This window comes from Spinacia oleracea, chromosome 5 (genome assembly GCF_020520425.1).
Source record: "Spinacia oleracea cultivar Varoflay chromosome 5, BTI_SOV_V1, whole genome shotgun sequence".
In the NCBI taxonomy this organism is placed as follows: domain Eukaryota; kingdom Viridiplantae; phylum Streptophyta; class Magnoliopsida; order Caryophyllales; family Amaranthaceae; genus Spinacia; species Spinacia oleracea.
Window position 1 is genome coordinate 68248611 of NC_079491.1, and position 72089 is coordinate 68320699.

Sequence of the window (72089 nt, forward strand, 5' to 3'; positions counted from 1 at the left end):
TAATGACACGAAAATCACCTATCAAATGGTCCCATGAAGTCAACCCCCCAAACTTCGGAAGCTTCCAAATCCAGGATATAATTCATGGGAATTTCATTTTGCCGGGACATGTTCCCCGTTCTTTGACAATGATCACAAGCTTTCACATAAGAATACGTGTCCTTAGACAAACTAGGCCAAAAGAATCTGCACTCTAGGACTTTGGCGGTGGTCTTGGTTGTACTAGAGTGACCTCTACAAGGTAGATCATGGAAATGGGAAACGAGTGCCTGAGTCTCATGCTCTGACACACATCTTCGAATAAGCCCATCCGGTAAGAATTTGTAGAGGTGAGGATCATCCCAAAAATACGTCTTGGCTTCGTGTTAGAATTTATTCCTTTTATGGGAGGACATACCGCTAGGAGCAACTCCGCATGCTAGATAGTTAGCAATATCCGTATACCAAGGTGTTTCAATCCTTGCTACTGCGAATAGTTGTTCGTATACAAATGAGTCATCTATAGGAATGTGAGACTCCGCATCCTCGCACATGATTCTCGAAAGGTGATCTGACTACATTTTCCATCCCCTTCTTATCTCTAATCACAATATCAAACTCTTGGGGGAGGAGTATCCAACGGATCAACCTTGGATTAGCATCCTTCTTGGTCAAGAGATGCTTGAGGGCGGCATGATCAATGTGGACGATCACTTTAGATCCAACCAAATATGACCTGAATTTTTCCATGGCATGGACCACGGCCAAAAGCTCCTTTTCCGTAGTCGCATAGTTTAGTTGGGATTAATCCATGGTGTTTCTTGTGTAGCAAATAGCATGCATTTTCCCATCTACCTTTTGATCCAACATGGCTCCAATCGAGTAGTCTCTTTCATCACACATGAGCTCAAAAGGTAGACTCCAATTTAATTTGCAGGGCGTATTATAAGAGCCGACACCAATTCTTGCTTCAACCTATTAAAATATTCAAAACACACGTCAGAAAACACAAATGGGGCATCATGGCACAAGAGCTCGGTTAAAGGTTTGTCGATTTTTGAAAAATCTTGGATAAAACGGCGGTAGAAACCCGCGTGAACAAGAAAATTTTTAATCCCCTTCACATTGTTGGGGGAGGCAGATGTTCTAGCCTTTTCCACTTTTATACCCCTATTGGACACTACATGTCCTAGAAAAACTCCTTCTCTGACCATAAATGACATTTTTTTCCAGTTAAGTACAAGGTTCACCTTTTGAAACCTTTCTAAACAATCAATAAGGTTTTTAAGGCGGGTGTCAAAAGATGAACCACATACTGAGAAATCATCCATGAAAACTTCCATGGAGGATTCTAGCATGTCGGAGAAAATTGCCATCATACAACTTTGGAAAGTGGAAGGGGCATTAGAAAGACAACACCGCATCCTTCTCTAAGTAAAGGTATCGTAAGGACAAGTGAAAGTCGTCTTCTCTTGGTCATCCGTGTGTATCGGGATTTGGAGGAATCCCAACTTACCATCTAGATAACAAGAAGGAATGCCTTTCCAATCTTTCCAACATTTGGTCAATGAAAGGAAGTGAAAAATGATCCTTTCGGGTTGCCTTCTTTAATTTTCGAAAATATATGCACATGCGCCAACCCGTGACCGTTCTTTAAGGAATCAATTTGGATTTTTCATTTTTCACAACGGCCATACCTCTGTTCTTTGGAACAACTTATACCGATCTAACCCATATACTATCGGAGATATGATAGATTATGCCCGCTCCATGAAGTTTCATGACTTCCTTTTTCACAACTTTTACCATGTTTGGATTTAATCTTCTTTGGTGTTCTATGGAAGAGGCTTTCTCATCATCTAGAGTGATTCTATGCATATAAAAAGAGGGACTAATGCCCTTGATATCGTTAATATAACACCTGATCACATTTTTGTAACGTTTCAAAACTTCCACCAAATTGTGGGTTTGCTTGTGATCGAGCTTGTTACTAATGATAACCGGGCATTCTTCCTTTTAATCAAGAAAAGCATACTTCAGGTGATTAGGATGAGGTTTGAGTTCTATCTTGGGAGTAGGTATTGTACTCTCCCCCTCATCCAAAGGACTAAGCTTGACGCTCGGCTCGAGTTTTCTTCCCTCATCAACCTTTCCCTTTTCTAGATACTTGGTGTGTAATTCTTCGCTCCCTTAGAATCATCATCAACGTTAAAACTGAATTTCTCTAAGGGGTCTTCTATTGCCATCACCTCCTTAACCTCTTGTTGAAATCGTGAATCACGCCCACCTTGTACACCGATGCATGGTATGGTCTCTTCATAGCTTTGTAGAGAATGAACTCTAGCTTTTTTCACCAATGGTGAAACTCATCCTCCCGTTCTTCACATTAAACAATGCATCGGCCACCTACAAGAATTGTCTCCCAAGAATGACGGGTGTTAGCCTATCTTCTCTCATGTCCATGACTATGAAGTTGCACGAAACATAGAACTTTCCAACTTGAAGCGGCACATCTTCAAGAACTCCCAAGGGATGCTTCACGGTTCCATCAACTAGTTGGATCGTCACCCTCGTGGACTTCAAGTCCCCAAAATTCAATGTTTGGCAAACACATAATGGCATTAACTAGCCCGGAAATCGCACTGGGATATTTTCTCCTCCGAGTTGCCAATCCTTACAGGTATGGAATACCTTCCGGGGTTGCCATTCTTGATAGGGATAGTCGGTGACTTATTGAGGATTATGGCACTAAACTCTTCCATCAAGGATATCATTGCCCGTTCTTTAACTTTTCTCTTGTTGGTGAGGATGTTCCTTGAGGAATTTCGCATAGACCGGCATTTCGGCAATAATGTCTAAGAACGGGATGTTGACATTCATAGTTTTAATCAAATCTATGAACGTACTTAGAATATTTTTGCTCTAACTTTTCCTTGGCTTTCCTTTGAGGGAATGGTAGAGATGGTTTATTGGGTGGAGGTCCCCTACTTCTCTCTACCTCCTCTTTTTATTTCACTTAATTAGGACTTGGTTCACTTTCGTCAAGAATCGGAGATAATGTTTGACTTTCTTAGCTATCTTGGAAAATCGGAGGATCTTCTTGGTTCTCTTGGTGCCCAAAAGGTGCATGCCTAGCACGTAATGAGGTGGGAGAGTCTTCACTGGGTATGGGAGGCTCTATATAGTATGTGTCACTTCTCAAAGTGATCGCGTTGGAATCTACCAATGCTCCCATAGATTGAGGAGGAGCTCCACTTTCCTTTACCTACTCATCAAATGTTTGAGCCAATTTCTCCAATTGGAAATTCATGTCTCGCCAATATCTCTCAAAATTTTCTTTTATTTCCGCTTGGCTAGTCGAAATCTTGTCAAAGAACTTGGTGAAGTCTTCTCTGGTAGAAGACGAAAGTGCTTGCGGTTGAGAACGAGAGTGAGCATGGGGCTCCCTTGCTTGCATGGCCAAGATTTTCTCCTTGTACTGAGTGTCACATTCCTTTTCTTGATGACCTTGGACAATGCTAATGTCAAAAATGTCATTTTCGCTTGATAAAGTTCAATCATTAGATTTTAGTTCGGGAGTACACTATTTAGGGGTATAAACCCTTCCACTAGGTTACTATGTCAATTTTTATAACATGAAATTTTGTTACATATCCTAAGCTAAGAGGGAATTAAAATTTTACGCTCTATCCAATAGTGAGTCTACCACATACATACAGTATTTTCTTTCTAATAATTTATTTTAACATAATGTTAAATTTGAAAACAAAATGGTAATTTATCAATTCAGAATAATATCATCACTAGAAGGAAATGGTACACATATTTGAAGATTTGGGCTCGGTAATAGCAACTCTAATGGTGAGCTACAAGGTGTTGTGGCTAACTTTGCCAAATCAAATTTATAGCTGCAATTGATTTAAGCTACAAATATTCACATTGGTGAACTACAATACCTTGTAGCTCCCTATAATATTTAATTTAAAAACTTTTTAAAAAGGTCACCTGATGTAAACATTCAAGACATTATTTAAAGACAATGTTTTTCCGGAAGTGAGTTTAAGGTGGACCTTCCCTTTGTCAAGAACTCCGGCGGTGCTACTATTTCCCATGTAAACATGGTCTCCATCGGTAGCATCCTCAAAGTCTGTCATGATACCCTTGTTAGCCCAAAAGTTCCTTGATGCTCCCGTATCTAAGATCCATTCCACCTTGCTCTCCACCAAGTTGGCTTCAACCACCACCGTGGCTATCACATCATTCTTTTCAACAAGGTTGTCTTGGGAGGCACCATTGGAGTTTCTCTTGTAACGGTGGTCACATTGATAGGCTTTGTGTCCTACCTTACCACACACATAGCAAGCTCCTTTGGTCTTTTGAATCTTGTTGTTGTTAGTGAAGTTTCCTTTGGATGAGTGATTCTTCTTCTTCCCTTTGAATCTGTTTTTATCCATAGGAGCACTAGATTCAACCAACTTATCTTTAGAAGAATTCAAAGAAAGAGATTCAAACTAATCCTTGAGGCGGTTAGCCTCTTCGGTCCTCATATGACCAATGAGTTCTTGAAGGTTCATGTCCTTCTTCTTGTGCTTCAAAGAATTGTGGTAGTAATTCCATGATGGTGATGATGTTCTCATAATCATAGAATTGATCCATGATGGACTTGTAATCCGTCATCTTGAAATTGATCCACTTACCAACAACATACTTTTTCTTACTTGCATCATCGGCTCCATTCTTCTTTTGCAAGGTGTCCCAAATGGACTTGCTTGACCGATTGGTGATGAGAAAGTCAAACAAGATTTCATTCACATGACGGAGAATGTGAGCCCGGACAAGCTTGTTGTCTTTCTCTTTCTTGGTAAATGCTTCGGCCGCCTTCTTAACTTCTTCCGCCAAAAGGGAGGAATCTGGTGCTACCGCCTTGCTTGCTTCAATGGCTTCAATCACATCCTCATATATCACATAATATATTTCAAGTTGTTCAAAAAAGATCAAATTTTTTTGTGACCATCTCTTGTAGTTCTTGCGATCAAGAGGCTCCAACTTAGAGAGGTCGGGAAGAGTCTTGTTCAACATAGAGTTAGCCATGACAATAGACATAATATCTCATTTTCAAATTTTTGTATTTTAAGTGTTTTCATAGCTAATATGAAGAACAAGAAAGTAGGATTTACGGAACTCGTTATGCCGTGGTAACCAAACCACTGCTTTGAAAACTAGATTCGGTGCAATCGGGGTGCACAATTGTATTCACCGATTCGTTCTCTAAGGTTTACACAACTCTCTACACACAATGGCACTCTTGGGTATGAGATGGAGTTACTAGAACTTATGCCCAAAAGAGAGGAAGAAAAGAAGAAGATAAAAGAGAGATTTTTCTGTAGACAACACAAGAAATGAAGCATATATTTATAGGATTAGTGGAGGAGATAAAACAGCCCAAGGAAATCAAAGGACTCAAAGGAATCCAATGATCTTAATCATGACAGTTACCCTTTGATAATGAAGAGTTAAAACCCCCTTAATCAATAGGAAGTTAAACACACTTAACTCACCATAATCAGAAAGGTTAATAGCCCTTAAAACATACTTAATAAGGTTGTTACAAAGGAATCACGAGGATCCAAATCCAACGTCCAAAAGACGTCTTTTCGCATCCGCCCGATGGTCCGCCCGACGGGCTCCCACCGCCCCGTCGGGAAAATTACTCGCCCATTTTCACATTGTATGCGCACCCGATTGGGGTCGTCGGGCGGAATTTTTTTTCAAGATTTAATTCCAACAGGTAGAACCATTAGGGAAAACGTTCTTGTTCGTGTGGGCCGTACCTACCACCTAGATTTCAACTTTCTGGGAAAAGTCGGAGCTTAGAGTTAAAGAGTAGGACCTTCTCCCCTTCCTTGAACTCTCTTTGCAAAAGCTTCTTGTCATGAGCACTCTTTGTCCTTTCCTTGTATCGCTTAGAATTCTCATAGTCCTCAAAATGGAGCTCCTCTAGCTCATTAATCTGAATGATCCTCTTATCTCCAAAAGCCTTAAGATCAAAGTTGATGTGCTTGATTGCCCAAAATGCCTTGTTCTCAAGCTCAACCGGAAGGTGACAAGATTTCCATACACAAGGCGGTATGGGATAGTGCAAATCGGTGTTTTGAAAGTTGTCCGAAAGGCCCACAACGCATCATCTAGCTTGTTGCTCCAAACCTTCCTTCATCTATCAACCGTGTTCTCTAATATGATCATGATCTCTCGGTTGGATACCTCAGCTTTCCCGGAGGTTTGAGGGTGGTAAGCAACTCCCACTCGGTGGTGCACTACATATTTCTTCAGTAGAGCCTCAAATTTGTTTTCTAGGAAATGTTATCCACCATCACTTATGAGTACTCCAGGTACTCAAAATCTTGGAAAATGTTCTTTTGAAGAACTTCTTCACCACTCGTGCATCATTATTTGGACTAGCTATTGCCTCAACCCACTTGGTGACATAGTCCACCGCTAGAAAAATATATTTTTTCCCATTAGAGGTCGGGAATGGTGATGAGCGACATTTTTGTCGCTCTAAACCTTTATTTCCTTATCATTTTCATCTAGTTTTCGTTCTTATTTCTTCTTTTATTCAATAATTTTGCTTATATTTTTAGTTTTTGTTTAATTCTTAATATTTCTTAGTTTAGATCGTTTTTCCTTTGTTTTATTTTGTTTTATTCATTTATTTTAATTTTGTAGGAACTTGGACAAATTCAAATGAAAATAAGGGATTAAAGGAGGGTGCGCCCACACCCAAGTAGAAGCGCCTGCACAAGCTTACAAAGGAGATTTCAGTACCCAAATTGAGCGCTAAATAGGTTCGGATGAACAATTGTGATGTTCGGGCGAACTTTTGTCGGTTTGGGCAAACTCCATTGATGTTCGACCGAACCTCATACAATCAGGAACTCTAGATTTTCGGTTCGGTCGAACTCGATACGGGTTCGAACGAACTAATATACTCTGTTTTTCTCTGTTTCTTGTCGATTTTGGCTGAATTGTTGTGTGGTTGTGGGCTAAGTTTGGTGTTGTGGGTGTTGTTAAGGCGGTTGGCCTGGTGGTTGACGATGATTGAAGGCAGTTGGGCTGCGGTTTTGGCCGTTTTGGTGTGGTTGTTGCTATTGTGTTGTGAAGCAACGTGCAGTGCAGCAGGCAGTGAAAGAGGAGAGGTGGTGTGGTGGAGGATAAGGAGATGGTGGTGTAGGATAGTGTTGCGCAGCCTTGTTCCTTTCCTAGGCGAAATTTGACTTTGTTTTTTACCACTTAATGCAATTAGATCGGTCCTTTAAACTCGTGAATCGATACTCCATGCCGTCACCTACACAACCTACACAAATAAAAAATAAACACGAAGGAGAAATACAAAATAGAATAAAACAAAATAATAATAATAATAATAATAATAATAATAATAATAATAATAATAATAGTAATAATAATAAAATGGAAATAGAAAATAGAAAATAAATAAGGAAAACTAAGTATAAAATTATCGTAATAAAGAAAAATCAATAAATTAAGAAAATAGGACCTAAAAGCTAATAAAAATTATAATTACGCTAAACTAAGCTATAAATAATCAAAATAATAAATCAAGCAAAATAAATACTATAAATGCTAAAAATATAATAAAACCGACTCAATTAATGCCTAAATTACTACCCTATGAGCGACATAAATGTCACTCATCAGTGACATCGTGAATCACGCCCACCTTGTACACCGATGCATGGTATGGCCTCGATCTTCATAGCTTTGTAGAGATTGAACTCTAGATTTTTTCACCAATGGTGCATGAAACTCATCCTCCCGTTCTTCACATCAAACAATGCCCCGGCCGTCTACAAGAATTGTCTCTAAGAATGAGGGGTGTTAGCCTATCTTCTCTCATGTCCATGACTATGAAGTCGCACGAAACATAGAACTTTCCAACTTGAAGCGACACATCTTCAAGAACTCCTAAGGGGTGCTTCACGGTTCCATCAGCTAGTTGGATCGTCACCCTCGTGGACTTCAAGTCCCCACAATTCAATTTTTGGCAAACGCATAAGTGCATTAGGATAACACTATCCCCCAAATCGTAGTGGGCAATTTTCTCCTCCAAGTTTCCAATCCTTACCGGTATGGATTACCTTCGGGGTCACCATTCTTGATAGGGGTAGTCGGTCACTTGTTGAGGATTATGGCACTAAACAATGAAGGAAATATGTCCTTCACCCAAGGTGCATTAAGTCTAATACCAAGGTTCAGATTAATTGCGAACAATTAATTCAGTGAGATCAAGTGATCGGAACAGCTAGCTGGAGCAATGCTTCCGATCAGTGAGTTCTAATGGATATTGAACTCACAACTTACTCTTGACTGAACCTACAAGGTCACACCAATGACACGTAACAGATCACCGGATTAAATGAATCGGAAATTCATTTAATAGCTTTTCGGGATTTAAGTTGGAAACGTATTATACGATACGACCTTGCATCGGAATCGTATATCGTATCGCGAATATTCGTAAGCTAGGCGAAACGAATAAATCGTATCGTACGACGGTGATTCGTCGTATACGAAACGATAAATAATATATCGGAAATATATTAAACGCGGATACGAGGAGCGGCCCACGAGCCGAGTGCACGAAGCACTCAAGGCCCATGGGCGCGCGCGCTAGGAAAGCAAGCAAGGCGACACAACAGCACTGGCCCATGGCCGAGCAGCTGTGTGCGCGCGCGGGCCAAGACCACGACACAGCAGCAGCAGCGCGGCCCACGGCCCAGCTCGCTGTGCGTGTCCGTGTGATGCTGCGCGGGCTTGCTAGCCGGCCTTGCCTTATGGCTTGGTCGGTTAGTAAGGTTATGTAAATAACCTTATGACCTAATTTCCAACTACGGCAATCACAATTCAGATTACACACAACCCTAGGAGAAAACAGAGAACCCTAATTCTCTATGTGCCTCCATAGTGTGTTCATCCCAAAAAGCAAATCTCTTGATCGATTGTCTAAGCTACGATAATCAAGACGGATCTGATCGTGTCGGTGAACCAAGTAGAGGAACGACAAGTGGAGTTCTTTGTTCGTGTTCGTTGACGGATTATTGTGGAAAACACGCTTCGAATGTAAGTTTGCTTAATCTGTGCTTTATACATGTTTCCTGGCTTTGGGGATTGTTCCTCACATGTTATTATGTTTAACTGTATTCCCCTACATTGGTATCATGAGCCTTATGTATTCAAAGCATGAAATATCATCCTTATTATTGTTTTTGCATTGTCGAAATTTTTGGAATTTTTGTTGATTTTTCGAAATTTTTTCGAATTATGGAATTAATTGCGAAATTGGCAGTTCCGAATTCAAAAATATTCGCTTTTTCGATTTTTAAAACCCTAATCTGATGAGAAAAGATTTTCTAAGATCAACTCATGAGAATAGAATTGCGAAAACAGGCCTCGAAGCATCAGTTTTTGGGCGTTTTTGTTAATTTTTTATTAAAAATTAAATGTGTCGGACAGTAATTCAATTAAAAGGTCGACCTAAACTACTCAGAATTGCTTGAAATTTTGACACAATGTTGCTGGGTACATGCTTAATCTATGGTAAACATTTAAGATTTTTCTGATAAGTATAAACCCTAATTTTTCCTTTCCCCAATTCGTAAAATTTACAACCCTAATTGAATTTTAATTAATTTTGGATTAATAATTCGATTAATTGGGGAAGGGGGTATAATTTCATGGGTCAGTGGCTAATTTTAAAAATTATTGGATTAAAATTTTGAATGGTTTCGTTAATTTTAATCGCACTTAAACCAAATTATTAATAATCTGAAATTTAATTGTTATGAACGATATAAAGTTTCGGATTTTGTTAATTAAAAGTTCAAACTTTAAATGTTGATTCGTTCTTTCTTAAAAGTTTGAATATTGTTAGCCCTTGATTTAATAATTTTACGAAATTGGATTGTCGTTAAAGTTTATTGAATCGTTAAAAATCGTTGTTTTTCGAAAATAAAAATCGTAACTTTTTTGAAAAATAAAATTAATGCAAGTTCGTGAAATTAAATTTAATTTTAATTAAGTTGGTCCGTATCACGAACCAAAGGCACGAACACATGTGTGTGGTGGGCGTGTGGCTCGACGAGCCATGCGAGCCACCGTGCGCAATCGAGTCGCAGCAACGCGGGCAGCAGCATGCACGCTGCGTGCCGCGCGCGCTTGGCGAGAGGTCAAGGGCGTGTGTTGCGCGCATTGCAGGGCGCAAGCCCTTGCGATGGTGCAGCGATGCGCCACGACGAGTCGAGCAAGGCACGTAGGGCAGCAGCGATGCTGCGGATACGCGTGCGCTGGCATGCGATGTGTGCGGGCTATGCTCGCATGCCTCGTAGGCCATGCGACGGCTGCGATGGCTGCGGGCTATGCTCGTATGCATCGTAGGCCACGCAATGCCAATGGGTTGGGCGCAAGCCTAGCCCAAGTAAGCACATGATAATTTTTTTTTGTTGGGCTTGACTTATTTGCATTAATTTGGGCTAACGGGATATTTAATTTAATATTTTATTTGCTTGGGCCGGGCCGCGAGTTTTAATTTAATATTTCATAATTAATTATCCGGAATAATTATTGTTTTGAGTGGGAGCCACTAAATGAAATTAAAATGAAATAATTATTTTAATTATTTCGTAGGTCACATTATTTTAATTAAAATCAATTTTAATTAGAATAAAGTCTAAGGATTAATAATTTGGAAATTGATTAATCTTTTAGGACGCGTTTATGTGAACGTGAATTTTAATTAATTCACGTAAATACTTGCATATTAACATGGGTCATTCGTTTTAGCATACGAATGGGTGAATGCGTAGAATATATATTTTATGCAATGTAGGTACTCCAAGTGACTAGTATGGCCAAATTTAGGATAGTTAAATACGGTCTGCGCACCGTTCTATCTTTGAATGTAAAGTTTTAAAATATGGTCTGCGTACCATGGAAATTTTGATGTAATTTATTATTTTCAAGTATTTCTAGTTTAGAACTTTAAGTTAGCATTTGAACGAAGATTCAAGACGATGCCAAGCTAACAAGGAGGTGATGAAGATTGGATGCTTCAAGACAAGAAGTTTTTGGCCATACTAGATCACCAATTATTTATGCAATTTAATATATATATATATTATGCGTGAATGTATGAATGTATGTATGCTTTGCATGAACAGGTTGTTTCCTATGAATCGATTAGTTTTTAAGTTCACTAAATAATCGAACCAACATAGAAACAACTAGGTCCAAGTAATATTGAGTTTTAAAAATTGCCTTCCAAATCAACACTTACAAAAATCTAGGGATCTAAGATAGTAGGTTTACGCTAAAGCGATGTGCTATTTTAGTTGACTTAGATGGTAAGGCGTCCTAAAGGAGCACGTTGGTTGTGGTTATAACTCAAACAACAATGGCATTAAGTTGTGGAAATGGGATAAATTATGGCATTAATTTATTAACCAAGAGTAATTTGGAGGTTACTAGCAATAGGTTTTGCTTACCTAAAATCTTAAAATACTTAAGACATGCTAAAGCTGCTTAAGGATTTAGGACTTTTGGGGTCTTGGAATCGTTTCATTCATTTCGGACCATGTTTTTGCTTTTTGCATGAATGAAATGTTTTAATAGCTTTAATGATTGCATGTTTTTGCTTTTATTTCAAAGTTATTGAATTGTATGAATGGTTATTTATTGCAAAAAAAAATCGATTGTAGTAATCAAAATGGCCGCAATCAAAACACAACTTAAAGTAACTGAAATTCTGGATGTAAAATTGAACCTATCAAACTTTCTTGATTGGGAGAGGAAGATTTGGCAAGTCCTCAGGTGGAACAACATTGAATATGTAGTTGACCATCCCATCCCCAGCTATTACTCAAAGGATATGATTCCGGAAAAGCACTATACGTGGGCAAGCCACGTATCGCTAGTGATGGATCTTATTCTTGGCTATATCCCCAATGATTGGAGTGCAAGGTTCGTTGCATACGAGCCATGGGCACTCCTAAGGCATCTTAGGGATATATGTCGTGGTAGATTCCAACATAGTGGTCAACATGTCGACCAAAATGTTTTTGAATTGGTAAATTCATTTGAGGATCTAAAGCTTAACGCTCCACTGGGTTGTTGCTTTGACGTCGAAAGACAAAAAGCAAGGGAAAGGGTCATTGATCTTGAAATGAAAGAACGGACACCAATCAGAACTCATACAAAGAAAATGGTTGGGCTTCTCAACCGGCTTGAGTTACTTGGTGATCCATTCCCAGATTCTGCAGCTGCGGGAATACTTTTGAATTCTCTTCACCCTGGTTATAAGAAATTCAAACTACTCTATTTTTCCAAGAAAAGGGAGAATACTCTTAGTGAACTAATTTACTTGCTTCATCAGTACGAATTGGACTTTGTAAGTGATAAGCAAGCATCACTAAAAGTAAAGAGTAAGAAAATCAAGAAAAAGGTTCCGGGGAAGATCCAAAGCAAGGGTGCATCTCCATCTACTTCAGGAAGGCAAGTGGCGCCATCCAAGAAGAAGATGAAGAAGGATCGTTCTCCATCTACATCGCAATGCTTCAATTGTAATGAAATTGGTCATTACAAGCGAGATTGCCCCAAACTAAAGGAAGAGAAGAAGGACGGAAACGTTGCTTCTCCTTCAGGTATGTATGTTATACATTGTAATCTAGCTAATTCTACTTCTTGGGTATTAGATACTTGTTGTGGCTCACACTTATGTTCCAATCCACAGGGACTAAGGAGAAGTAGAAAGCTTGATAAAGGCGAGATGGATCTACGCGTGGGAAATGGAGCACGGATTGCTGCATTAGCCGTAGGATCTTATTTTATTTCTTTGCCTAGTGGGTTTGTTTTGGAACTAGAAAACTGTTACTATGTTCCTAGTATCACCAGAAACATCATTTCCGTTTCAAGTTTGGATTCTAAAGGTTTTAGTTTTCAATTTAAAGACAATAGTTGTTCTTTTGCTTTGAATGGAATGTTTTATGGTTCAGCACAACAAGAAAACGGTCTTTACGTGCTAGATACGAGCAAACACATTTATAACATAAATACCAAAAAGGCTAAAACTGGTGATTCGAATCTCGCATTTCTGTGGCATTGTCGATTAGGCCATATAAACATAAAGCGCATGGAATTACTTCAACGGAAAGGAATTCTAGAATCATTCGACTTAGAGAAGATTGATCAATGCGAATCTTGTTTACTTGGCAAAATGACAAAGCAACCTTTCTCAAAGGTGGGAGAAAGAGCAAGCGAACTACTAGGGCTAATACATATGGACGTATGTGGGCCTATGAGTACGAAAGCTAGAGGTGAGTTCAGCTATTTCATAACGTTTACGGACGACTTCAGTAGATATGGCTATATTTACTTAATGAACACAAGTCTGAATCGTTTGAGAAATTCCGAGAATTTCAAAATGAAGTAGAGAATCAACATGGCAAGAAAATCAAAGCTCTAAGATCGGATCGAGGAGGTAAATATCTTAGCCACGAGTTTGATGACCATCTAAAAGAATGCGGTATTCTTTCTGAATTGACTGCTCCGGGGACACCTCAATGGAATGGAGTGTCGGAACGGAGAAACAGGACCTTACTCGATATGGTCAGGTCAATGATGGGTCAAGCCGAACTTCCTTTACAGTTCTGGGGACATGCGTTGCAAACAGAAGCACTCACACTGAATCGTGCTCCGTCAAAAGCTGTTGAAAAGACTCCATACGAATTATGGACTGGGAAACTTCCAAAGTTGTCTTTTCTGAATATTTGGGGTTGCGAAGCATATGTCAAGCGATTAATTTCGGACAAGCTACAACCCAAATCTGAAAAATGTTTCTTCGTTGGGTATCCAAAAGAAACTATGGGGTATTACTTCTACAACAAGTCAGACAACAAGGTATTCGTTGCTCGTGACGGTGTCTTTTTGGAAAGAAATCATATTTCCAAATTGACAAGTGGGAGAATAATAGACCTCGAAGAGATTCGAGACGAACAACGAACTCATAACTCTTTAGAAGCAATTCAAGTTGATGAACCTCCAAGGTCTTTAGAAGAGCCAGTGGGAGTAGTTCCTCAAAACGTTGTTGCCCCTCGTAGGTCAAATAGAACTATTTTTCAGCCGGACAGATGGACAGGCGTCCTCTTGACTGAAAACTTAGCCGTTCTCATATTGGATAGTGATGAACCTTTGACTTACAAGCAAGCTATAACGAGCCCAAGCTCCATTAAATGGTTAGAGGCCATGCAATCTGAAATAGACTCCATGTCTGAAAATCAAGTCTGGGATTTGGTTGATTTGTCGGATGGGTTCACACCTATCGGATGCAAATGGGTCTTCAAATTGAAGAAAGACAAAGATGGAATTGTATACATATACAAGGCTAGATTGGTAGCAAAAGGTTACAGGCAAGTTCACGGCGTTGACTACGATGAAACCTTTTCTCCAGTCGCGATGCTTAAGTCTATTCGGATAATCCTTGCGATTGCCGCTTTTCATGACTATGAAATATGGAAAATGGATGTCAAAACTTCCTTCTTGAACGGTGTTCTTGAAGAGACTGTGTTCATGACACAGCCGGAGGGTTTTGTCGATCAAAAGAACCAAGGAAAGGTATGCAAGTTTAAGAAGTCCATCTACGGACTAAAGCGGGCATCAAGGAGTTGGAATAAACGATTTGATGAAGCAGTCAATAAGTTTGGCTTCATCAAGAATCAGACGAATCTTGTGTATACAAGAAGGTCAGTGGGAGTAAAATTGCATTCCTAGTCTTGTATGTTGACGACATACTGCTTATTGGAAACGACATTCCTATGTTGGAGTCTGTAAAGACTTGGATCGGGAAGTGTTTCTCAATGAAGGACTTAGGAGAGGCACAGTACATATTGGGCATCAAGATCTAAAAGGATGATTGGACTAAGCCAAAGCACTTACATTGACAAAGTGCTAGCTAGGTTCAATATGATGGAAACCAAGAGAGGCCATCTACCCATGTCACATGGCGTATATCTAAGCAAGAATCAGTGTCCCAAAACATCTGATGAGCGTAGAAAGATGAGTGGAATTCCATACGCTTCGGCTATTGGATCCATCATGTATGCTATGATTTGTACAAGGCCGGATGTTTCGTTCGCACTCAGTGCAACGAGCAGGTACCAGTCAGAACCAGGTGAGGCGCATTGGACTGCTGCCAAGAACATCCTAAAGTACCTGAAAAGGACCAAGGATCAGTTTCTGGTTTATGGTGGTACAGATGAGTTGATTGTTAAGGGCTATACGGACGCAAGCTTTCAAACCGACAGAGATGATTTCAGATCACAGTCTGGGTTTGTGTTCTGCCTCAACGGCGGAGCAATAAGCTGGAAAAGTGCTAAGCAAAGCACTATTGCGGATTCTACAACTGAAGCCGAGTACATTGCTGCCTCAGAAGCAGCAAAGGAAGCTGTTTGGATTCGGAAGTTCATCGAAGAACTTGGTGTTGTCCCCTCCATTGAAGGACCAGTGGCTTTGTATTGTTACAATAGCGGAGCCATTGCCCAGTCAAAGGAGCCTAGGAGCCACCGGAAGTCCAAGCACGTACTGCGGCGATTTCATATACTTCGAGAGATCGTTGAAAGAAAGGAAATCGAGATTTGCAAGGTTGGAACTGACGACAACGTCGCGGATCCATTGACTAAACCGTTGCCACAAGTGAAACACAACGCACATGTAGCAACCATGGGAATCAAGCATGTTGGAGAATGGCTTTGATTTTCTAAGTATTGTTTTAGAACATCTGTTAGATCTATGTTTAAAACAATTGGTTTAACCATTTCATATTTATGAAATTTATTTATTTCATATTCATTTAATTGTGGTTTAGAATTAAATGATAAGTCCATGTGATTCAAATTATTCAAATGGGATGTCAAGATGGATTCTTTGGCAAAGAAATACCCATAAGTGAACTTGAATATTGAAGTCACAAATGATCCCTAATCCAGGTCATTGAAAGGTGGACGACCAATGACTAATGAAGATTAGATTGCAAGTAGATTACTTAGTTCTGTTTCTTGAACTAGAGTGACTGGATGTCAGAATCTTTTGCATAGATACTTATTGGAACTTGTATCGGATTGACCATGAGAACGCTTTAAGAGATTAAAGTCATATCATAGGTAGTTCTCATTAATGGTGATTAGAAACCGTTCCTCGGAACATGAGCGATTATATCTGCTCGTTTGAGAATTAGTTCGCTTTGATACTAGCTAAACGTCGCACCGTAAAAGGAGGCTATAAAAGCAGTTATTGGGCATACTATGAATCAAAGTGATTGTTCATAGATTGCAAGAATGGATTGTCCTCCTATCTTTGATAGGATATGGTTTTGTTGTGTAACAAGGCCTCTCGGAGAGTTAGATACTGCAAAATGCATGGCCGTGCTCAAAATGGTTAGGCTTAACCTTCTGCAAAAGTTTGACAGTTGAACTCTGTAATCCGAGAAACACTTCTGGACCTAGTAAGGATGGCTTGGATCTTACCTTATGTTCAGTAAGTAAAACTAAGCGACAAAGGAATGTGGATGCACACTTGTCTGAATGACAAGTGGGAGATTGAAGGAAATATGTCCTTCACCCAAGGTGCATTAAGTCTAATACCAAGGTTCAGATTAATTGCGAACAATTAATTCGGTGAGATCAAGTGATCGGAACAGCTAGCTGGAGCAATGCTTCCGATCAGTGAGTTCTAATGGATATTGAACTCACAACTTACTCTTGACTGAACCTACAAGGTCACACCAATGACACGTAACAGATCACCGGATTAAATGAATCGGAAATTCATTTAATAGCTTTTCGGGATTTAAGTTGGAAACGTATTATACGATACGACCTTGCATCGGAATCGTATATCGTATCGCGAATATTCGTAAGCTAGGCGAAACGAATAAATCGTATCGTACGACGGTGATTCGTCGTATACGAAACGATAAATAATATATCGGAAATATATTAAACGCGGATACGAGGAGCGGCCCACGAGCCGAGTGCACGAAGCACTCAAGGCCCATGGGCGCGCGCGCTAGGCAAGCAAGCAAGGCGACACAACAGCGCTGGCCCATGGCCGAGCAGCTGTGTGCGCACGCGGGCCAAGACCACGACACAGCAGCAGCAGCGCGGCCCACGGCCCAGCTCGTTGTGCGTGTCCGTGTGATGCTGCGCGGGCTTGCTAGCCGGCCTTGCCTTATGGCTTGGTCGGTTAGTAAGGTTATGTTAATAACCTTATGACCTAATTTCCAACTACGGCAATCACAATTCAGATTACACACAACCCTAGGAGAAAACAGAGAACCCTAATTCTCTCTGTGCCTCCATAGTGTGTTCATCCCAAAAAGCAAATCTCTTGATCGATTGTCTAAGCTACGATAATCAAGACGGATCTGATCGTGTCGGTGAACCAAGTAGAGGAACGACAAGTGGAGTTCTTTGTTCGTGTTCGTTGACGGATTATTGTGGAAAACACGCTTCGAATGTAAGTTTGCTTAATCTGTGCTTTATACATGTTTCCTGGCTTTGGGGATTGTTCCGCACATGTTATTATGTTTAACTTTATTCTCCTACAAACACTTCCATCAAGGATACCATTGCCCGTTCTTAAACTTTTCTCTTGTTGGTGAGGATATCCTTGAGAAATTTTGCATAGACCGGCATTTCGGCAATAATGTCTAAGAACGGGATGTTGACATTCATAATTTTCATCAAATCTATTAACGTACTTAGAATAATTTTTCTCTAACTTTGCCTTGGATTTCCTTTGAGGGAATGGTAGATATGGTTTATAGGGTGGAGGTCCCCTACTTCTCTCTACCTCCTCCTCTTTTTGTTTCACTTCATTAGGACTTGGTTCACTTTCGTCAAGGATCGGAGATAATGTTTGACTTTCTTAGCTATCTTGGAAAGTCGGAGGGTCTTCTTGGCTCTCTTGGTGCCCCAAAGGTGCATGCCTAGCACGTATTGAGGTGGAAGAGTCTTCACTGGGTCTGGGGGGCTCTATATAGTATGTGTCACGACTCAAAGTGACCGCGTTGGAATCTACCAATGCTCCCATAGATTGAGGAGGAGCTCCATTTCGTACTCAATCAAATTTTTGAGACAATTTCTCCAATTGGAAATTCATGTCTCGCCAATATCTCTCAAAATTTTCTACTCTTTCCGCTTGGCTAGTCGAAAACTTGTCAAAGAACTTGGTGAAGTCTTCTCCGGTAGAAGACGAAAATGCTTGCGGTTGAGAACGAGAGTGAGCATGGGGCTCCCTTGCTTGCACGGCCAAGATTTAATTTGCTCCTTGTACTGAGTGCCACATTCCTTTTCTTGATGACCTTGGACCATGCTAATGTAAAAAATGTCATTTTCGCTTGATAAACTTCAATCGTTAGATTTTAGTTCGGGAGTACACTATTTAGGGGTCGCCTGGAATGGGTGGAATGGACAGTAAAATTTAAGGGAGCAAAAATTATTGATTGTAATCATAGGCCTGGATTGGGGTTAGATTATAAGGCCCATAACTTTTCCCCTTCAAATTGGTGTAATACATTACCTTAGGCCCCCCTAATGTAACAATTCCCTGAGTAATAATACTGCCTCAAAGCCAACTCTCTCTCTCCTCTCTCTTCCAGTTTTCCTCTCTGTCCTCTAGTATTCTCTCTCTTCCTCCATTGGAGCTCTTGAATTCTACCTCTTCCTCCATTGGAGCCCTCAATTACAAGGGTAATTCGTATTTTCTGTTAATTTTTGCAATCAATAGCTATTTATGACATTTTTTTACCCAGAAATCATCTTCTTCGCCTGTTGATTGGATGAAGTTTGCATCATCCAACATAATTAATCTTTCATCTGGAAATCACCAACACCTTCTGTTTCAAATTTTTGTTTTTGTGATAAAATATTCAATAATTACCAAGCATAAAAAGAAAGAAAACAGAATTACCCCTGTAATTAGTACTGACATACCAAATCAGGTTCTTTCAAAAGATTATCCCCTAAACTAGTCACCTGGTAGTAATTACTCTAGTCAAATTCTCCCCCCTAATCAATAACGTCAATCCAGGCGAGACCTTAGGGGTATAAACCCTTGCACTAGGTTACTAGCCCAATTTTTATAACATGAACTTTTGTTAAATATCCTAAGCTAAGAGGGAATTAAAATTTTGCGCTCTATCCAACAGTTAGTCTACCACATACATACGATATTTTCTTTCTAATAATTTATTTTAACATAATGTTAAATTTGAAAACAAAATGGTAATTGATGATCGACATTGGAGGTGCTCTAAGAGACCGGGTCGGTTGATAGGCCAAGGAAGGAGTTTGCAGTTTTCCTGTAGCTAAATGATGATCGACAAAATGATTTGGTAAATATGAGAAGACTTGATAATTTCGGCATTGACAAATTAGCAGTAGTTGGCAGTGAATGCAAACCACTATAGTCAAACTATTATTGATTTCAACTTTCAAATCTCATCCATTCGTTACTTTATATGATGCAAATCTATCCACGATAATAACATACCAACGTCACCTGAGACTCTTGTGTTTTAATCAAGATGAAGAGTCAACCGGGTGCTAACACCAAAAAGAAAAAAAAAAAAATCAACTTGAAGAGTAAACGGGCTGGGTAGTTGGACACGTTACCATCGGACACTAGTTGCTCCGGGCCTCTGGCCTATGTATATGTAAGCAGGCTACAATTATAACTGGGTCACGAACAATGAACCCACAATGAAACGATTAATTCTAGAGGAGCACATATTTTTAATTCTGTCATGCAATTAGTTCCTTGTTCACCTGAAATTATTGGTAAGATATTCATTCTTCAAATGGATAAACTGAATTGGAATTAGGGCATAAGATGATTTCCATTGCCATGAATGAAGGTTTACTAAAAATACAACTGCTGCATATTTAGAGAGAAAAATAAAAATAAAAATAAATAAACGACCAAGCTACGTAACGTAATATCTTCTACTTCTATTGCCTAGTGCCCTGCCTTACTACCCATTTCCTAACATTTCGAAACAAGCTTTATTACTCCGTAAGAGCCTATCTAAAGTGGTGGAATTGAAATTATAAGCTGCAAGATTCATAAACTAACTCTAAAAATACAATTACAGATGCACAGTGGGAAAAGCCTCAACAGCCATCACAGTCATTTTACCTCGGCGACCTGGAAGAGAGACACTTTCCACAAGATATAAGCTTAAGCAATGAATGAGGTCTTCGTGCTCGAATCTTTAACCTTGATAGCTGCAGTTATATATGCATCAAAATTCTATTAGCATAGTCTGAAACATTTTGTTAACAAGTAACAATCAAGTGCATAATTGTTTTTATTACCTTTCGTCTTGTTGTTCGAGATGTTTTCCAACATAACAAGCTTCTTGATCTAGGTTCCAACCTCCTGAAACACAGAAAGTTGAACATGTTAGAAGAATATTCATTTAACATATACTCTGTACAACAGAGGAATAGACGGTGTTACCAAAAGTAAATAAAGACCAAGGATGGGCGGATGATTTAAGATATCAACGCATAGCAACTTCAAGGAATGTGCAGAACATTAGTGTAACTGGAATTCCAATTTCTTTAATATTCAAGAATAAGACACGAAACGGGAACTAAAGCTATAAATTTATCTATCAACAAACAATTGTAATCATGTTCAGAAATTCTGTGTAATAAGAGTCATCCATTGAGGATCTTTTCTTTCTTTCTTTTCTACTCCTGTCTCGTACTCCGTATCAGTTTCCAAAATTACAAGGAAATTACTTTGTGCATGAAGTTAAAAGATCCCCCTGATATCTGGGCAAGTATACGGAAGAGTTAAACGCGGAATACCAGATCCCGCTATTGATTCATCAACTTCTGTTGATAATGGAGAATCCCCAAAACTGTGCTAAACGCCATACCAGTATCCACACTACTATGGCATCTGAACCAAAAACATTCAAGGGTGTCATAACACCAAACAAGAAATATCATACAGAGAGTTCTAATATCTAACGCAATCTCTAAGCAGGAAAAAGATAACCTGTAACGAAGAAAATTCATATCCATTTAAACATACAAGCTAACACCAATTAGTCACAGAAAGCACTCATATACATTTCTGAGCGCAAGTCAGCCACATAACCAGAGTCACTTCGAATGCGGCATGTTTCAGACTTGAATCAGGTATAGGGGTATAATTAATTACCTACTTTTATTAAGCTAATCATTAGGTGTACCAGTTCCATGTGCCACGTAACATCACACTTTTCCAGATCTTGGTTTATAGGTGGAGGTGATACAGGAATTAGGCAAGACTGCATAATACTGTCATGTCATAGAAAGTACTTAAAATGTTTTCTGTAAGGGTGAAACTAGTTTTTGAATACTAGTGTAAGCACGTGATGCTCCAAATAAACACATGAATAATAAGAAAAAGAAAAAGAAGATGAAGATGAATACAAAATGCAGATGGATATACATACAGATTATCTTGCTCGAGTTTTTCAGCAATAGATACAGCTTTGCGTTTTGTCCATGCACTGCGTTGGGAGGATCCTTCTGCTTGCTGAATCACATGGGCAAGAGACACTTTGCCTCTTACCAGGCTTCTACACTGATTTTGCTCCCCAAGACTTCCTCTTTCAGGTACCGTAGATGAGTCAGGATGTTTGAATGACGGTCCTGTTTCATTACTAGTCCGAGTATCCCGCTTATCTGCTTGCCCATGAATATTAACATGGTCACTAAACTTTTGTTCCCTTGGAGAACCTGCTAGTTCAACAATTTCACTGGTTCCAGAATTAACCCTGTTCTTTGAAATCATTCTGCTCGGACCACCATATCCATTCTCAGATGTTGGCAAGACAACTGGTGCATAACCACCTAACCTTGCATCTTTTCTTGATTCAGATCTCATTTCAATTGTCACTGAAGACCCAAGTACAGATTCAAATGCTTGCACAATATAATCCCTCAGCTTCTCTGCCTTGGATTTGGTCTGATGTGAACTGAACAACAATTGAACAGTTGGAGCTGCAAGAAAGAAACTTGGTCAGTCAAACAACTAAACCAGCAGCGATAAGCCGCAAAAACCACGAGTCCACTAAAATTGAAGTACAAAGATTACAAGAGATGAGTCTCACACGTCACTCAAATAAGCAGCACTGTTTTGAATTAAATAAATGTACCTATTTTCTTGAGACCTATATATCACAAGCTTTTGTTTATCACTTTATCTAGAAGAAACAAGCACAATTGTACGCAAAAAAGCTGCCTTCAATATTGTCCACCGAAGCAGGCAATTAATCAGCTCCCCGTCTTGGCTAGCTCGTTGTCCTTAGGAAGCAAGCAATTTAACATCAACGGTTCAACCTAATCCATCACTCATACCTAGTTCTTCGGAAAGGCCACCAACATCAATTATCGGGGCCAGAAAAAGGACTAGAAACCCTTACTGTGAAGGGTTGATTGAAAATGTTCAAAACCATTGATCCGTTGTACAGGTTTCCCTCCTTAAAATTTCAAACCTATGAGAAGTAGAAAAGGAACTCCCTCTCCTTCCATTGTACTGTTTGATACATTGCAGGCTAAAAGATCATGAAATTGGAATAAAACAATTTTAAAGAACAACACCCGGGGAGAGGGGGGGGGGGGTTTGGAAGTAATTTTTCTTCCTTCTATTGCCCCGTTACATTAAACGGATGAGCACATATACAAACCTAAGTACATGCACACTATGTTATCGTTATTCCCTAACACTCAGCTACAAGCAATGTTATGTATCCAAGGGTCAGACATGAGCTCTTATGATGAGGGCCAATTGATCTACGTTGAAGGTTGAAGAGTTGACTACGTAACACATACTTTTGAGGCAAAAGTCTTAGTTTAGAAATGTCCGCTATTCCGTGAAGAGTTTATGATCTAATGTTGTCTGCACAGAGTGACCCTGTAGTTACCCGAATGTGTGTATTCTTTTTTGACTGTGAGTACTCTTCATTCCAAATTAAGTATCTTGATTCTTGAAGGTAATGCACAAATCATGTAGTTCATAGTTATTTCATTAGCCTTAAAAACTAACAAGTATTATGCTCTTGGAATTTAAAAGATGGGCAATAATGCAATGACAATTTGATGGGAATATATTTTCACCTCGAAAAAAGTTAAAAGGAAAAGAAAGAACATATATCTTAAATGAAGGGATTAAATGTTAGCAACAAAATCTAATCCCCTCGAGCTTCCTGATTTTAGTAATGATAGTGAGAAATAATGGCAATACACAAAATATAAATGATAAAATCAATGCAAATACTGTTCTGTGGTCACCAAGGGAAACATCAGTACCTGCACCATAACTGACAGAGATCAGCTTCCCTTCTTGATACATGAACTCTCGTATGTAACTGATTTGAATATTCTGTAGCACCTCCAACCAGATGTCTTCAATTTCCGTGTGACCTTTACCTCGCTTCCCAGTGACTCTCATATCATCATATGTAGAAGTCTCGTGAGATGCAATCCTAACACCTTGCCTTCTGCTGCCTGATACCTTGCTACCATCGTGGGTACCACCAGGGCTGCTTTCATGGTACTTCTCCATTCCACGATCTGTAGACAAATGTCTCCCAGTATTGGACACTATGGCACGATCCATTCCGCCTTTTCTAGTTACAGCCCTACCATCGTTCTGGGGCAATGGACTGTGATTAAAACTAGTGTCTTCTGCAGAGGAACTGGGCAACATATACTGCTGATCAGGAGCAAGCTGAAGCAATGCAGCTGTTAGCCAAGTCAATTTGTCATTAGACATTCTTAGCTGCTTCTCAGCTTCCGAGAGAGTTTTCAATGCTTGACGAAGTTTTTCCATATCTTCTTTGGATACTGGAACGTTAGGGAAAAAGTTAGAAAGAATTGTTCCATTAGTCACATGACAACCCAATGAAAATATCAACAGCCAATGAATGCTTAACCAGAAAAACATTTAGCACGACAGAGATCAATTTGCAACAGTTAAACAAGACATAATGCGCAAATTACATACATGGTGGAGGAGGGGGGGTGACTGGGGAGAGGAATGCGTCCGGCCACAACCAACATAGAGTATAACTGAATCAAGTATAGATATAAAAGCTCAAATTGGATAGGTTAAGTTCTGTGATGATGACATTATTTTTTTCAAATGATGATAGTATTCATAATGACTTTCTGTGGAAAGTGCCCTTCAAATGTAACTTTTTGCAGACAAATACCTTCCAATATATTTTTGCACAGAAGTACTATATAAGATACATTTTTTCTAAGGTAAACAGGTAATACCAAACTACCGATTCCCGACCAAAAAATAGTCTATTTTCCGGCGTTGACTTAATATTTTTCTTTCTTTCCCTTCCCTCCCATTTTTAGGAGAAGGAAAAGAAAACAAATAATGTAGAACATCCTTATTAGTGGAGAGACAACAAAGTAAGGGGTAACCAATCAAGGGGAAAACTAAGTTATTGTCGGAAGTATAATAAAGGCACTTCCTCTGTTTCTTTGGTTGATCCACTTTCACTTGGCACGTTTCCAGTTCACGACTTGAGTCACTTGACCATTTATATTTTTAACTATCAACTAGAAGAAGAAAAATTATAAATTGTTGATTTATTGAAAATGTACATTGAGACAAATCCAATAACATTTTACTCATAATCATTTTTGTTTTTATATATCAGTAAAAAGAATGCAGTCAAAGTGGGATATGTGAATTGTGAAGAAAGTCAAAGGGAAACTTCCGGAAAAAAAACCAAGTAATTCTCTACGGACAAATTTAAAAGGTATTTCCGCAAAATAAGTGACTTACAAAAGGTACTTCCCCGCAAAAAAATCAGAGGATCATTTTTAGAACCAGGGTCAATCATGCTGACAAGTAGACTATGTTATCTATAAGGTCAGATCACGATTCATGACTGGCAATTGATACTGGAAAATTAGTTTGCATTTGCATTACATACAGCCATACAGGTATGAGAACAATCATATTAATATAACTCATGGGAAATAGAATATCTAGGCTTACATGGTTGCCGCCGAAAGAATTTCCTTCTACGCCTTTCTTTGGTGAAGTTGTATGTACCAGCCAGTACATCAGTTATAACAGTAGCCAGTTGGGTCATCAGAGCCAATGGCTCAACACCACTTTCCATGATTTCCCTCAGGTTCTTGACTGTATTAACTGTGTCTGCAGACAGAGCAAAGTCAAGTAGATCAACCAACTTCTCATCAGAGATCAGACCAACCTGAGAAGGACACAAGATTTCTAATGTCAGTTAAGGAGCAAACAAACCCATTGATGGTCCAGCAAACTGTATTATGAAAATATTTATTTATCATTTAGCACACCTAAAATCGAAGTTTTCCCTCGTAAGGATTCATAGTTTCATACTTCTTTACTTACTGAAAGCCACAGTTTGGAGTCAGCAGAAAAATACAAAACATATCTTTCGGAACAAAAACAGAAGAGTCTTGAGTCTTGACATTTACCAGTAGTACATAACATAAGAAATGTATTTTTCTTACTTTATACTCCATAGCAGTGAAGTTTTAACAGCTAATTAAATGCAGTCAACAGCCCAAGAGTTGTCCAAGTTCTACAATACAAAAAGGGGGAACTTCCATTGCACTAGAACTCCCTTCACCCCCAAACATGTTTCACTTTGCAGTATGTTGATCGCTCAAGTAATTCAGACACATCAAACGACTGATGAATACAGTATTACTATTGTCGGACCATCACAGAATTATGCTTGTGTGATGCATGCAAATAATAACTTAATTTGTTCAACTGTTCATTCAAAAGATGTCAGAACAAGGGTGGTTGGAGGGACCAGTCCAGTCCACATTCTGGGATGCATAGAGTTGCAACTCTGCTTAATTTCGTTATAGCTATTAAACAGATTTTCACCAGCATTCAAATTGTGCCCAAGGATTTGACTTTTGTCTACATCTATTTGCCTTTATTACTGTTATATCTGCCATTGTGTCGGTAAATGAACATATAAAACCTTTGCTTTGTTTTGTTTTTTGCTTTTACAGGATAAGTCCAGATTCTCCATCAATACCATTGCTATAGTGAAACTAAGACAAAGTCAAGACTTAAGTGATGCTGATGATATTCCTGAATGGAAATGAACACCTATCTTTCCAATGGCCCAAAAGTTGCTAATTAATGATCGAAGTCATGCATCTTAAAAATACATGTGCGTAAAATTTTCCGATTCCTGCACCTAGCAGTTTGAAATGAAACTTCTACATTAGTAGTTCCGATGGATTTTTGTTTCTTTGACAAATACGGGTAGTCAAGATTGTGAGGCCATGTAAAATTCATTTTAGAAAGGATTAAACAATAGAACTAAAGCAAACTACATATAGGTAGACACATAGACCAAAACATACTCCATACTTTCTTGAAAAAGACCCAATAAAACAATTAAATGACAGTCAAAGATTTATGAAGCATAGTTTGATTTATAAGTACCAACCAAAATGTTAATAGTTTGGTTTTTAAGTACCAACAAAAATGTTTATAGACGGATGAGGGATCGAAAGGGTGACATGTTGCACCTTTACAAATTTTCTCCAGTAACGGAAAACCTAGGTGTATGGTGTTACTCTCACATTTCCCTAACTATATTAGGGGGGTAATCCAAAATAATCTTTTCGTCAATTGAATTTCCCAAGGTAACAAATCATCATTACCAGCAAAGTTACAACATGTATCACGCACACAGAAGGAGATAGATAGAAGGATTGCACATGCTCTAAAAGTAATTGCTAAAAAAGCTCAAGTCCTCGAGAAAGGGTTCAATACTTCAATTATATGCTCCACGAGATGGATCCAATTTAAGTATAACAATAGAGGAAATGATCTAGATGAATTGACTAGTTGCACTTCTTGCAAGAATAAATTAAATAATCAAAATATTAGATGCAAAAAAAAAATGATTCTGTTACTACATCTATAGGCATTTTCATGGCAAGCTTACCAATTCCTGCACCAGTGTCACTGAGATTCTTTGCCCCAGTAAACTTAATTGCTCAAGCGTCATCTCAGCGTCTCTCAAAGAACCATCTGACCGGGATGCAATAAGCTTCAATGCATCCCGATCAATGTCTAGACCTTCTTTTGTAGCAATCCACTGTAAAGCATATATAATATCTGCATCTTTCAATTTGGGAAAGAAAAATTTCTGGCACCTGGATGTTATTACATGGGGTAAAACATCCAGACTCGAACATATGAGGACAAAAACCACACGCCTGGGTGCTCGATCAATAACTTTGGATATTGCACTCCAGCAATCATGCGAAAGTGTATCACAGTCATCAAATATGAATACTCTGTACTGAGATGCCTGCTGAGACAACATCATATTCTCAAACAAATCCATAATGCTTTCTAAGTCGAAATTACTCACAGGACTAATTTCTTTTATAGTTCTACTTTTACCCATATCGTGTGCAATGCAAGAACCACAATAGCCGCAAGGTTTAGGATGTTCCGGCGATTGGCAATTTAAGGCTCTGGCAAATATGCGTGCAGAGGATGTTTTCCCAGTTCCATGCGGCCCATAGAAGATATATAACAAGCCCACCTTCCTCCGAACAATGGCATTCGAAAGAGCTTGTGCAACTAAGTTCTGACCAACCAAATCTCTGAATGTTCTAGGCATGTATGTCTGTGTCAAGTTCTGATGTCTAGCATGGCGTCCCTCTCTTAACTTGCGTTGGTCACCAGACCTAGCTTCAGAAGCAAGGTCAGATTCTACATCACGTTTCAAAAGGCTGTCAGCAAATATGCCTAGCTCTCCAGAGTAATCATGGGCCCAAGCAGCATTATCTGAGCTCTCAGATCCATCAACCAATAAAGGCAATGCCTCAGCATCAGACTTACTACAAGAGCTAGACTGATCTGATGCTGCAGGAAAGTCAGAAGCATCTCGACCTTGGGGAATCTGACCACCTCTTTTTAACCTCGGGTCGGTCAAACCACATGACAAACTTCTACCAGCCATATCAAGAATTGATTTACCTCTATGATGAATCCTTGACCAGTTAAACGGTATCCCGCATCCATTTCGTGGAGCCCTTGAAACATTATGATCACCTACTTCATCTTCTTCCTCATCCATTGGACGCCTTTGTTGCACCACGCCCTTTACTGATGAATTTGAAGCCACAGATATCTCATTTTGATCCCTGGTATCCCTCCGAGCCATAGTGCCTGGTGTTCTTTTTACTCTCCTAAATTTGCGCCTTTTCACCCTATTAAAACCACTGCAGGCACCACGAACACTAGGTTCTGCTTCTTCCAAAACCTTCACAGGTTTTGACTGCCTCCCATTAAGATGTTTGTTCGAAGAGAGTACACCATCACTATCCAATGTGATCTCAGGCAACTGGTGCGAGAGTGTTTTGGGGTTAGTCTCTTGGCTATATTTCCCGGATGCAACACTCTTTCTGCTTTTTCTGTCAGAATTTCCAGAAATTCCTTGGGACACCTCATTTCCATTCCCATAAGACTGAGCCCCTTGGTTACCACCAGAAAGGTCACTCAATCGGCTAGATTCATTCTCCCTATCCCCCCTAACATCCCGAGCTCCACTTTTACTACTGTACTCACTGCCTATTGCTGCTTGGTAATCAGTTCCCCCAACCTCAAGACCGTCAAGAGGTGGGGAACAGCGAGATAGCCTTCCAGCATCCCTTGAATTTTCACCAGTTGACCGCCTGCCATTCTCAGGTCTTTCCCCATCTTTAGAAAGCAGATCAGCAATTACTGGAGAATGCCACAGTGGGGGACTAGCCGAAGGATCCCTAAGAGAACGAGACCTTTGAAGCACAATAAGATCCCGCATAAGGGACCTATCATGCAATAGGGGACTATGCTTATGCATATGGTTCTTTAAATGAATACAGTTTGTCAAATGTATGTGGTTACGCAGATGATCACTAATATCGCCATTCACATCCTTAAGAACCCTATTGCGAACAGCCCTAGTCATGATCAAAATAGCAAACAACCAAGATGCAGAAAATTTTCCAAATCAAGCAAAGAGCACGGCATTTTCTTTAAACCGAACACTGCCCAAAACCCTCTTGAGCCGTCCCCCTCAATCCAAATGGATTGCCACCCACCAATTCCACCACAGTTATGACAACACAATCCTCAACCCAACTTCCAACGTCAATCATCCCATCAAATCAATGCCATACCCAAAAAATTTAACCGCGAACCCACAAGTTTGATAAACTCCCCTCCCACTACAAAAACCATTCTCTTTCAAATTTCCACACCAATTAAATGCACAACCATCAGCAAAACAGCATACATATCAAAATTTAAGATAAACCCATAATACTGAAATTGCCAAATAAAACATCAAGGGTTCCGAAACTTATCAGATAACAGCCCAGCAGTAAAACCCACCAAAATGTCTTCACCCTGCAAAATATAAAACCAATTTAAGCAAGAAATACAAAGTGGGCACATTGAAAAACACAAAAAATACATAAAATGCTTGCAAAACAATCAAATTAGAAGAAAATTGCATACTTACGTACATAAATACATCAAATCAGACGCAATAAAAATGAATTGGTGTAAAATCCAGTAAACATGGAAATAATTAAAGGAGTTATGAATTGGGTTTCGAACAATCCAATGAAAATGCAGATTAAGAAGATATAGAACTAGAAAGAAAGAAAAAGAGAAAAAACAATCACCTGAATCAGAAGCAAAGTGGGGGTGCTTTTTTGGAAATTAAATGGTGGTTCCACCGAAAATTAAATAAAAAGTGTCCTCAGATCTTCTGTGTGCTACTAACTTTCACATGAACTCTGCTTTGAGAACGACGGTGAGGTTATGACTGATAAAAGAGGAGATTTTGAGAGAGAAACGAGAACACCAAAGCAAAGTAGCAATTGCAAGCAAGCAGCTTTGGGGGTCTTGAGAGACTGAGACTAGAGACTACAGAGAGAAGGGGGTGGTGGGTCCCTGGTCAGAATCCACGTGGATTCTGCATCCTAGCCGTTTGATATAACATGTGGGAACCACAGGGTTGTTGGTCCACCTTGGTAATAATTTGGAGTTTTGGACCATACTCACTTGCTCAAGTTTATTTTTTGCACTGGGTTAAAAAGAGTGGTCATAGCCTAGGATTAGATTGACCTAAGGGTGCATTCTAAAAGAATAAGTTTCAGGTTTAATAAATTTAGATAAGTTCAAATAAGTTTAGATAAATTTTAATATTAATAATAATAATATTATTTATTAATATATAATTTTTATTATTATTTTTATTAATAATATTAATAATTATTATTATTATTTATTAATATTATTATTATTTATTAGTTATTACTTTTTCTTTTTATTTTTTACTTCCTCCAATTTTTAATACTCGCAACGTTTGGACTTTTTACACTATTTACATATTCTAATTTGACTATTATTGGTTATTTATTAGTAAGATAAAATATAGTCATATAAGATTTTGTTAGATTCGTCTCAATGTGTACTTTTAAAATATCAATTTTTTGTAATTTTTGCTTAAAGAAAATTAAAAATATTAATGATCAAAATTGTGCATTGACATGTGTGAAAGTAACAAACGTTGTGAGTACTAAAAATCGAGGAAGTATTTTTTATTTATTATTTTTTATTTATTATTTATTATTTGTTATTTATTATTTATTATGTATTTATTTATTTTTATTTATTATTTATTACTTATTATTTATTATTTATTATTTATTGTTGTTAATATTATTAGTAATAAGTTCCAATAAGTTTAGATAAGTTCCAATAAGTTCAGATAAGTTCAAATAAGTTTAGATCAGATAAGTTCTGATAAGTCCAGATAAGTCCAGGTCACATAAATTGAACAAAACGCACCCTAAGTTTACCATTCTACTCATAATCATATGACTATAATCAATTAATTTGTATCAATGTATACTTGTAGTTAATTGATACATATTGTTGGGTTAAAGTGTTTGGTGAATACTCCCCCCGTCCCAAAATTATAGTTGTGTATTTCAAATAGGACCTTTTATAATAATAGTATTGTTTTTTTATTTGAACATAAAATATTTTCTATATTACCCTCATTTGGGACCACAAAAAAGGATTGAAAACTTCCTCCTGTACTGTATTCCCCTTCTCAATGTACTTCATTCTTTTTTACATGTACAAATTAATCATCAATGTACTATATTTCAATTTCCCACACACTATATTCCACTTTTCTTCCTTTCAAAAAAAAATATTCCACTTTTCTTAAAATTCGTGTTTTTAATCAAACACGACTATAATTTTGGGACGGAGTGAGTATTCACCAAATTAACACTAAGGTTGTAAACAAGTCGTTCAGATTAGGTGCAACTCAAATTCATTTGAGTCTGGTTTAATGTGAGGAGATCGAGATTGGGTAAGTTTCGAGGTTAGGCTTATTCGGGTACGGGTTATATTCGACTAAGTATATTGGTCGTTCTTTGCGATCCATTTCACTATATATATTCGATTTATATTCGGTTCTTGATTCATGGTCAAGTTTTAAGTCGTTGAGTTTCGCGTTAGAATTGGTTCCATGCATTTCAATCCAGGTCCATTTCAAACCATCTAGTTTCGAGTAAGGTTTTGGTTTGTGTCGGGTAATTCGGGTTCAATCGTTTTTCTAGGTATAGCTACACATAGATTTGCGTCACCTAATATACTTATATCAACACAAATTATTCGACTGGTATTTGAATTGTGATATAAAATGAAATGAACTTAATTGAAATAAAATGGAATCAGTCTGATCCACCCAAATATGAAAACGAGTTGAAGTCTAAATTTGACATATACTTTTACAATAGATAATATGTTTATTGGAAATACACTCGAAAGTGAACTTACTCGAATTAACTTGATCAACTTAAACTTCTTATTGAAAGTTTTGGTATCTTACACACAAGCCTAATCTTGAATCCACCAAATCATTTTCTTGCCAATTACTTTTTTTTTTTAGGGGATCTTGCCAATTACTTCGCATGGTGTATTTAGCATTTTTACTATTGTAATGAGTGTATTCTAAATGACACGAAACTATCAATCAATATACGGAGTATGATTAAATTGAGTTTGCCAAAATTAACTAGCTTTAATATGATATGAGCAGAAAAATTATAACTCTTGCCCACTTTTCTTTTGTTCCAAAGGGATTTAAGATTAGTTCATATTAGGGTTTGCCATTCAATGCAACTTAAATTCAGCTTAATATTAGGGTTTGGCATGTACAAGCCTAATATTAACGAACTCTAAACATCACCCTTTTACTCTATTTATTTGAAGAAAATGTTATTAGTGGCACAATTTAGAAAATTAAGTAAAATAATATGAATACTACATGTACATTCTAAAAATGAAATACTAATACTCCGTAATCCGTTTCTGAAAATATTTTATCATTTGGAATATGTATCCAAAATATGAAAATTATAACCATAAATATTATTTCTACGTATATGAATTTTTATTATATGAGATCTTGTTAGACGCACCTCGATATACATTTTTTTCAAGATGTCAATTTTTTACATTTTTTTTCTCATACGAAATAGGATAAATTGATTAACAATTACATAGGAGGCAATGAATTAGTGAGAGTAATAACTTTTAAGAGAGGAGGTATTATAAAATTATTGATCATAAATTTCAATAAATCATTATCAACATTGTAATTAAGGATTTTGTCCTATATTTTGATGGTGGGAGAATAATTAAAATTTTGGTAAATTTACAGTCGAAGAAGAAGAGGGGGACCAAAAAGAATTACTCACTTGACAAATTTGGTAACCAGTTTTATTCGTATTTGGTACGGTAAGAATAAATTTTGGCAGATTCACCAAAAAAAGAAAAAATTAAAATTAAAACACATTAAAGTTTGAACGGATATATTGGCCAAAACATAAAAATGAATAGAAAAAAAGAAGAAAAAGATTGATGAATTGAAGGTACTTTTGGTGGTGAGTACTCCGTACTAGTTATAGGAGAAAAACATAAACCCCTTTATAGTGATTGTGACCTGTTATATCATAATCGATGAATTTACTTCGTATGTGGGAGTTCAAAGGATGTGACATCATTTTTGGGTTATTTATAGTTTATGTTCATCTTACTACTAATCACTTGATTCTTATTAGGCGTATTAGATAGTAGATACTAAGCTATTTTATATCCATTCGTTTTCACTATTAACCACTAATTTGTTTTTTTTTTTTTTTTCTACTATGAGGAGTACGTTCTCACCGCCTTTGGCGAGTGAACTAATCTATCGCGGGAGTTTGCATTGGTACCTCGATGAGCAGAACCCTCTCAGTTGAAGTTTTTCCATACCCAAGGCTTGAATCCGAGACCTTGGTTAAGGAGAAATAGGCCTTTAACACTCATGCTAACTTCAATTGGTATTAACCACTAATCTATGCATAACGCATTTGTATGTTTTTTTTTTCCCTTCGATAACTTGTAACTTTCCTTGTTTGAATGTTTTTTTTAAAAAAAAATTACACATTTTTAGCTTACTATATTTGGATATGGACTTGCCATTAGTACATGATTAGACCTGGTTATCGGGCGGGTCGGGTCAGGGTCGGGGCGGGTCAAAAGAGGGTCGGGTATTAAAAGGGTCATTTTTAACGGGTCGATAATGGACGGGTCAAAAGCGGGTTGCGGGTCAATAGCGGGTCATTAGTGGGCGGGTCAATAAACGAGCAATGAAAAATGAAAAACAAAAGAGCCATGTGCAAGTACAAGTGAATACGAAGCTATACACGTAATTTTTTGTATCATTACTATTTTAATTTTTAAAATAATTGTAGTATAAGTTTGACCCTATAATGACCCTGTCCAATAAAGGCCCTGTCCAATAAAGGCCCTGTCCAATAAGAGCCCTGACCAATAAAAGCCCTATTAACTTGACCCTAACCCTATATCCATTGGACTACCCTGTCCAATAACCAGGTCTATACATGATGAGTTAATTTTTGGTGTGAATGAATACAAAGTACAAATAGCGGAGGGGTTCGAATTTTTAATCTATCATGTACAAACCTTCAATCTTAATCACTAAGTCAATATCTCATTAATCAGGTTGTCACTATCACATGTAAGTAAGCCTTGCTTTTGATAAAAACAAGAAAATGTGTAAACAAGTCCAACAAATTAAATTAGCTAGATGCTACGTATGATGTTACATACAAGAACATGATTTGTTATCCAACTTCCGAAATAACATACTACGTTAAAGTATACTTGTAGTTGAAAATTAAGAAACACATACTTAAGAATAAATAATTTATCCATACAATATCATGTTTTTTTTTGGTTTTTTTTATGAACTGTATGGTCGGTATTTTAACTTATCTATTACTATATACTAAAAGAGACACCAGGAATGACACGTGTCATTTTCTGGTGAAAAATTTTCCCGCTAAAAACTCTTTTCTAAAAATACATATTTATTTTATTTTTTTATTTTCTCTCCTTTTGTATAAATATTTATATATAGAAAAAAATATAGGATTATGGAATATGCCATTATTAAAATTTTGGTAAAATTTTAGTCAAACTGTCATGTCAATAAAGAAAATATTCTTACTCGATATTTTGGTCAAATTAACATATTAAATATATCAAATATTTTAGTCAGATCATCATATTAAACATATAAAATATATAATACGTAGTATGTTTAAATATGATAAAACGAGTACATTCGAGATTATTAATTACGCAATAGATTTAAGGGATAAATAATTCAATTAATTTTTTTTTAAAAAGATGGTCAAATAATAATTTTTAAATATCCGTGCGTGCACGGGACCTAATCTAGTTTTTTTAAAGCATGACATGATATATATCACATTTTCGAGTGTATTGAATAGGTCGGACACTCGGACCAAAATATTTAAAACTTTTGTCCAATCATAAGCATCCAGAAGATGACAATAGGTAAATTAAAAATTAAGTTGATATTGGTTTTAGACCGACAACATTTAAATGTGGGATGCCAGGATATCGACCCCTCGGCCCTCACATTATAAGATGGCAACGTACTACATAACAAAATTCATCCATATTTTGTTGTCTTCTATTATATGGAACAAATGCAAATATCGATCATTCATGGTATCTGCAAATGCAACATTTGCTTATATGCATGTACACGTGGAATGTCTCATGAGAAAAGGTAAACTATAGAAAACACTAGTATAACACCTGTGCGATGCACGATTTATAATATAAACATAAACCCGTGCGATGCATTTTAACGACTAATTAATGTGCATTGAATTTCTTCTAAGTTTTTCATGTAAACGAGGAAAATTACGTTTATTTATAATGTTTTCACATTTATTAAAATTCTGATATTGGAAAAGTAAGAAAAAGTTAATGTCTTTATGGAAAAGTGTGAGGGATTAAATGACTCCAAAATATGGTTTATGCACCCGGGTGCACAATGCTCACTGTGCACCCTGTTTTACAAAGAACATATAGTTCAAATACAAAGAACATATTGTTCATACCCAAAGAACATACAGCCAATGAACATGTAGTTCAAATCCACAGAACATATAGTTTAAATATTTCACTAGTGCATGTACATTGAAATCATTCTCAATGTTCATTAGATTTTCAATAAATGTTCAATAGGGTGCACAATGAGCACTGTGCACCCGGGTGTATAATCCAAATTGCGGATTAAATGACTCAATTGATTTAATTGGTTAATATAATAATTGGGTACAAATTTTGATAGAATATTAAATTATTTATGTGATAATATAAAAGGAAATGTAAAGAATATTTTGAAACACCCAAAAAGGAAAACGTAAAGAACAAAAAGAGACGGAGGGAGTATATCATAACGACTTTTCGCATTATTTATTTATTAGCTTTGACCATATTTATCTTTATTTTATAAAGGAACTCTTGATGTCAATTTAATAATTTCTCTTTTGGTGTCCCCTATGGAATAGCCTAAAATACCCTCCGCAATTTCATAATTTAATTCAATTAAAAAGCTAATTATTAAAGTGATTTAAAAAACTGATCTATATTATTAAAGTAGAGTGGTGAGAAGTGTGAGGGCTCTAGAACCCCAATCCTCACTTTTCACGCAAAGTTATTTAAGGAAATCCAGGCAATTGAAAAAAGCAAAAAAATAAAAAAATCAACAAAACTTTTCACACACAATTAATTGGGAGACTAAATTAGAAATAAGAATAATTAAGAAACTATGCAGAAATAATAAGGAAAGAATTTAAAAATTCACTTTCAAAACATAAAAAATATTAGGTATAAAATGAAAACATTATTGTTATAGATGTGATCAAGTAAACTCTTTTTATCATGTACGTAGTACTCTTTTATAACTTATCCAAAACAACATACACATCTCTTTTATGGTTAATGACATAGTCTACACATTAACCGACATTTTATGGTTAATGTTGTATTTTTGTGATCAATTTTTTATCAGAGTACATGTATGATAATTATCAGAAGACAATGTTATTTTTTGTATTATTATCGTTTTGTTTATGCTTATGTGTAGGAGATGGATATAAAGTATACACTATGTTACTATATTACACTCGCAATACAAAAAGTCAACTTGCAAGTTCGTTAATTTGTTGTCGTTGGTCAACGAGCATTCCAAAGGGTGAAAAATTCCAACATAGATGGAATTCGGTAAATATGTATGACTGAAATCCTAATCTATATTCATAAGGTTACTTTATGATATATGTTGAAGATATATCGCGATACAATTTCAAATTCAAAGACTTCGATAGCATGCCAAAATACTTTAACAAGAAAAATCAACCAAACATTATTGGTATCTTTTTTGAATTCAAATAAGATTATAGTTTAAACCATTTTAATAATATAGATAATAGGGTTGGATTAGCATCAAAATAATTAAAAAAACATGTCTACAATACGAAGCCTAATTTATAAAATTAAAAATTGTGTTTAAATTAGTGGGTTCATCCTCTCAGGCTGTCTAACAGAGACAATAAATTCATTAAGTTGGTGCATTTACATAGGATTTTGTCTAAATTCGACCAATTCCTAATCACTAACTGGTGAACGAGTCGTCGGATAGTGGGTTCCATATTTATTGGTTTGGAAAATTACGAGCAGACCATTTAATTAGTTTTAATAATATAGATGTGAAACATTAGTGTACGAGCAATTAGTATGTACGAGCAATTAGTATGACATTGTTGAACATATATATATACTACGGAGTACTAATGAACGTTTTGGTATTGACACATAATAATCATTGTAATTAACATCGTCTATTAAGAGACTAGTCTTATATGCACGCTATGCGTGCGAGATATAAAAACTAAAAATTGTGTTATGACAACTAATCACAATAAATAATACTCCCTTTGTTTCTTTTTGTTTGTTACGTTTGGATTTTTGCACGTTTATTAACATATAATAAAGATGCTTTTCTTTTTTTAATAAAAAAATAAACCAAAGTAAAACCTCAATCCACTAATCATTATATAACAACCAATAAGATTTTTTTATTTATCAAAATGAACCAATAATGAAAAAGCACAAATATTGCTAACTTTACATATTTGGGAAATTGTAAAGAAAATTAATGAGTTGAAAAAGTTGGACCAATTAAAATTAAAAGCTGACACAAAAAATGATAGTATAATAAGTTTATAAAAGGAAATATTCTCCCACGTAACAAACATTGTGAAACACCCTAAAAGAAATACGTAACAAGCAAAAAGAAACAGAGGGAGTATGTTAGAAAAATTGTTCAAAATGTTCATATGAATAAAAATTAGCTATAATAATCTCTGGATAAAAAAAGAATTTATATAGTGAAACAATGTAATACCTGTATTATATGACGAAAAATCTAAATTGTAGTACTAACGTAAAGAAAATGACATAAAGATGAAGCCCATATTTCAGAAATGAATGGAATTGTGCGTTTCGCATTGATGTTAATCACATAATATATACTACTTACATTGCTTGATGGAAGTTTGATTTCTAGGAGTATATTTGACAACTAATATACAGGAGTATAATTAGCTAGCTAATATAGGTAATTATTTGCCGTGATTGATTTACATAATAAAATCAAAGATTATATAGCTAATATAGGTAATTTAATTTGCCGTGATTGATTTACATAATTATATAGCGAAGGGTATTTTAGCATTTTACATGGGGAGACCAAAAGCGTGATTACGAAAATAACCCTCCCCTCTTGGCTTATATAATAGAGATTTGTTATACTTTTTATAGGTACCCGTTAGACCTGTCAAACGGGTCGGTCGGGTCGGGTTGTAAAAATTTACTTTCGGGTTCGGGTTGAATCGGGTCGGTCAATTTCGGGTTCGGGTTTACAAATGCTTGTTCAAGACCCAGAACTTTCGGGTTCGGGTCGACCCAACGGGTTGAGAGATTTTAAAACGCGCATTATATTTTCATTAATTTAGGTGAAAAATATACAAAATATTGGCACAAGTTAACAAATTTTCCTACGAAAGTTTATATTTTGTCAAATTCAATCATAAAATTGCGTATAATTCAAATTAAAATCATATTACACAGAACAATAGTAAAAACAACGTGTCTTTTATGCTTAAATTTTCTCATAATCTCATTTATTACTATAAATACAATGATTTTCAATCGGTCGGGTCTAAAACGGGTTCGGTCGGGTTTTGACCCATTCCTTTTCGGGTTGTTCGGGTTCGGATAAAATCGGGTTACGGATCACAAAATCTTGTTCAGGACCCAGTAATTTCGGGTCGGGTTCGGGTCGGTTTTCGGGTCGGGTCGATTTTTGACAGCTCTAGTACCCGTGCTATCAAACTAGTTGCAAAAATAAACCAGGAAAGCCGATTGAAGTATTTAGAATCAGTGTTATGGGAATAGCAAAAAGTCAACAATCGAATCTAATATCAGGAAAGAAAGTCATACATAATGGAAAAGTGGTGAAGAGACGTGGACGGCGAGAAATGCCGGAATCAACGTGCATATTTTGCGATATAGCTCGGTTGCCAAGCTCTACAAGCCTTCTTTACCAGGTTTCACCACCCCTCGCGCGCTCTTCTCCGCCTCCTTTTAATATGTAAATTGCATGGTTAATTTTTGATGCCTCAAATTTTTTTTTTTTATTTTATTCATAGACATTACTTGGTCATCTCAATTGAGCACATCGCAACAGTGAAAAACCTTCAAAGAGCTCGGATTAGAACACTATTCTGTGAGTATTGCATTTATAGATATATTGAGTTGTCAATTTGTCATTTTTATAATTCAATTGTACTCAAATATATTAATTACTGTTATAACTCTGTTTCTTTTACAAGAACAATATTATCGAGTTGATGCATATGTATGTAGTCATGAACATGTTGATAACGTATATATGAAGCATGCAATCGTTATTAGTTAAATATTAACTTAAATTGCAAATTTGACGTATATTATGACCTTTAGTGTTTTTAAATATGAACTTTGCGAATGTTTTTTGCTTAATATTTGTTGTGATTAGTTGTAATAATACAATTTATGTTTTTAAGATAATTTTGTATTTTTAATTGTTATTGGGTTAATCTCAATATATATTTTCAAATTATCTAATTTTTATTAATATAAATTAAATATATTGATGATTAAAGTTAATATATAAATAGTGTACAAAAATCAAAATGATTGTGAAACGGATGAAGTGTATAGGAAGTTTTTATACTCTTCTTTTTTATCACACAAATGTGGATAAATATAAACTTGAAAAAATGAATTGAAGGAAAACTTAGAATCCAAGATTGGACAAAAATGAGACATACTTCCTTTATTCTTTCATTTTAATTTCCCTTTTTAAATTAGATTAGATTGATTGTTTTAAAAATATCAGCCCCTACCCTTTGAGGATTGAAGGGCTAGCACTTATGGAATACTAATAATAGAAAAATTACAAGAAAAGGCTTTGTGTTTTACTAATTAAACTAGTTTCTATAGGTAAGATTAGCCTTTTAAATTATTTAATCTTATAATCTGCATGTTGTACGAGACCGTGAGGCATGCAACTTGGTTTATAATAGATTAGCTGCAAAGTTTCTGAAGGTTATGATTCCAATTAAGCTAAGTGAGGATCATTAATCAATTTAATGACATAAACAAGTCAAACTTTGAGATCTCCTCGGATTCTCAATGCATAACATATTACGAAGTACTTCGTATATTATAATTGGATTTGGTTCGATACAATTATACAAACATGTGGGCATCAATCTCATGCAACAATTTCTTTCTGTTTTTGCCGACTTTAGGTGTTGAAGAGAGTGTGTTAAATAAAAAAGGGGAAAAAAAAATTGTCTATCTATCGGGTAAATTACCCACCACTAATAGAGAGTAGTGGTAGTGGAATCCACGATAGCTTTATTAATTATTTCTTAATATTTTATTAGTAGTGGGTTGCTTACCTAGTGGGTAGATGTAGCAATGTCCAAAAAAAAACAATAATAAAATAGGGAGAGAGCTGAGAGAGAAAGGAAGAGAGAGAGTGAAACCATTTAAGAATTGATGTTCATGAACATCAGGGCCGTCTCCGGAAATTTTACTAAACCAGTAGGTCCTTGAGCGGATCACACGTTAGCCCCCGAGTTAGAGAGAGGCAATGAAATTGAAGTGGGATACCCTTTTATTTGCCTTTCAGAACCTCGTGGCCGGAAGAAAAAGGAAAACAAGGTTATATTCGAAGTTTCCCTAGGTTGCTAAGGCCGCAAACCAACCACTTTTGAAAAGGACATTTTGAGGGCACAGACGCGCTGATAGATCTGCGCTGATAGATCTCGAAGGCCCTGTGCTAAATTCAAATGTTAGGCCCTAAAATTTTGAAGACAATTATTTAAAGTAAAATGCATAATTACTATAGTATTAATATTGTTTTGTGTATAAAAAAATATAGAGCCAAATTAATGTTATGATGTAATATTTATGTGGGTTGGTTTTAAAAAAATAAATTGAAAGGTTTGATAGACATAAAAATGGGTGATCACACCAAAAGAAAATAAAGGGAAAGTACATAGGCAAGAATTGAATTTGGGTGTTGTGTCTCACCTTCATGCCTCCCTACCAACTAGGATAAATGCATTTATTATTTTAACTAAGCAACTGAAAATATATGACATATAACATTATTGATGTTCAACTAGCAAAATTTCTTTTTGGCCCCAAAATTTTGTGGTCCGGTGCTGTAGGTCCGGTTGAACCGCACCAAAGTCGGGCATGATGAACATCAAATGAAAAATCAATTTCATGCATGGATGACTTGACATGTGATATGTGGGGGGACCAAACAATATTGTTAATTTTTTAAAATGTAAAGCGTCATTTTAGAGATGGTGTTTTAATTTATGAGGAAGTCTTTATACATATCTAATATGTATTGCAAATGCATATCACAGCAAAAGACAAAAAAAAAAAAATGTTGTCAACTTTATTTTTTTTTGAAAACTAATATTTTTATGTTTACTTTATGAGATTGATTATGAATACGAAAAAATGAAGAAATTGTACTTTAAAAAAAAAAATGGTACTTTTTTTTATATAAAAAAAGGGTACTTGTTTGGAAAGTGATGTGGGCTTGAATATCTCCACCATAAGGCCCAAACAGGCTACAATGACCAATACAGGCCAGCTGGGCCCAAGCCTAGGAAGTAGGCCCAAACCTTGGTACCTAAACAGAATAAGAGCACAGCCCCATTTTGGAAAGCCCATCTTCTTTGAGAAGCCAGGTCCAATTTGTAACAGGCTCATCATTGCTGGCCAAATGACACGTGTCCTAAATCCCCAAGGGGCACGCACCCCACAGCTAGGGTTGAGGGATCAGTTCCCAAGAAACCCTAGCACTATAAATAGCTCAGATCCCAAGGTAAAGACAATCAATTAATTCCCACCAACCAAAAAACTATCTTTGCTCTACCTTGTCTCTACAAATTACTTATCTCTCTAGCTTATACTTACTTAAGCATCGGAGGGAATATTCCTACTGGAATATTCTTGTTTTGCAGGTTGCCAGAAGTTCGTGCCAGGTCATACTTGATACCTCCGAGGAACGCGTGCCACGTCAGCACCGTAAAAGATCCCACAACATTTGGCGCCGTCTGTGGGGAGGTACAGTGTCATGGCTGAACTTCAAACTGAGTGCGGAAAATCCGAGGACAAAACGGGACTCCCAGTCAGAGGAGGGGTGTCTAAAGATGGGTCCAACACTCATTGTGACGCGGCAGCTAGCCGGCCTGCTGCCGCCATTTCTGTGCAGCACTTGTTGAATGACGCTTGGTAGAGTCTTTGTCAGAAGATCTCGACTCACCTATGAAAGGACGCACCCTGGAGAAAGAGAGTCGGCATGTCAAAGAGGAACGTCCAGGAAGATGGAAGAGACGAACCTCACAGAAGAAAAATGAGGCCCAGGGCCATCACTCTCTAGAGACTCCTAGAAGACAGCATGAGAGCGTCATCCGGAGAAAGAATGGACGCGGCTCTGAGGAGAAAAGAAGGCGAAGGAGGTCGTCCTCTAGGGGTTCCTTTATATTCAACACGGCTCTTGAAAACATCCTCCTTGCTGAGGGACCGAGTCTGGGAATAGAACTGTCCCCTTGACGACTGACCACCTCCAGCCAACATGTCCCTTTCTGTGCTTTCCACAACGACGAAGGACATGACACCCAAAATTGTCGGATGTTGAGGAAGATATTAAGTGACCACGCGGCTGAAGGACACCTCCGCCAGTACATCCATTTAAAGGACGCGGACAAAGAAATGAGCCCCACCTTTAAGAAGTATTCAGACGAAAGAGTTATGGTAATATCAGGGGGAATAGCTGCAGGAGAACCATGTAAGGAAGGACGACAAAAAGGTCCATCTTATCTTCGCCCAGCACAGATGAATCTACCCTCTGTAGAAATTTCCAAAGACGATTACAGAAGGGCGGCAGCGCCATATGATGATGACCCTCTGGTTATAGAGATTAAGGTGGCTAACCTCAAGGTGAAGAGAGTACTGGTGGACACGGGGAGCTCGTCCGACATAATCAGTCTGCAATGTCTGCGGAAATTAAGACACGATCCTGAAGCCATAGAAAAAGTGTACGGGCCCTTGGTAGGATTCGGAGGGAGCATCGTTCGTCCAATCGGCTCCATCTTACTCCCGGCCTCTATTGGAGTTCCCCCAGTGACCAAAGAAGGTGTCATCAGGTTTATAATTGTAGCAAATCTCACCACATTCAACATCATACTCGGCCGTCCAACACTCAACTACCTAAAATCTGTGATCGTTCCTCATTTACTACTGGTCAAATTTGTTGGAAGTAACGGACGCGTTGGGTCTCTCTATGGAAATCAACAGTTGGCTAGGGATTGTTACTTATCGACATTGGAGCCAACTGCCTGGGGAGCCTCTCCAAAGGGAAAAGAGCAAGCTAAACCTCTGGCAAGCCGTCGTAAAATCCGGGAGACACTAACGGAGCACAATGCAGAAAGGCGACCTGAGCCAGTGGGAGCACACTATGCTATAATTCTGGACTTAGCAGACCCGTCTCGAACGGTCCCCATTGGGATTCACCCTGACGACCCCATGTCAGCAGCATTAGTGCAACTGCTCCGAGAATACAAGGAAATATTTGCCTTCACGGTAGAGGAGATGCCAGGCATTGATCCGGCGGTAGCCGTGCATAAGCTAAATGTGGACAGCGCCATAAAGCCAGTACGCCTGAAGAAGAGGAATCATGGAGAAGCAAGAAATTTGGCCGCCGCTGCCGAAGAACTAATGGATGTAGGCTTCATACGTCCGTGTCAGTACCCAGACTGGGTAGCTAACGTAGTACTGGTACCCAAGCCCAATGGGACATGGAGGATGTGTGTTGATTACAACGATCTCAACAAAGCTTTCCCCAAGGAAAGTTTCCCACTGCCAAAGATAGACCGACTCGTCGACTCAACGGCCGGACATGCCATGATGAGCTTCATGGACGCCTACTCCGGATTTCACCAGATCCCATTGTGGCCCGAGGATCAAGAGAAGACGTCATTTGTCACGGAACAAGGATTGTACTTTTTTTTTTGCTAGGCAAGAGCAAGTATATATATTAACAATCAGAGAAACCAAAGATCAAGGGAACAAACTCCCACTGACCCAAACACAAAGTGACCAGAAGCCACCCACACTACCCCTCACACAAGTTGGAAAACCAACTGTGATCACCAGGGTTGACATTCATAGGGAGAATGTTGCTAATTCTATTATGTACACAGAATTTGATATTCTTACACACTGTACTAGGAACTCTAATCTGACCATTCCAAAGAGCATTGTTCCTCTCACACCATACATGATAGACAGTGCTAAGTATGCTGCAATATATGACACATTTCTTAAATTTGGAAAACTTCTTCCTATGAGTCCACTGAATCAGAGAAACAAGATCATAGTGACTGGTATGAATACCTAACCAAACAGCAATGTCAGACCAGCATTGCTTGCTGTATTCACATCTGAAAAACAGATGTGAGTGGCTTTCAACATCAGTGCCACATATCAGGCACCAATTATCAGGGGTGACACCAATCTTCATCAATTTCTCCTTGGTGTTCAGCCTCTCCAGCATGGCTAACCATGTTATGAATCTGTGTTTAGGTATGTTCAATCTCCCCCAGACTGCATGGCACCACTGCAGATTCTCAGAACCAGTTGACATACTACTATAGGCCTGCTTTATTGAATACTTAGGCATTGCCACCAACTGTTGTGATGAAATGTAGCTTTTCATCAAATCCTTTACATGACATATTGCTTTCCAGTACCAGCTATCAGACACTTTTGGTGAGTAATCCCACCAATTTTTATCTTTGATATACACTGAGTGCACCCACCTAACCCAAACATTGTCTTTCTTGGTGGCAATCATCCAAACATGCTTCCCCATGGCTGCCACATTCCATAATTTGAGATTTAGAAGACCTAAACCCCCTTCTTTTTTAGGTTTGCAAACATTCATCCATGCCACTTTCCCTGGGCTATTAGAATCAGCTGAACCATGCCATAGATAGTTTCTGCAAATGGCATTCACTTTCTTGTAGATCCCTTTAGGCAAAATCATGATTTGGGACCAGTATGATTGCAGAGTCATCAACACAGAATTGACAAGTGTAAGCCTTCCAGCAAAAGAAATGTTTCTGGAACTCCAAGTTTTCACCCTAGCACACATATTCTCCACAATTTTGTCACATTCAGCTACTGATATTTTCTTTGAACAGATGGGAATTCCCAAGTATCTAAAAGGAAAGCTTCCTCTGGCAAAACCAGTCATGTCTATGATTCTCTGAATGTTTACCTCAGACATGCCAGAACAATAAACAGAAGTTTTAGGGGGACTAGCTTTTAAACCAGTAGTGTTAGAAAAGAGCTGGAATCCTTGCATCATGAGATGAACAGACTTGAATTCACCTTTGCAACATAAAATTATATCATCAGCAAAGCATAGGTGGTTCAGCTTAGAAACTTTGCATTTTGGGTGGAAGCTGAAGTCTGGTTTTTCTGCCACCATCTTAAGTGTTCTGGACAGATACTCAATGCACAACACAAAGAGCAAAGGTGATAAGGGATCACCTTGTCTAAGGCCTCTTTTCCCCTCAAAAAAGCCATGGAGAGTGCCATTAATAGACAAAGAGAATTTAGGGGATGTGATACATTGCATGATCAAATGAATAAACTGAGTGGGGAAATGAAGACTCACCAACATCTCTTCAATAAACTCCCACTCAACTGTATCATATGCTTTTTGGAGATCCAGTTTAATGAGACAACCCTTACCACCATTTTCCTTTCATATCCTTGAGCTAGGTCCTGACAAACCATAATGTTGTGAGCAATGAACCTGCTATGAACAAAGGCTCCTTGATTTTGAGAAATCAGATCAGGAAGCACCTGTCTAATTCTGTTGCAAAGAACTTTGGATATACACTTATACACCACATTACAGCACGAAATTGGCCTAAATTCTTGAACACTCATGGGGCATTTCCCTTTTGGGATAAGAGTAATGCTAGTAGCATTAATCTCCTTCAAGAGTTTACCTGTATTCAGAAAGCCTAACACAACATCACTGACATCATTACCAATTATCTCCCAAGCTCCTTTAAAGAATGAACTCCCAAACCCATCAGGGCCAGGGGCTTTGTTTGCATCAATATCCCACATGGCCTTCTTCATTTCAGTTCTTGAATAAGAGCTAAGAAGCATACACCTCATAGCATCATCAACCAGAGGGCCCTTATTGACCACAGTCTGTTTAACTGTAGTTCTAATGGGATTTTTGGACCCCAACAACCATTTATAACACTCAAGAAAGGCACCAGGAACCTTAGCAGGCTCATCTATCCATTTACCATGCATATCCTTGATAGAAAAGATAGAGTTATGAACCTGTCTGTGTCTGATAGCCCTGTGAAACATAGCAGTGTTGTCATCACCACCTTTGACCCATTCTAACTTAGCCTTGTGAGAAAGGAAGTTGAGATAGGCTGCATGAGTTACCAAGTAATCCTGGTGAGCAGTTTTCTCCATTGAGGCCAGATCCTCACTTGAAGGGTTAAGATGCAAAGCAGCTTGCAGATCATTGAGATGTTTAGAAGCAGCCAACTCCCTTACCTCAATTTCACCAAAACCATCTTTGTTTAACTTTTTCAGAGCATTCTTCACATTTTTAAGCTTCTGAACCAGTTGGAACATTTTAGTCCCCTGGTATGCACAACCCCAAGCAAAACTCACAATCTCCATGTATTGAGGGGCTTGTTGCCACATTGAAAAGAACTTGAAAGGTTTCTTGCCCACTGCTAGGTGGGGAAAAACAGCCACTACACCTGGACAATGATCAAAATACCCTTCATTTTTGAAGCAGACCTCAGTATTAGGGTACTGACAACTCCATAAATGGTTAATCAAAACCCTATCTAACTTAGAGAAAACCCTACGATCACCCTGCTGTTTATTATTCCAGGTGTAGAAGTTACCACTGGACTTAGCATCATCTAAACCACAAGTATTGACACAATTCTGAAAATCCTGTATTTCATTCAATCTCACATGGCTACCCACCCTTTCATCAGTATTCAGAACACAGTTGAAATCACCCATGAGAATTCAAGGACCAGTAATCCTTGCAGCAAGATCACACAAGTCATTCCATAGTACCAGTCTTTCTTTTTGAGTGTTATGAGCATATATAAAGGAGCTCCAGAATTTAGTACCATTCTTAAGACTAATTTCACAATGAATCAGTTGACTAGAGCAGAAGATAGGGTTTACCTGAAACTCACCAGGTTTCCAAGCAAGCACAATTCTCCCACCATTATGACACATACTATTTGAAGTAAAACACCAACCACTGAACAGTTTCAGATACAAGGCACCCATATTTTTTGCCTTGACCTTTGTTTCAAGAAGGCAAACCAAGCTGCACTTATTAGCATTCAGAAATATTTTGACATCCTGCTGCTTAGCACACCTGTTCACCCCCCTGACATTCCAGAAAAGCATTCTATCCATCAATATCAGGAGGTCTTCCACCTCCATCCATTGATCTATTGTCCTCACCTACTACACCATCAGCCATTTCCTCCCCTGTATCACCTGAATTCTGCTCCACCAACACCTGGAAAGAGTTTTTCACCACCACAGGAGCTGTTTTCTCCTTTCTGTATTGCACTGAGTTCTTAGGTTGAACAAAGCTATCTGTTGAAGTGTTCACCACCTCAACATTTGTGCCACTGCTTTTCTTTGCAACCCACTTTTTCTTCCCTTTTTTCTTCCTGCAGTCATCACTGACATGGCCTAGCAATTTACAGTGATCACACACTGTGGGTTTCCATTCATAACCAATACTGATTGTCTTTAATCTGCCATGTTCATCATGGAATTTGATGCATTCAGGGAGTTCCTGAGTGAGAGTGACCTCAACTTGAACTCGTGCAAAGTGCAATTTCTCCCTTTGAATTGTGGGTTTATCTGCTTGAATAAATTTGCCTATGGAACTCACAATTTTACTCAAACATTTAGACCCCCAAAATTTTAGGTCAAGATGCTTCAGTTGAACCCAGATTGGTATTACTTTCACCTCATCTTTGAAATCATCAATGTCCTTATGCCAAGGTTTGCAAATCACAGGTTTCTTATCAAAGGTGGGTCGAATGTCATTGATTACTTTGTCCCTATTCTCCATAGTAAAGAATCGAACAATGAAAACCCCATGTTCAATCTCCACCACCTTATCAACTCCAAGATTCTTCCAAATCCTCCTAAAGAAACCTTCAATAACTGAGAGAGGTGGGTTCGCACCTAAAACAACACAAACTATTGCAGAATTCCAGTAATCAACCTCCTCCTGGATATCCTCTAAGTCTATGCTAACAATACTATCAATATCACTAGCAGAGTCTTCATGATCATGATCTTGAAAAATGGGTATGGGTGTTACCTGACGATTTTGAGAAGGTTCCTTGCCTGATTTCATCAACGAAAACCAGGTTGAGAACGTTTTGTGAGCCTCCGATCGAGTCTGCAAAACAGAGAGTGAAGTTTTGGGTGAATGAATTTCACCCTCCTCTTCCGTGGAATCAATCGCCTCATCTTCAGTTTCCACCTCCATTGCTGCAACTCCAAGGATTTCATCCATAGATTTAGTTTTCTTAGCTGGAGAATCTGATACAGGACCAGTCGGTTTATTTTGTTTTCTTCGAGCTTTCGATTTTCCTTCCATGGCTACAGCGTAGAAACGACGCTCCTACGTTGAGAGAAAACTTGGGCGAGAAGAAAAACTATTTCTTTTTTCCCTTCACATAACAAGGATTGTACTGCTACAAAGTAATGACGTTCGGTTTAAAAAATGCCCCAGCCACCTTCCAACGGTTGGTGAACACGGTTTTCGCGAAGCAGTTGGGGAGGAATATAGAAGCCTATATCGACGATATGATTGTAAAAAGCAAACAAAAGATGGATCACCTCGACGATTTGAGAGAAACCTTTGAGACCCTCAGAACATACCAAATGAGACTCAATCCCAAGAAGTGCATATTCGGGGTATCCTATGGCAAGTTTCTTGGCTTCTTGATTGACGAAAGGGGCATTGAAGCAAATCCGGACAAGGTGCAGGCGGTCATCAATATGACGTCGCCAAGGACGGTCAAAGATGTGCAACGCCTAGCTGGATGTCTTGCCGCCTTGGGGCGATTTTTATCTAGAGCTGGAGATAAGTGTCATTACTTTTTCAGTACCATAAAAAAGGGCACCCAGTTTGAGTGGACGTCGCAGGCAGAGGCCGCCTTCCTTCGTCTAAAAGAACACTTGCATACTTTGCCACGACTGGTCAGCCCTTTCTCAGGAGAAGTCTTGTATCTGTACCTTGCCATCTCAGAGTACGCACTAAGTGCCGTCTTGCTTACAGAAAGGGATGGGACGCAACTACCTGTCTACTTTGTCAGCCACATGCTACAGAATGCTGAACTCAAATATCCAACAATTGAGAAGTTTGGCTTCGCTCTGTTCTTGGCTAGTAAGAAGCTTCGTCCATATTTCCTGGCTCATCGACTGGTAGTATACACGGATCAACCACTAAAGCGGTCGTTCACCAATCTAGAAGCGTCCGGAAGAATGCTCAACTAGGCAATTGAGCTTAACGCGTTTGATATTTCGTATGAGCCGCGGAAGGCAATAAAGGGACAGGCATTTGCTGACTTCATTGCGGATCTGACCAAGCCACCCTATTTGAAGAATGAGAAAACCCAGTGGATAGTTCATGTGGACGGCTCTGCCACCCAGAACGGGTCGGGAGCCGGCATTATCTGCGAATCACCAGAAGGGGATATCTATGAATATGCAATGCGTTTTAACTTTTAGGCGTCAAACAACGAAGCTGAATACGAAGCCCTGATATGTGGAATTCAGATGAGCAAAGTCGCGGGGGCGGCAGACGTCCTGGTTTTATCTGACTCGCAGTTAATCGTCAGTCAAGTAAAAGGAGAATATGAGACCAAGGATGACGCCATGATAAAATATCTGGAAAAGGTCCGTCAAGAAGTTCAGCAGCTGTCTAACTTTGAAATACAACATATACCCCGGTCTGAAAATAACAAGGCAGACGCTTTATCCAAGCTGCCAAGCTCAGCATCCTGCGACACGCCACGTCATGTATTCTGGGAGGTAAAACAGTTCAAAAGCATTGACGCCTCAAGAACAGACATCTTAGACCGAACAGCCACCTGGATGGATGATATTGTCAACTTCAAAATGAATGGAGTACTCCCTGATGATCCCAAGCAGGCAGAAAGATTACAAAAGAAATGCACCTGGTTCGAGATATGGAATGGGACTCTATACAAAAAAGCCTTCTCACGGCCTCTTCTTCGCTGCGTAACCCCCGAGAAGGGGCATGAAGTACTGGAAGATCTTCATCAGGGATTATGCAGCTCTCACATAGGAGGGAGGGCCCTGGCAGAAAAAGCCCTAAGAACCGGATACTATTGGCCCACTCTCAAAGAAGACGCTCTCAACTTGGTCAAGCGGTGTGATAAATGCCAACGATTTGCTCACCTAATTCGACGACCGGCGTTGAAACTGACGCCAATCACCAGCCCTATACCATTCGCCAAATGGGGGATGGACTTATTAGGTCCCTATACGACGGCATCAGGAGGATTGCGTTATGTAATAGTTGCCTTCGACTACTTCACTAAATGGGTAGAAGCTGAAGCTTCAAAAAACACTAAGGCACAAGATGTGAGAGCATTCATCTGGAAAAACATCATCACAAGATTTGGCGTGCCTCAGTCTATTGTCTTCGACAACGGGCCACAATTCAAGACGCCCAAATTGGAAGATTGGTTGGCTGACCATGGTATCACGGCTTGTTTTGCATCAGTAGAACGCCCCCAAGCTAACGGACAAGTAGAAGCATTCAAAAAAATCATCTCTGAAAGAATGAAGAAGAAGCTTGATGAGGCAAAGGGCTTACGGGCCGACGAGTTACCCAATGTTTTATGGTCTATACGGACCACGGCAAAAAATTCCACAGGAGAAACACCATTCTTGTTAGCTTATGGGGCTGAAGCCGTCCTACCTATTGATATGTGTGAACCAACTCTGCGCGTCATGTTGTTTAATGAAGATGCCAATTGGGAAATGATGAAGGCGGCCTTGGATTTCTTACCAGAAACAAGAGGAAACGCGGCTCTACGACAGCAGCTATACAAACTCCGAATGACGAGGGATTACAACAACAGGGTTTCTAGAAGAATACTAAAAGTCGGAGATTTTGTGCTTAGAAAAATGGAAGCCGTCGGACGCGCCAATGAACAAGGGAAACTCACCCCTACTTGGGAAGGTCCATATGAGATTTACGAGGAGGCTCGAGACGGAACATACCGGATCCAAGACATGCAGGGACGTCCGATCTTGCGTACATGGAATGCGGATAACCTCAAGAAGTACTTTTTCTAGATTAACACTTATCTTGATTATATGTTTTGTAAAGACGTCCAGAACCTAGATGCACCATGTAGCATGCTTTAAACATTAAATGAAAAATTCCCTGCAAGTCGGCCTTGCTGGGAAATCTTTATGACAAATATGTTATCAAATTCCTTGGAGAAATGCAAACTAACGTTCTCCCAAGAAATAAAGACTAGTCGTTTAAAGGCCTAAGAAGTGGCCACTAGTAGAAAAAACCCTTATTGCAGCGGGCTTTTACACCCCTGTAGCAGCGTACATCGTATGCTGCAACTGGGGGGCCTGCAACAAGTCTGAACTTGTTGCAGCGTACAATGTTCGCTGCAAAAAGTACTTTTTGCAGCGTACATATACATGTACGCTGCAACAAGTGCCAAAATTTGGCAAAAATCATGACTTGTTGCAGCGCACAAATTTATGTACGCTGCAAAAGACCCCACCTGTTGCAGGGTACATCTATTTGTACGCTGCAACAAGTCTGAAATTTTGGCAAAGTTTACACCCTTGTTGCAGCGTACACATATATATGTACGCTGCAACAAAGCATTTTTGGCGGGAAGATTATAGTTTTGTTTAGGGATACCTAGAGTGGCTTGCACCAAATATAGAAACCTGTCACAACAATAATAGAATATCGCAACCTGTATAACAAATATAAAAAGAATAACTATTGTTTTGTATATATCCCAAAACCAAAGTGCACGTACCACATACATTTAAATATATGTACGGTCCAATTTCAACGTACACATACATTTTAATATAAAAGATGCTACAACATCTGAACCAACTCGATCAAGCGCGCTCAGGCAAACAATAAATACTTCCTCGTAATAAACTTATTCCATTGCTCACGAACCACTTCAATTTCCTCACTAGCATATGGCGCATTCCTCGAGTATAGACCTTTACAAAAACAAAAATTTGATGGGAGCATTAGATTAAATGCAAATTAAATGTCACATTTTAACATTCAAGCATCTAATGACAATGTACTAATAGTCTAGAATACGACTCAAGAGTAAGGAAAGTTAAAACTCTGCATATTAATCATGTAATAAGAATCAAATGAGTCCTTAGGCTCTTTAGTTCAAAGTTGGGAGCGGAAATGTCATTTTAGCTCCAAATATAACCTATAACGACCCAATGAGCCTTAAATTTGCATAAAAAGATTCGAATGAGTTTTAGAAAGTTAAAACTCTGCATATTAATCATGTAATAAGAATCAAATGAGTCCTTAGGTTCTTTAGTTCAAAGTTGGGAGCGGAAATGTCATTTTAGCTCTAAATATGACCTATAACGATCCAATGAGCCTTAAATGTGCATAAATAGATTGGAATGAGTTTTAGAAAGTTAAATATATTCATATATCATGTAATAAGAATCATTCGAATCCTTGGGTTCTTTAGTTCAAAGTTGGGAGCGGAAATGTCACTTTAGCCTAAATATGGGCTATAACAACCCCATAAGCCTTAAATGTGCCAAAATATATTGGAATGACTCTTGAAAACTTAAAACTAAGCATATTAATCATGTAATAAATTTAAAATGAGTCCTTAGGTTCTTTAGTTCAATGTTAGGAACGAAAATGTCATTTTAACTTAAATATGACATATAACGACCCAATGAGTATTAAATGTGCATAAATATATTGGAATGAGTCTTAGAAAGTTAAAACTATATGTATAATAATCATGTAAAAGAATTAAAATGAGTCCTTAGGTTCTTTAGTTCAAAGTTGGGAGCGAAAATGTCATTTTAGCCTAAATATGGCCTATAACGACCCAATGAGCCCTAAATGTGGGTAAATAGATTGGAATGAGTCTTAGAAAGTTAAAACTATACATACTAAACATGTAATAAGTATAAAACGAATCCTTAGGTTTTTTAGTTCAAAGTTGGGAACGAAAATATCATTTTAGCCTAAATATGACCTATAACGACCCAATGAGCCTTAAATGTGCATAAATAAATTGGAATAAGTCTTGGAAACTTAAAACTAAGCATATAAATCGTGTAATAAGTTTGAAACGAGTCCTTAAATTCTTTAGTTTGAAGTTGGGAACGAAGATATCATTTTAGCCTAAATATGAGTGTTTATAAATGAGATTCTTCACAAATGATTCAATCATGCATATAAAAATAGTTGTGCTAAGAATAACCATCTTTAAATTTACTCATGATGTGAGTATCAGTATAAATCTGTAGACTCACAGATTTCAGTATAGAAATAAGATCTATAAGAAAAACAGTCTCCCCCCAGTTTGTAAGTTCTCTTTTGATACTAGTATTAAAGAACACATTACTCTTTTGATGCGGGCTTGGTTGTTTCTCTCAGCAATAATACTATGTTTATTACTCCGTACTTTGTATCTATTAAGGACCAACAAGAAAAGTAGGAAACACTCCACTTGTTACCGTATATTAACAAGAAAAGTAGGCCTGTTATTGTTTGTAATATATTCAATCCAATAATGGACTCATTTACACTTTTCAGATATTTCTCAAGAGCCACATCAACAGATTTCATGACTGATCAAACTCTGTCCTTTATTTCAGAAAAATAATGTAATTGTTCAGTAAGATTCAATGAAAAATCTGATGAATATGAGAGCTTCTTTCAATCTTTGTACATAATGTAAGAGGAAACTGGGGTTGACCCAAGAGTGGTGGTTGCAAGGACAAACAATCTCCTGGGTGAAGTTATTGCTGCTGGGGAAAGGGAGAAAACGCAAGAGGAAACTGGGGTGAGGGACGTGCAGGGGTGGACACCACCGCCTCGGGGTGTATGCAAGATCAACACAGATGCTGTAGTATCAGTGGAAGGCAAGATCGGTGTGGGGATGGTGGTTAGGGATGAAGTGGGAGACATTTTAATGTCTGCGGGACGAAGCTGGAATGCACGAATCACAGCCCTGCAGGCTGAAGCAGAAGCTATATGGTTTGGGTTACGATATGCCTATGATGCAGGATTCAGAAACGTGCAGCTACAGTCCGACTATTTGGTACTAGTTAATCTGCTGCAGTCAAGAGCCAAGGAGAAATCAAGGACGCAAGTCATTGTGAATGATATTTGTAATTTTTGTATGCTCTTTCTCAGCTTGTGTGTTGGGACTGTTTTTGTGAATTTGGCTCATAGTTGGGACTGTTTTTGTGAATTTTGCCTATAAAATAAGTATCACTTGAAGAATCTGTTCAAGTCATTAAACTATCCACCTTTCAAATGCAATAACCCAAGGAACCTAAGAGCAAGAAGTAAAACATCATCTTAAGAGTCAAATCAACTGACCTCCAAACCCAGCTCAGTAGCTTTCTTTGCGACCAAAGCAGCACCAAGCATAACACTTGGGTTTGATGTGTTTGTGCAACTAGTTATAGCAGCTATGACAACACTACCATGTTTCAATTCAGCAGGCTGGCCATTAAATTAAAACTTAACAGTTTTTTCCTGCTCGTCTTTGGAAATAGCAAATCCCTACATGATTGTAATGTTGTTAGGAAAGAATCAACACCGAAAGAGAGTCAATGACAACAAATGAGATTTGTGTAGGCCAGACTGGAAAAGTGAAATGAGTAGCAAAACAAATTAGAAAAACAACTTAACAAATTAAGTGGATGATTTTACCTTAAAACCAACTTTGTTGTTTAGACATGCATTCCAATCAGCCTTCATTTCCTTCAGGGGAACGCAATCATGTGGCCTATTGTTGTTGTGGCTGATACCTCACTGTAGTCAACAAACATTTTGTTAGCCCGTAAATATTGCTCAATCATAGTAACCTGTAATCAAAGGAACACAAAATTTAGTGATGATCAAATTGAGGTAAAAGTGTAAGAGAGTAGAAAAGGTTAAAAGAATTACAGAAGATCCATCTGATTTTCATTTGATTTTCATTTCCTTACAGCTCACTGACTCCAATAAGATCGTTGAGATTTGGTGGAAGGGCCCCACTCAATAAATTCCTGCCGTAGTGACTGATACAGAAAATATATTAACAAATAATACGTCAGAGTTAAATAAAAAACAGCCTAAACTAACACTCATACTGCCTGTAATGTATGAACAAGTCCTAACGATTCAGGAATGCTTCCTGTGAGGCGATTATTATCAAAAAGCTTGTTGTTAGACATCAAGGATTAGTAGAATATAATAAAAACATGCATAAAAAAACTAACTTAGTAAAAAAGGAAAAAAGTTGAGTTAGTTATGTTAGAAACAAATCCAGTCTTTATTAAGAGCTAGAAAATGCATGGACAGGATGTTAAGAAAGCTAAATTAAAATAAGACAAGCAGAGGTGAACTAATGCTAGTAGAAGAGACCAGATATGTAGCAGGGGTCTGATTATGAAGTATGAGAAAGTTTGAAGAAAATTCTTTATCCAGGAGTCTGTAATGATTCTTCGGAGAGGAACAATTGCATTTTAAAATATACAACTATCATCACGAATTATAAAAATAAAATTTCAGACTGTATTTTCTTTCTTATGCCAATTAAGAACATCAAAGATGAAAACTTTAAATGTGTGAAAATTATAAAGAAAGAACAGTTCAATAATCTAGAAGATGCAATCAAATAGCTTTCTTGCAAGTACTTAACTTTAACTGGGAGACAACTTGTTTGGAAATGATTGATCTAAAGTCCCTTTAACAATAAATGGTGGTAAAGGTGATGAGCTTATAAGAATTTTCGCAAGGAAATTCCATGTCAAAGTCCATAATAAGAATTTTGTATCTCAGGATGAGTTATTCATGGACAAGGAAGGTGGAGGGTATTTCAATACCACAGGGGAAGACCCTTCTGTTCTTTTGCGTGTAAAAGAAGATCATGATGGTGCGGAGCCTTATGGAAACTCAGTTGCAGCAATCAACCTTGTCAGGTTGGCCTCAATTTTTGAGAAGCAAAAAACCTAAGCTGTATAGAAACGGGTGCACGTAGAGAATACATGCTTATAAAGGGAACCCGATATATAGAAAGGGTCATTCTCCTCTTTCTGGAGAATCAGATGACTTGAAAAATGAGAAAGCCAGAAAAGAAGACAAAGAAGGTGAAGAGATATACATGGCTCCTATATAGAAAGGCTCATTGCTAGTGTGTTAAGTCAGTTGGGAGTGAGTTTGTTGGATACTGTTTGCAGTTGTTAGGTCAACATGGGCCATTGTTGACTTGAGCTGTGTATGGTCTGGTGTCAAAAAGTTAGCAACTTAATTAGTTCATATCTACTTAACAATCAGTATGTCATATAAGAATAACAAAAAACCTCAAACATCCACTAACCTCAATATAATACTAAAAACTATGTAAACCATGTAATAATACAAATCTTGAAGAAGAAAGAAGAGAAGCATACATTTAGCAACACATTCAGAAACACATTCAGTACAGGAATGAGTTCCAACTCCAGCAGCATTTCCAACACCAGCTGTCTTATTTAATCATTAAAAACACCATCAATTTCTGAAACCTAATCTCGACGCCTCTCCATTTGCTTTGCTAGTGTTGAACAATGAAACCCAAATTATCACAAATCTATACTATTGTAGTGAAATCGCAAAGCAATATTCAATCCTGAGACATTAACATCTCAATGAAAGAAGAATTTTAGTAAAGATGGATTCAATTCTTCTAATAATATGAAGTGAACATCCTAATTCCCATCAAATGACAGTATTACTTGATAAACATGGTATTTCTCAGCTCTAATCGTTCCCTAACTAAAACTTTAAGTCTTATTTTATTTTAACTTCTTCAAAGAGATTAAAGGCAAAATGATGGTTAACAAAACTTAAATAGTTCATATCTGCCATAAATTACTATATCATACAAGATTACTAAAACCTCTAACAGTCAGCAAATCCAACTTCAATTAACACTAAAAATTATGTAAATCTTAAAGAAGAAATAAGAGAAGCATACCGATGCCTATACTTCCAGCAGAGGAACAACAACAGTAGAATATCCTTAAAGAGCAGTAGCATAACCAAAAAGAATCAACCTCAACCCATATCCCAAAATCTAAGTGCAGAGTTTGCGGATGAAATCCTGATAATTAAGCGTCCTCAAATCCCTAATTCTGAACGAAAGAGGAAAAAAGGAAACCCTAGCTTAGTAGATCGTTCCCTCTTTCTATTAAAAAATAAAATGGAGCCAAAACCCTAAAATTTGGGGGAAAATAGTTAATTCAATTTTACAAAAATTGAATAAGCCGAATCTTAAATTGAATAGAGATATATACCTCCGTAGTGCATAAATTCACTTAAATTCGAAGAAAAACGGGCGGTGGTGGTGGTGGTGAGAAACGCGATTGGTGAGAAACGGTGGTAGTTGAACCCAATTGGATCTCCATCGGAAGGTGGTGGGACGGTGGTGAACGCGGCAGAATTCCGAGATTACAAATCCCTCTTACCCTTGGTGGCCGGCTTTCGTGAAAGAAAGGTACAGGTTCAGAGAATTGAAGATGGGAGGACTGAGAGGGTAGGCTGGTAGCTCACTAGCTGCTCGTGGTTTTTCTTGGAAGAGAAGAGGGTTTCGAATAAAGGTGGCGACTGGCGAGGAGGCCAGAACCACCGACGAGGAAGCTATGGCGACGCAGGAAGGGTTTTTTTAGGGGACTACGCAGGAAAAGGTAAGGGAAGAAGAGGGGAGTTAAGTGCGAGAAATGAAATTTTAATATTGCAGCGAATTTTTTTTTGACCCGGGCTATTGCAGGGGGCTTTTAAATGTACGCTGCGACAAAAATAGGTTATTGCAGGGGGCTTTTAAATTGTACGCTGCAACAAACTTTTTTGCAGGGAACAATTAAATTGTACGCTGCAACAACCCTTTAAAAGGTTTGACCCGCGTTGACCGACTCGTTATTGAAGCGTATTAATACATGTACGCTGCAACAAGGGGGCTGCAACAGGGGTTTTTTCTACTAGTGGGCCCAGATTAGCACCCTCACTAGGCTGATCATCTAGAACACAGGGGTCACACATTTCTAAACATAGCTATATAAAGTAGCTAAAGACCTCGGCAAAAAGACCAGGGCAGGCATCTGACGTCTCAATTCAGAGGCGTCAGACATAATCATAGAATCAATCACAAAAACAGATGACAAAAGCTAAAAAGCAATAGGACGTTCAAAAGACGCCATGTCATTCCAAAAAATTAGTCATAATTACAAAAATTATGCACAATGCCACTAAGCAAGGCGTCATGAAAACAAGTTCAAAATAAATACAAGACGCCTAGGAGCTCTCATTCCTCATCCTCGCTGGGAACAAACTCAGGAGGAGTGCGTCCTTCTTTCTAAGCCTTCTCCACCTCAATCTGATAGGTGAGGAACTTCTCGAACCAGCTGAATGGACGTTCACTGGCAAACTCGGCATTCCATGCAAGCTCCATACCCCTTCGGGTTGATTTCTCACCTAGCATGACCGACTGGTCGAGAACACTCTTTGACGAAGCAACCTCCTTGCGAGCCGCCTCCAGCTGGACCTCCAACTCCTTAAACTGAGTCTCAAGACGAGAAAAATCAGCTTCTTTCTCCTTGATTTTCTTAGAAAGGTCCTCCATTTCAGAAAAGTTCTGATCAATTTGCAGGAGACGAGCCGCGTTCTCAGCATTTTGGGAAGCCAGGGCGGTGGTCACAACGTCAATCTCCTATCGCCTGTCAAAGCGAAGTTTCTCCAGCTCAGCAAAATGCTGATCGCCACACTGACTGGCCAGAAGACGGTGTCGATCCTCTTCATGCACCAAAGCAGTGCGCCACTTCTTCAGCGAGTCCAGCAGAATGAACATCTGCACAAAAACAACAAGAGTAAAACACAAGAGAAACAAGAATATGTAAATAATAAAGGCATAATGAAACTCACATTCAGTGCCGAGGACTGCATAGCGGCAAGCATATTCTCGACCGCCTCGGGAAGAGTCTCAGCATACTTGGGAGGAATGGCATTGCGCATCAACGTCATTATCTTCCTGCGGTCATGAGAGTTGAACCCGCCTGAAGAAGGGATCTGATCCAATTCAGCATCAATGTCTTTCGGAGGGTCGGTAATTTCTATGGGAAAAACAACGGCCTTAGAATCCCTGGGAGAGACTATAGAACTGCTAGACGAGGAACGGAAGGTGGTTACGATGTTGGAGTAAAACTTACCCCCAGAATTCCTAGCTCTTTCCGCCGCCTTTAGAGGAATATTCCGACGGACGGCTTCAGGCATCCCCGCAAGAGGATCGGCCGTCGCTCCAGCTTTCTGGAAGCTAGGAGAAGTGGATGCAGCCTTAGGGACGGCAAACACCTTAGGAGCCTTCGAAGCCGTTGACTTGAAGACGGGTTTCCCTGTGCCGCCAGCCCTGCGCTTAGAAGAAGGTATCGCGTCCGTGGCCGCCTTCCTCGCCTTCTGAAGAAATGAGAACATATAAGTTGCAAACAATAAAGGGAATTACATAGGAAGGCTTGATCAATACCTTCTCCTCATCAGGAGGGGGAGCCATCTGCTCTGGGATGGATTGCTCGGCCGCCTGCTGACGCTGCCAAGCCTTATAGGTGCTGGCGTCAAGTACCTTTGCCAGCCAGGACGGCATATCCACTTGGCCTTTAGAGGCATCGTCCAGCTTATCCATGGCCTCGTCTGAAAAAACAAATAAAGACATTAGTATAGTTTTGATGAAACAGTGAAGGATTGGAAGTATAGATACATTACCTCTCGGCATATACGGACACAAGCCCACAACCGAGAGGAAAACGGGATCACCCAGTTGATCCAGATGAGGCAACCACCCCTCGGGTATGTAGGCCGTCTTGTCCTTAATTATGAGCGGCTTGGCCTTGAACAAAGACGAGATCCGTTCCCGGAGAGCGGCGGAGAACGGAGGGAAAGAACTACCCTTTCCAACCAAGTTGGGCTTGACGTTCCAACGTCTCATCCGCTCGCACATCTCCAAATTTGTGGTTTTGATAACCACCCACTTTTTCCTCCAGTGATGACATTTGGACGCCTTCCCCATCACCGTCCGATAAGCTCCCTTGTACGTAAGAATTAGCCAACCCGCGGCGGCTTTTGAAACTTGGGAAATGGAGGCGATCCTTAGGAACGCCGGGAAGGAGGGAGTGATACCTTCGAGCTCACAACGAGCGATATAGCCGAATACACCCGCCCAAGAGTTGGGGGACATTTGGTTCAGGCCAATGTTGAAGCCGTCCAGCAACTCCACCACAAAGGGGTGAGGGGGGAATCTCATACCAAGCTTTAGAAAAGAGCCGTACACGGCAAATTTCCCTTCCACCAGTCCAAAGCTGGTGCAGTCCATACCAGCCGGCATACGAAACTTATATTCCGAGCCTAGATTCAGAGACCTCCCATAGTCCTTCCCCTTGAGGGTGAGGAAGTTCAGCCACAGCTGAAGTGGGAAGATTGCACTGGAGTGAAGATGACCTTCCTCCCACCTGACGTGCTTGTCGGCGCGACATCGGCACGCTCGGGGACGTCCTCCTCAATGGGAGAAGAAGATTCTCCTTCGAATTGATCTTCGTCCTCTATTCGCGCCATGAAATCCTGCACAGGCTGAAGACTTGGCTCAAGACATGGGGCATTACTTGAAAAGAGAAGGCGTCAAAAGGAAAGGTTGATGCCCTCAGTTTGACGTACCCCTTGCATAGTTAAGAAAAGAGAAGTGGGAAGGATCAAAATCAACAAACAATTTTTCCCAAAAGAAAGCATTACCTGATAGATCAAAGAGAGTTTGTGAAGAACTTTGATGAAGAACTGCAAGAACAAGGCTTTGAAGATTGTGGCGGTGCTACAGTGAACTTCGATGGATGTAAAGACGCCGGAAATCGCCTCCTCTTATAGCTCTCAAATAATCGCTAGAAATGAGGGGGAAAGTCACTCGAAATGGCCACTTATTTATAGAGGGGTAAGAAATGATTACCCCTGCCACGCGTCGTCATCCCATTGAACACTCCAAGAGCAGTGAAAACTAACGTCTGTTTTCACTCCTCATGAGGGGCAAATGATGTGGGCTTGAATATCTCCACCATAAGGCCCAAAGAGGCTACAATGACCAATACAGGCCAGCTGGGCCCAAGCCTAGGAAGTAGGCCCAAACCTTGGTTCCTAAACGAAATAAGAGCACAGCCCCATTTTGAAAAGCCCATCTTCTCTGAGAAGCCAGGTCCAATTTGTAAAAGGCTCATCATTGCTGGCCAAATGACACGTGTCCTAAATCCCCAAGGGGCACGCACCCCACAGCTAGGGTTGAGGGATCAGTTCCCAAGAAACCCTAGCACTATAAATAGCTCAGATCCCAAGGTAAAGGCAATCAATTAATTCCCACCAACCAAAAAACTATCTTTGCTCTGCCTTCTCTCTACAAATTACTTATCTCTCTAGCTTACACTTACTTAAGCATCGGAGGGAATATTCCTACGGGAATATTCTTGTTTTGCAGGTTGCCAGAAGTTCGTGCCAGGTCATACTTGATACCTCCGAGGAACGCGTGCCACGTCAGCACCGTAAAAGATCACACAACAGAAAGAATGATACTTTTTTTCTTAAAAGAAATGGTACTTGTTTTTTTAAGAAATGATATTTTTTTTTAAAAAATATGGTACTTTCTCTTTCCACTTTGTCTCTCTATTGTCGTCCCCTTCTCTATTTACTTTTTTTCTTTTTTTTTTCTCTCTTATTTTTCTGTTCTGATTTTTGTTTTTTCTTTTAGTGTTTTGCTCTTACCTCTTAGTCTCTTACCTTTTTCCTATTTTGTCTTGTTGTTGGGTGATATGTGTGTTGCCACACATATCTGGTATCCCCCTCTCCTACATATTTAATTTATATTGCCAAGTGACATTTTAGAGATGATGTTTGAAAATGTTGTTAAATATTACTCCCTCCGTCCCTCAATACTCACCTCACTTTCCTTATAAAGTCGTTCATTTATACTAGCCTCGTTTCTATAAATGACATACTTTTACTAATATTATATCATTTTTCTATCACTTTAACCATACCCCACATATATTCCTACTTCCTTAAAAAGCATTAAAAAATTCAACCCACCCCCACCCCTTTATTTGACACTTTTTCTACTAACTAAAAAATACATCCCTATCAACTATCACCTAATAAATTAATAATTCAATTAAATTGTCTAAAAATTTGTGCTGGTCAAACTGAGGCGAGTATTAAGGGACGAATGGAGTATTGGTGTTGGGTTTGGTGTTGGGGAGAGATAAAAGACAAAATATTTTATTTTATTGGGTTAAAATCTAAACTCTTGGTGTTTGATAAACACGCTCTTATGGTTTACAAATTACCCTCCCAACGAGGCGTGATACACCGTTGTCCCCCAACGGCTTTTCCGCCCATACCCAGGGGTAAAATAGTATTTTTGGTTAATGTGTTGAAAAGTCAAACAAAATACTAAGTATCGAAAACAATGACAATAATTAATACAACAATGACAATATTTATACAAACGATGACAATATATATGCAATACTTTTACCTATTCATTTAAATAGTCCCTTTACTTTCTCTATTTCATTTCATTTCCTTTTTTTTGGGTGATTATGACATATTTTAATACAATGACAATATACATACAACAATGACAATACTTATATAACTATTGACAGTATATAGCAAATTAGCAACACTTTTACCCATTCATTTAAGGGGTGGGCTTTCCAATTTCTTTTCTTTTACTTTATTTTGGGTGAGTATGGGGACGAAAACCCACTGAGGAACATCGGTGTATGACGCCTCCCCTCCCAACCTAATGCCAATAACAATATGAGATTCGTTGTCCCTTGTTGATTAATACAAATTAGCAACACGCTCTTAGTCGCTAATGTTATCATGAAATTGATAATTTAAACTGTTGTTTATCTCCTTAATTTCCCCATATATGCAATTTACAAGTTCTTTCATCTTTACAAATAAAAATACAAGCTTGATTATTAGAAATTCAATTCAGAGTATATTTTTTGGCAACCTTCGACGACTTTAATTTTACTTCATATAATGTAGTGAAGTTTTTTTGTTTAACAAAAATTGTATATTTAGTTTAAATAAAGAATTCAACAACTTTTTACTTCGAATAACATAGTGAAATTTTTTTTGTTTAACAAAAATTGTACTACTTCCGTTCCTGAAAGTTCTTACGTTTTCCGTTTAAGTTTGTTCCTGAAAGTTCTTTATGTTTATATTTTATTCTATTTTTTGAATATAATGTTTACAATTATACCATCTATTCTGATTTTTTTTATTCATCCACTTGCAAAATTTATTGGTCCACTTGCATAATTATACACTATATTCTGATAAGTACTTTTTATTCATTCACTTTCACACTTAAACAAGATGTCACTTTCGATCACTCACTTGCAAATAACTACCACTTGCTCTCCCTCTCCTTTACCTTAATTCGCGTAAAAACAATAACCCTAAATAAAATATAGGAACGGAGTTAGTATATTTGATTTAAATAATGAATTAAAGGCATCAATTTGAGAAATTGCACTTTTTTTTTTTTTTTTTTTTTTTTTTGACAAGTGCTAAACAAACATTAAGGAAAGAAAGCAAAAGAAATAGAAGTTGCAGCTGCAGAGGTTGCAATGTCGTGAGCACCTTGAACTTGATCTCGACCTACCTTTTGGATGCTGCACCAATCGAACATTCTTCCCAGACGCTTAATCTCAGTTATGGTCCAAAGCAGGTTAATGTCAATCGTGCTTTGTTGGAGAAGCATTTCAACCAACATATGAGAATCCGTTAGAACAGTAATATGTCGAACTGTAGCTGTAATGCTCCATCTAAGTGCAAACAAACATGCAAGGACCTCCGCCTGAAGAGCTGACTTCGCTGTCCCTACAGAAGCTCCACCTAAGATCCTATCCGATGTTATCAGAGGATTACTAAGCACCCAACCCATTCCAGCTATCCGAGTATTCTTCTTCCAAGATCCATCAACCTGAATGAAAGACATTATTCCTTGTATCTCTGAGTCAGCAAGTATCACTCTAAAAAAACCCGGCGGATAAAGCGGATCATTTTCCGGAGGATGTAGGAAACGTAATGCAGGAAATGGATGATTGCTAAAGATTTCTTGCTGCTTCAAACCTTCCCTGATAATAATATACACTGCGAGAACCTCACCCCTTTCATTCCTGAATATTCGGTTATTACGTGATAACCAAAGACCCCAAAGTGTTGCAATGAAATAAATAACCCTAACACTATTCTTCCCATCCTGGCATTGAAAAAGCCGGATATAGTAGAGAACCCAGTCAATAAAGGAAAGGTTCTCATTGATTTCTGAATGGATCGCAAGTGATCCATAGCTCCAAACGCGTTTCGCACAGTCACAAAACCTGAAAATGTGCTGAATATCCTCGTTATCTTTTGCACAAAAATCACAAGTAAGAGACAACTGAACTCCTTTCTTTCCAACATTCACTTTTGAAGCAATTCCATTGTGAAACAATTTCCACAAAAAAATCTTCCATTTTGGGAGGATCTTAAGAGCCCACAAAATCTTAAAAAAATCCAAACCTGGATGGGCCTGTGCCAACCCATAATCCTCCACTGCTAACATTGCATATGCTGTTTTAACAGTAAACTTACCCGACTTGTGAAAACGCCAGTATAGAAAATCTTCAACACTAGTAGAGGGCAATTCTGTTGCCACAATTTCCCTGGCGTCGTTAAACTCAAAACAAGAATGATAGTTCAGTAGGAACACTTGACAAGAGGGGGGGTGAATTGTTTCTTGGGAACTTGAGTAAGTTTCTTGCGGAATTTAAACAATAAAGAAACTGAGAATAATGAGCGAAGAAAGATATAAAATGGAGGAACCTTCTTGACCCTAATCAAGAAGAACCTCACTACTCTTTTGTATTAATGCAATAACTCTATTACAAATACACTCTTTAACTCGAGTTCCTCTCGAACACGAGTTCCCCACAGCAATCCCCTTCGATTACTGTGCTACTCTTTCTCTCTCTGACTTAACTCTAAGTCGCTCCTTTTCTCTTTGACTTAACTCTAAGTCACTGTTTCTCTCTTTGACTAAACTCTTAGTCGCTCTTTCTCTCTTTGACTTAACTCTAAGTCACTCAAGGATCACTCAATCCTTAAACCCAAAATACAATATGATAGATGGATTCTAGTACGTAATAAAGCTTATAGTAATAAGGAACTCAAGGAACACTCTATTTTGCCAACTGATTCTTTTAAAACGTTTAAGCTCTTTAAGATAGATTTTGTAGAAATCAGTTGTGTTTTGAAAAGCCAAAACTCTTCTCCTTTTATAGGAGAGTTTTACTTAGGGTTGGGTACCCATGTTCTCCTCAACTACCCACTAACAGTTACTGCTCAGTAACATGGGCATAGTTGGAGAGAAACAAGGGAGACCAAATCAAAACACTAAATGTACGTTAAACAGAAATACGTGGGGAGAGTTTCAAGGAACATGGAAAATCTTTTACTTGAGAAACAAGGATAATAAATCAGAATCCTATGTTTCATTTATTAATTAAATTCATTTTATTTATTAAAAAGATTTTCCAAGTTAAAACTCTTTTATAATTACAGGTAACATATTTCATTTAAAACGTACCAAAATACTTAGGTTCCTTTCGTTCCAAATTACGCATAAACAATATTAAATACTTACATAAATCCTAAACATAAACTCATATGTTGTAGTCTTCATGTTGCACCTTTAGAAGCTTCACTCGAAGACTTCCCAATTTGTTCCTTCTCTGGAACATCGAGGATCCACATAATATATGAGGATCTCGCCTTAGGAACTCGCCTAAGGATCTCGCCTTGCTTAATGATTATTTCTTCAATGTAGTGTCTGACATGGATCAATTACTTGCTTATATTCCACGTTGCTTAGTTTATCCAACTCAGGATCTCCTTAACTTAGCATTATCCCTCTAAGGATCTCGGAACCTATTATGCAACATAACTTAACCAATTGTCAGGAGTTTGCTTTGTCATCATCAAAACTTTAGGGTCAACAATATTCCCCTTTTTGGTGATGACAACATAAGCAAACTTTCACTAAATGCAATAATAATCAATTAGCATAAATATAAAGCAATAAATTAAATAAAGTATTTTTATAAAAATTAATCTAAATTTCCTAAATGAAATTAAGGAAAATTGAAATTAATTTTAATAAACGAAAATAAAATTAAGAACGAGAAATAAAATTTTATAAACTTACATCGAGAAGAGAGTAGTGAGACGGACTCAAGTGATCAATTTAAGTTAAGTTTGCATTCATTTCCCCCTGTTGGCATTAACAAAAAGTAGAAATACACAATACTAATATATACCGATTATAGCGCCCTCCGATCAACAGTTGGCAAACTAAGTTAGCCTCAAAGTTAAGTTCCAACGTACTAAATTCGAATATAAAACATAATAATTAACAAGCCAAGTTTTTAGAGATACGATCTTTTAGGAGTTCCACAGAAATAAAGGAAGAGAAATTGTATGTTTCCCAACAGATGGTTACATACAAAAAAAATAAAAAAATAAAATAAAAAGTTCCAAAAAAATCAAAAGCGTAATGTAACACAAATGGATAGGATCAGGAAAGATGGCTTGGGTATGTAGCAAGTTTAGGTTGTTCCTTTTTCAACTGCATATAGATCCATATCCTTTCTCAATTGCGTCTTTTCATTCTTCCACTTTCTCATCATCATTCTCATTATCATAATATATATCAACAAACAACAGAGAACTGTTCACCTTAGGAACCACCATTTAAACCCTTTCATGCTATTTTTTTTTTTTTTTTTTTTTTTTTTTTGGTATAACAACGTCCCCTTAGTATATACATCATAACCCATTCTTGTTCCCCCTGAGAACGTGCTGCCTTTTTTTTTTTTTCATTCGGGTTTTTAAAAGCACCCCCACCACCCGACCTCCGCTGTAATTCGCGGGTCGGTGAAGCTCCCTCTTTTTTCGGGTGGTTCGAACTAGACAGAGAGGCAGGGGGAGTTTCGGGTCTGGGTGGGTTCGGATCTGGGTGGGTTCTGTGGGGGTTGGCGTTAGCGACCGGGTCAGGGCGAGTAGGGAGGGTCGCGAACTGGGTGGGGGGAGTTCGTTCGCGAGCGGTTGCTTGTGGAGGGACGTCGCGAGCGGGTTTGGGTTTGTGGGTTTCGGTGAGGACGGTGGCCATGGAGTCGGACGGCTGGGAGGTGGAGCCGCCGTCGTTGGTTGTTGTGGAGGGTTGGAGGGTTGGAGAAGCTCGGTTGCTGTGGTATCAGTGGTCGGTCGGTCGGCCGGGTTGGGTCCGGTCGCCGAGCCACTGCCGCCGGCGGTTGCTTGAGGCTGGCCGCCGCTCATGGTGGCTAGGGTTTCAGATTGGGAATTTTTAATTTCTAGGGTTTTGTGGTGTTTGAATTTGGGGATTTTTATTTTTGGGTTCCTTGTGTTTGAATTGGTGAGATGTGAATTTGTGGTGGTTTTGGGTATGAGATTCATAGGGGTGATCCATTAGCTTTTAATTTTGGAAAAATAAAATTTAATGGAATAAGAAAAATTATGGATATATAGAAGGAAATAAAAGATAAAAATAATTTGTGGAAAAATAAAAGATATGAAAAAAAATTGTAACAAACAAAATATATCCATGATCCTTTTATTTTAGCGGAACTTTTGATTTACGTATCTCATATTACTGACTAATTAAATACACATTTTAATTCTAAATTTTTGGTTGTTCCTTAACGATGGTAAACTTCAGTTATGCTTTACGCACATGTATTTATAATGGTATACAGTAGTTATGCATAAATCTATAAAAGTCATACCTTGTGAGGAACTGTCCTGCTTACTTTTCTTATCTTGATCATCCCGATATCGAATCTCATTTTCCCGTGCTTCTCTCTGCTTGTTTACTTTGCAAGATTCTTGCAAAACTTTCATTAGTTGTACGAAACAGTAAATTATCAAAGTAAATTTGTACAACTAGTGAGTCAGATCCTTTTGATTTTAAAAATAGAATTTTATCAATTCTTCCTCGTTTAAAATCATTTTGTAAAAGAAACTTGCATAATCTCTCGTACCACGATATAGGAGCCTGCTTTAACCCATAGAGAGCTTTGTCAGGCTTGTAGATGTGATTCGGAAATTCGTGATTCTCGAAACCTGGGGGTTGTTCCACATAGACGTCTTCTTCAAGAAAATCATTTAAGAAAGCACATTTGACGTCCATCTGATACAACTTAAATCCCATAAAGGCTTCCTGTTGATTGTAGCCTTCGACTACTAACCTTGCCTTGTTCCTGACGATCGTTGTATGTTCATCGAGCTTGTTCCTGAACTCCCACATCGATCCTATGACCTTTTGATTCTTTGGTTTGGATTCCAGATGCCATACCTTGTTCCTTTGGAACTCGTTTAACTCATTTTGCTTGGCAGTGATCCAATCAGTATCTTTCAAAGATTCAGTGTGGTTCCTTGGCTCGATTATGGAGAGGAACGCATGAAAAGCACAGAAGTTCCTTAGTTGAGACCTTGTTTGAGTTCCTTTCCTAATATCCCTGATAATAAGATCCATTGGGTGAGAACTTTGATGTTTCCAGGGCTTAGGTTGAAATTGTGCCACTGGAACATCTAAGGTCTCCTCAGTTCCTTATGTTTCCTGAGATCCTTGTTCCTCTGCATCATAGGTTTCTTGGTCTTCTTTAGGTTCCTCAGAATCATCATTTTCTGGTTCCTCGGGATTAGCATTTTCTGGTTCCTCGGGATCAGCATTTTCTGGTTCCTCAAGATTATCTGGTTCCTCAGGATCAGGGGCTCTTCTTCCAGGAACTTCTTGGTTAGTAGCAGCTTCTTGTGTTTGTGGATCTGCTATTCCATTTTGCTGTCTTCCAGGAGAGATTTCCTCATCATAATCTGTAAAACGAATTAAACCAATTTCGAAATCTTCTTGTTCCTGAATTTCCTCAACATTGTTAGCTTCATCAAGCATAATATATACATTTTTAACTCTTTCAAAAGAGTCTTTAAGAGAGGTATTCCTGACAGGCAACTTAAAGAACCTACCATGTACATCAGATTTAACATTATCGAGGTAGGTTGTGTGTTCTTTGCTAAGTTCCACTGCCTTGTCACTTTGAGCCTTTATTACGATAAGCTTTTTAAAATTGTCTAGAGTTTCTATCAATAATTCCACTAATTTAATTTTAGACAGAGATAGAAGAGTTGAGGACATTACTTCACTTGATGGATCTTGGGTTGATTCATCGATCTTTGCCATAAGACAAAGGTTTGCTGTTTCTTCTGGTTGATCCTCATCTTCTTCCGAGTCAGTGGCTTCTTCCCAAGCTTCGATCATTGCCTTCTTGAAGTTGGGCTTGGCAAAGGTGGATTTGTTGAATCTTTCCTTATATTGATCCTTTCCCTTGCCTTTCCCTTTTTCATTTTCCCACTGAGGGCAGTCTTTGATTTGATGGTCAGAATCACCGCACTTGAAACATCCTTGGTCAGACTTGGAACCGCTTAGTTTTCTCATTGAGTTCCTTCCTCTTAGATTTCCAGGTTTAGAGTTCCTGTAAAATCTTTTCATTCTTCTGACCAACGTAGCAACCTCATCTTCATCAGGTTCTGAGTCCTCCTGTTCCTCAGCCTTGAGAGCAAGGCCTAGGTTCTCAGGAACAGCTGCTCCTAGATGTAATTCGTGAGTCATCAAGGATCCCGCCAATTGTTCAATGTTGAATTTGGTGAAATCCTTTGTTTCGAACAATGCTGTGACCTTGGTTCTCCATCTATCATCCTGTGGCATGCTCCTTAGGATCTTCCTAACCTGTTCATCAGAGGGAATATTTCTTCCAAGAGAAACTAGTTCATTAGTGATATTAGTGAAACGAGTAAACATTTCTTGTATTGTTTCTCTTGGTTGCATTTCAAAACGTTCATACTTAGACATTAATAAATCAATTTTTGAACGTTTGACCTCATTAGTTCCTTCATGAGTTATTTGAAGGAGATCCCAGATTTGCTTTGCGCTCTTGCACCCCATAACTCTGTTATGTTCATGAGGTCCAAGGCCGCAATACAAGATTTTCACAGCCATTGCGTTGATTTCAAATTTCTCAAAATCTTCCTTAGTAAAATCAGACATAGGTTTAGGAACTACCTCATTTTGAGCATTGGTCATTGTTACCTCGAAATCACCGACTTCTATGACTCGCCAGACTTGATAGTTCTCTGCCTTGATGTAGATCTCCATCCTGTTCTTCCAGTAGGTGTAGAATTTTCCGTTGAACATTGGAGGTCTTTGAGTGGAATAACCTTCCTCGAGTTTCTCGTAAGCGTTCATAATTTCCAGGAACTTTTTCTCAACAGGGTTTCCTGTATTTTTGTGAGATCCGGCTCTGATACCAACTGATAGTTCAGTAGGAACACTTGACAAGAGGGGGGGTGAATTGTTTCTTGGGAACTTGAGTAAGTTTCTTGCGGAATTTAAACAATAAAGAAACTGAGAATAATGAGCGAAGAAAGATATAAAATGGAGGAACCTTCTTGACCCTAATCAAGAAGAACCTCACTACTCTTTTGTATTAATGCAATAACTCTATTACAAATACACTCTTTAACTCGAGTTCCTCTCGAACACGAGTTCCCCACAGCAATCCCCTTCGATTACTGTGCTACTCTTTCTCTCTCTGACTTAACTCTAAGTCGCTCCTTTTCTCTTTGACTTAACTCTAAGTCACTGTTTCTCTCTTTGACTAAACTCTTAGTCGCTCTTTCTCTCTTTGACTTAACTCTAAGTCACTCAAGGATCACTCAATCCTTAAACCCAAAATACAATATGATAGATGGATTCTAGTACGTAATAAAGCTTATAGTAATAAGGAACTCAAGGAACACTCTATTTTGCCAACTGATTCTTTTAAAACGTTTAAGCTCTTTAAGATAGATTTTGTAGAAATCAGTTGTGTTTTGAAAAGCCAAAACTCTTCTCCTTTTATAGGAGAGTTTTACTTAGGGTTGGGTACCCATGTTCTCCTCAACTACCCACTAACAGTTACTGCTCAGTAACATGGGCATAGTTGGAGAGAAACAAGGGAGACCAAATCAAAACACTAAATGTACGTTAAACAGAAATACGTGGGGAGAGTTTCAAGGAACATGGAAAATCTTTTACTTGAGAAACAAGGATAATAAATCAGAATCCTATGTTTCATTTATTAATTAAATTCATTTTATTTATTAAAAAGATTTTCCAAGTTAAAACTCTTTTATAATTACAGTTAACATATTTCATTTAAAACGTACCAAAATACTTAGGTTCCTTTCGTTCCAAATTACGCATAAACAATATTAAATACTTACATAAATCCTAAACATAAACTCATATGTT

The 72089-nt window shown here is 38.2% G+C and overlaps 1 protein-coding gene across 4 annotated transcripts; it reads right to left on the reverse strand.

Annotated features, from left to right (window-relative positions):
* Positions 1 to 19926: 19926 nt before the first annotated feature.
* Positions 19927 to 30077, reverse strand: LOC110789610 (protein STICHEL-like 3). 4 transcript variants are annotated; one of them, XM_021994309.2, is made up of 7 exons: positions 29835 to 30072; positions 27095 to 29553; positions 25129 to 25348; positions 23418 to 23954; positions 21560 to 22109; positions 20424 to 20487; positions 19927 to 20333 (listed from the first exon to the last, which is right to left on the reverse strand). In XM_021994309.2, exons 2-7 carry the CDS (start codon positions 29111 to 29113, stop codon positions 20241 to 20243), a joined length of 3483 nt encoding a protein of 1160 aa, XP_021850001.1. In that variant the 5' UTR covers positions 29114 to 29553; positions 29835 to 30072; the 3' UTR covers positions 19927 to 20240. The 4 variants fall into 4 exon arrangements, 3 of the variants coding, with proteins under 3 accessions (XP_021850001.1, XP_021850003.1, XP_021850002.1); XM_021994311.2 differs by lacking the exon at positions 29835 to 30072 and adding an exon at positions 29673 to 29822; XM_021994310.2 differs by lacking the exon at positions 29835 to 30072 and adding an exon at positions 29669 to 29822.
* Between the last annotated feature and the right edge of the window lie 42012 nt (positions 30078 to 72089).

Coding starts and splice junctions, on each gene's coding strand:
- LOC110789610 (XM_021994309.2), bottom strand. CDS start 29,113: ATGACTAGGGCTGTTCGCAATAGGGTTCTTAAGGATGTGAATGGCGAT. Junction 23,955..25,128: donor ATTCTTTCGGCGGCAACCAT/GTAAGCCTAGAT, acceptor CTAACGTTCCAG/TATCCAAAGAAGATATGGAA. Junction 22,110..23,417: donor CTCTGTCAGTTATGGTGCAG/GTACTGATGTTT, acceptor TCTTTCTTGCAG/CTCCAACTGTTCAATTGTTG.